This window comes from Hirundo rustica, chromosome 1 (genome assembly GCF_015227805.2).
Source record: "Hirundo rustica isolate bHirRus1 chromosome 1, bHirRus1.pri.v3, whole genome shotgun sequence".
Lineage (NCBI taxonomy): Eukaryota > Metazoa > Chordata > Aves > Passeriformes > Hirundinidae > Hirundo > Hirundo rustica.
The window spans coordinates 144,429,587-144,501,675 of record NC_053450.1 but is presented as its reverse complement, the minus strand read 5'-3'; the positions used below and the strand labels follow the sequence as shown (position 1 = coordinate 144,501,675).

The 72,089-nt window shown below is 40.8% G+C and overlaps 1 protein-coding gene and 1 long non-coding RNA gene across 2 annotated transcripts; both read right to left on the bottom strand.

Annotated features, from left to right (window-relative positions):
• Window positions 1-33,603: 33,603 nt before the first annotated feature.
• Window positions 33,604-42,796, bottom strand: KLF6 (KLF transcription factor 6). Its single transcript, XM_040073230.1, has 4 exons — window positions 42,307-42,796; window positions 38,767-39,340; window positions 36,904-37,027; window positions 33,604-36,483 (listed from the first exon to the last, which is right to left on the bottom strand). The coding sequence occupies exons 1-4, from the start codon at window positions 42,406-42,408 to the stop codon at window positions 36,432-36,434; spliced, it is 852 nt and encodes a 283-aa protein (XP_039929164.1). The 5' UTR covers window positions 42,409-42,796; the 3' UTR covers window positions 33,604-36,431.
• A 1,694-nt stretch (window positions 42,797-44,490) lies between these two features.
• On the bottom strand, window positions 44,491-56,644 carry LOC120761367 (uncharacterized). Its single transcript, XR_005703612.2, has 4 exons — window positions 56,466-56,644; window positions 46,274-46,358; window positions 45,746-45,898; window positions 44,491-44,685 (listed from the first exon to the last, which is right to left on the bottom strand). It is a non-coding gene; the product is annotated as an uncharacterized LOC120761367 (long non-coding RNA).
• Between the last annotated feature and the right edge of the window lie 15,445 nt (window positions 56,645-72,089).

Here is a 72,089-nt window from a genome sequence, read left to right as displayed (position 1 = left end):
ATTTTTTTCTCCATCTGTGAAATGGGAGCATATGACATTTTTAAAGTGTTTTCTCTCTCTATTTTAGGTCTCCAAGACTGGGCTCTCACTTACTGTAGCCTTGCTCATTACTATAACAGTGGGAGAGATACTTAATAGCTGTCATAGCTGGGCATTCTCATTGAATTCAAAGGCAAAACTGACATTGACTTTAATGGAAATCAGAAAGGACATTCAGAAGCCCATGAATTACTCAGTTTATTAGAACTATGTGAATTGTTAATATGATAATGATTCAAAGGGCTGTAAGATTGGGACAGTTTTCAAATGTGCAGATTTACCCAAGCCTAATCTTTGGATGTTTACAGATGTCTTATGTGCTTATGAAAATCCAAGCAGCCCTCGTGCTCTTAGGATAGAAGGATATATAGCACAGCCTGCACTTTAAAGAAAGTGTAGCATGCAGAATATTATGAACTTTAACCCTCAACCCCTTTCTCATGACAACTCCCACTTTTTCCCCCCACTCCTCTATCCTCAGAAGTCAAAGATAAATAGCCAGAAAGGATAAAAGGATGGACTAAAAGCTGAAAAAGAATATCAGAGCTGTGCTGCCTTTCTGTACAGCTGCTGCTGTTTGAGGTAGGGTTAGGGGAAGGTTTTGGGGGTGAGGAACAGAGAGATCACAGGACTGCAGCTGGAAATCTGGAAATGAGATGCCAAAGAAAAGGGTGGGGAGCAAAAAAAGCAAATACTGCCTGAAGGAGCATCGGCATATGGAGGACTGCTAGACTGAGGCTTAAATTCATCATTTTAGAGAGAGAAAGGTAGAGCCATGAACTCCCATTGGCATGTGAGTGAAAAGTGGGCTGCCAAAGCAAAATGATAGGATGTCAGCACAGTTTTTCCATGAGGTCATTTTGGTCTCAGACATATTTTTTGAGCCTTTCTAAAGCTCAGGTTAAGATTAGGTTCACTTTTAAGTTTAAAGATGAGAGAGGAAAACGAGCCAAGAACTTCACTTGGAGGGAGGTGGCAAAGAGCCTGACAAAAGAAAGAACAGTCTGTAAAGACTGGAAACCTAGCCTGGGAGGTTATTTCCACGTGGTCAATGGACATAAGACCCTATCCAAGGCTCGGGTTACTTTTATATTTACTACCACAGTTAAACATCATAGAAAGAGGGAGCTTGCACCAGCAGTTGGAATACAGCTGAGAAGGGGATTCAAAGAGAACAAATAGGTTGCCAAAAGCACTAGCATGTGTGGTGGAGGGGGAAGCATCTGGACAAGTTTGAGGACCCAGTCTAATGCCTGTGTTGTTAGTGGTGGAGGAAAGAGATAACTGAGAAATCTTATTGCCATGGGATTGGAAAGCAGTTGCCAAAATAAAGGGTAGGATGAAGAGGAAATTTTTCTGTGAGAATTTTTTTGTGTAGGCACTAGGGAGCTTTGTGTAAGGCTCAGCCTACAGGTAGGGTTAGAGCTAAGGTTGCCACTAGATTTGAAAGGAAGAGAGCTTTAGGTGGAGTGTGACTGCCAAAGGAAAACACAGGTTGCAAGGAGAATGTTTTTGCAAGAATCTTCTGGTTATGTGAATTGTTAGTGGTACGGGTAGGACTGATAGAAAGAAAACCAAATGCAGCAGCAGTAAGGGGGATTAGAAAGGAGATGGCAGTGGGAAAGGTGGAGTACAGAGACAACTTGTTGGCATGAATGTCTTGGTGTGGCTGCCAGCTTGGGGCCATGTCCAAGGCTCAGACTAAGGAGAGCTGAGAGCTCCAGATGGATGGGAGGCTGGCAAGGGTTTGTCAAGGATAGGCTGCAGTGAAAAGAAACCTTGATGTGAGAACTATTTCATCATAACACTGGCTGGAGCACCTTGTTTTAGGTTCAACCTCTAGCTAAAGCTTGTACTAGGTTAGAGAAAGCCATCTTTTATACCATGAAGAAGCAACTATTGCTTCATGGAAACTAGTTTTTCCTTTTAAATTTGAACTAAGTGTTTATATTGAAGTCATATTTTAATTAAATAAAAATTACATTAAAAAAGTAAAGGAAATGTGGATTTACTATTACCATCATCAGATCTTTTAGGCCACAGAGCCCTATCCTCTTTCCTACAAGTACAAGTCATTTACCCTGTTATTATGGAGAGACACAAACTTAGAATAAACACTCAAGGTTTTATTTTTCTCTTTTTCTGCTGTGCTGGTTTTGGCTGGTGCAGTGTTAATTTTCTCTACAGTAGCTAGTATGTGTTTGTGTTTTGGTTTTTTGCTGGAAACAGAGATGGCCTTGTTATTGCTGAGCAGGGCTTACACATCACCAAGGCCTTTTCTGTCCCTTACCACACCCCACAGGTTGGGGAGCACAAGGAGTTGAGAGGGGACTGCTGACCCCAACTGACCCAAGGCGTTTCCCATGTGTTGTGGCATCCTGCTTGGTGTATAAAGCTGTGGGAAAAAAGGAGGAAAGGGGGGACATTCAGAGCGATGGTGGCATCTGTCTTCACAAGTCACCATTACATGTGATGGAGTTCTGCTGTCCTGGGGATGGCTGAAAAGCTGCCTGCCCATGGGAAGTGGTGAATGAATTCTTTGTTTTGATTTGCATGTGCCTTACCTATTAAAGTGTCTTTATCTCTACCCATGAGTTTTTCTACTTTTACCTCTCCTCCACCCCACTTCTGAGGGAGCGAGCAAGAGGCTGCTTGATGCTCAGCTGCTGGCTGTGGCTCAACCATGACACTAAAAGTGTTACTATTGGAAAACAGCAAGCAGAAAAAATTTTCACAGAATCACAGAATCACTAGTTTGGATGAGACCTTCAAGATCATCGAGTCCAACCCTTGCCCTAACACCTCAACTAAACCATGGCACTGAGTGCCACATCCAAAAAGGAGACCAGGTTGGTCAAACATGGTCCACCCCTCCTAAACCCATCCTGGCTGGGTCTGATACCCTGGCCATCCTGGAAGTGCTGCTTGATGACACTCAATATAAACTGTCCCATTACTTTACTGGGTACCGAGGTCAGGCTAACTGGCCTATAATTCCCAGGATCCTCCTTCCCACCCTCTTTTTAATGGGCGTCACAATGGCCAGCTTCCAGTCATCTGGAACCTCGCCAGTGAGCCAGGACTCTTTATGCCAATTAGTGAAGAAATAAAGAGTATTGGACAATATTGTATGACTCCCATGTAGTAAAGAAAAATAAAAATCCCTGGCCTGATTCAGCAAAGGAAAACCCCTGGAACTTACTCTCTTTTATAAAATAGCTAAAAATTAATTTTATATTCTTGTTAAAGAACTATTTAGAGATGAGTGATAGGAAATATAAAAATAATCCACTCCACTCTAATACAGATTAATCAAAAAACTTTAGCTTCCTTACATTCATCACATTCATCACTTTTTGTTTTGCCTTTTTTTTGCCTTCACCTCGTATGTGAGGCCTGAAAAATCATGCTCAGTGTGATCTACCCTGTGAGGTAGAGCAGCATTTCCTTCCTTTTATGAAAGAAAATCAAGGCTAGGAGGAAGCCAAGATAGTTGTGGTTACAAGGCTTCAAAGCACATGCTTCCAATCCAGTTTCTAATTTCAAACTTTTCTTAGATGTGGCCTGGGACTTTCAACTGCTCATTTCACTCCTTGGTTTTAGAGTTTAGCTTTCTGGAAGATTAGACAGCTACCTTAATTACAGTCTCCTGCTATTATGAGTCAACATCAACACATGCAGCACAGTAGGTAGTACCAGGATGGTGAGTGTTCCGTGTGGGTAGGTGATGGGAATAGGCGTGGGAATGGACTGACCTCCTAGTATTGTGATTGCTGGACCATTTTCATGAAACAGGTTGGCATAAACTCCAACATGGCTCAAAGTGTCAGAGGGAGAAGTGGTCTCTCTTTAATCAAATGTTTTTACGCTGTTAGAACATTCTACTTGAAAGAAATATCTACTTCTTATTTATCAATTACGCCTTTCTTCTAATCTGAATGTGGCCTTGAGTTCACACTCTGGTTCAGCTCTCCTCAGGACACGCAGGATGAAAGGGATGGAACTCTGAGATGTGCTCCAGGTTTGCTGTTGCCCTGCCAGGCAGTTGTCATTGGGCTGACAAGTCACCTTCCTGGAGGGGCCCTGACGGATTCTGTCACAGTCAGATGTACAGATGATTTACGCTTGGACTGTCTCAAAAAAGCCACCCTAAGGTAAAAGGTGAGGAAAGTTTTCTTCACTCAGTACTGTTGATTTTTCTTATTTGCCCACCTGCATGAATATTGTAATGATTCTGCAACAGCACTGAACACAGCAATTCGGCTGCCCTAACAGTCTCCAGTATTATTTACTCCAGGCTGTTGCAGCCAGAATTAAAGTTAGCCTGCCTTTTATTCAGCTCTAATCACTATGTTTATTCTGTAATATTCATTTATATTTGTATCATTTATACATTATTTTGCTTGTATAACCAGCTGTTTTACAGCCAAGGACCTCATTGCAATGAGCTATAAATCCATGCTGCTGGCCCTTGGGAAAACTGGTAAATTAAACCTTGTGTGCATAGACTTCAAAATGCTGAAATCTATTATACCTTCCCTTCCCACTGATAAATGACAGTGGGCTCACTTGCTGAGTACTTAGTTATGAAAGGCTACTGTTTATTAATACCTCCCTGAATAAATATTAACAGAGCAAACCTATAGGAAAAATACGTGAAGGGTCATCTTTAAATTGCATAAAGTCAGGCTACTCAGCACAAATGTCTGTGTCTCTTTCTGTCTGGAGACTGAAACAGCCTCATCACCATAGTATCCGGAAGGTGCACACAAGTGTGACATGATTAGCATCTGTCATGTGTAGGTCTTTCTGTTCCTTCTGCTCTCCCTGGGGAGAACAGTCCAAGGATTTTTTCAAAATATGTGGTGTGTACACTGTGCTGTGTGTTTATATTAGCAATGTCAAGGTCAAAGATCTGTACTTCACTCCCATCTTTTGCCTCATTTTAAAGATGGAAAACAGAAAGCAGTGCTATTTGTGCCAGATATATACGCTTAGACACTTTAGCATGTTTCTTTAATTGTTCCTATTAAGAACGTGAACTGGGACTGAATAGAAAGTGGTTCAAATGCCTTTTATCTTTCAACATGCTGAATATGTCTGCTCTCTTCTCATTTCATCTTCTTTTCATGGTACTTAGCAGAGTAGGAAAGATTTCTGTGGAAAGAAATAAACATTTCCATAGTCTATGGGTCGTTGGTATAATAATAAGTGTAAAGGTTCCCACACAGCCATTATAGTCTGTCATGTCAATGTTATTAGGCCTCTTTTGTCTGGGATTTATTGACATGATAGAATGGAAGAGATATTTTGAACATTTTCTCACATAAAGCAAAACCAGCAAAATTGCTTCAGGTGTCCTTTAGAGGAGGCACTAAACCTAGGATTCTTCTGTCCCTTTCAGTTCTGTCTGAAATCAAAGGTTTGATGACACTTGCTAAATGTATTCGAGGATGACCCTGTCACCTCAGACAGCTTTTTTTTCCTTCTCACTGTCCCTCCTTACCCCACAGAAGGGACCAAACCTTTCTTGTTGGAGTAGGGTTGTCCTTGGCTGTTTCCATGACTACTCCCTCGGCAGAGGGAAGGATGCAGGGACAGATGCCAGGATTTAAGGAAATAAATATGCTCCCACCTTCACTCACTCTCTGCTGATGTGTTTCCACCTGGCACAAAGGACACCCCCATAGAGCAAAAGCAGCTGTGAGATGTGCTCCCTCCCTTTTCCCAGTTCACCATCTACAGGCACACTGGGATCTTTACTAAGGGCTTCATCATTTTTTCTCTTCCTAATATAATAATAATGATCACATAAAGCTATGTCTATTCAGGAAGGGGATATTTGGTTTTGAACCCTACTATTCTTCATCAGGGAAACAATTTTACACTAGGGAAAAAAATCCACCTTTGCAGAAATCTCAGTGGGGATCAAGAGCACAGGTACTGGGACCCCAAGGACTCCTTAGTCCTGGTAATTTGTAAGAGCTTTGTGACAAAAGCAATTTAACCACCACCTACCAACATCTCAGTGCAGAGGGTACATATTTGCACACCAGCAGCTGCCACTTTTTCTATAATCCTGCCAAGAAGAGGAGTCACAGAATTGACCTTGGGCTGTGCCATCATCTACAACTCAGCACAGATCTCCCCAGTCCTTTGTATTCAGCTCTGTCCTGCTTGTCCTCATAGTGAAAGTAGACACTAGAAGCAATGGTGATGCTGCCAAGGTTATTGAGTCTTTTTCTCCAAAGAGCTTGGAGAGAATATGGAGATGTGTGCACAGACAGTGTGTGAAGCAGTCACTGCGTTTTCACCACCTATTCAGGGAGTGCCTGGATAGTGTATTAGAGATCAGCTTTAATTGATTTTTTGGCCAGCCTGAGGAATGGAGGGGAACACTTCCAGGAGGCAGTTTCTCTTTCCCATTTCAATTTCTTGAAGAACTCTGCATTGGGATGTTTCTGAACACCAAATGAACATGAAGCACCAGCATTTTGGCCTTTTATAGTGCATTCCCTTTGGGCCCTTTTCTTTCTGAGATAAGTAGGCCAAACCTGTATGCAATATTTAACAGGATGATATCACTGACTTGTATAAGGACATATTTTCCTTATTGTCCTGTTTTCCTTTTCTCAACCATTTCACTTTCTCATTCTCAGTAGGAATGAGCAGACATTTTCACTGACCTGTCCAGAGAGATCTAATTCTTCCTCCTGACAGGGCATGACTAATCCTGAGCCAGTCACTATGCTCAAGTCACTGAACACACCTCTTTCACAGTGCATTACTGTTTATCTTGCCCTGGCCTACACTGACTTTTCTCTAGAAGACATGGAAAGCCAGTCTTCAGATGAGAGAGACCGGGGAATCAATGGTAGGAGACAAGCGATATGTGATTAAATTCCACTCGCTGTCTACCGTGCAAGTCCTGTGTGTAAAGGAAAGAAGGTGGAGAGAGGAAAGCACTGAGTATTCATAAAGTAGAGAGCAAGTGGATCAGACACCTTCCCACTTGCCTTGTTTTATAAACTATTTGGGTTGCTACCAGCTTTTCCCTTCCACATCAGCGGCAACTTATCCCTGACAACATTTTACAGTCGGCACTTTCACGCTCCTTTCCCCCCTTCACTATAAAAAGCTCTCTGTAAATTTATGCAAAGACTTTATCATTCACTGAGTCTTAAAAGCAAAAAGAGTCTCCCTGTAGGTCATCAAATCCAGGCCCCTGTCAGCTTTGGCATATTAAGCAGTGCCTTTAATAGGCTGCTCAAACTCCATACTGGTACTAATGGGTTTTTCTGCTTCAGTGGCTCTTATCAGGAAGCTTTTGCTGCAGGTTCATACCTGTGAATGGGTGAGGAACCTTCTCACTGCCTGGCCATGTTGTCCCAGCCTGCTGATACACAGACCTGCACACCCGGTCGCCTTTCATCCTCCCTGCCAACAAGACAGGAGGAAGAGGTTTGGATTAATTTAAGGAGTTCAAGTGCCCTGAGCAATGGCAGTGCTCTATGTACTCTGCTGGTCAGACACTCCTGTGCCCACATCTAATACCAGGTATTTCTAAGCTGTCCGTAGGTAGCTTTAGGGGTCACCACTAAACCAGCAGCAGAGCCAGAAAATTATATTTCTGAACCATGGTACAGAGTTTGTATCTGTCCACAAAAGTATTACTACGTTTGACGTATTCCTGACCTCTAGCTCCTAAAATGTGTGAAATAAATAACAATTCTGTGTGCTGAATTTCAAGGAGGGTAGCACATAGGGAGCGTAAGGGCATTCAGGGGTGTATATTTTCATTGTGTAGTGAGAGCATTGCTGAACTCTTCCAGGCTCCTTGAGCTCCCCAGGCAGCATGGCAACAAAGGGACAGAGTCTGTGTCAGGAACTGGACTTCAATGATATTTGTGGTTCCCTTCCAAGTCAGGACATTCCATGAATCTATGACATAATCCTTGGTCTCTTGCTACACAAAACATCTGTGATTTTTCTTTGTCTTTTTCTAGTCAGGGACAGGTGGAGGTGTGAGATGGACTGAAATCAGGATTCCCTAACATTTAGAAAGGTCAGCAGGAGAGAGAAGGAAGGATAGAATAAGGAGAGGAAATAAGAATAATTAATGCCTAATGCAGCTCCCTTTCCAAAGACCAGGCAGCAAGGGCAGCTATGACAGCTGTAACATTTCCATTTCCTCCTGCTCTAAGTAGTGCCACTGGGGTAGGTGAAGGACAGCAGTGGTCTCAGAAACATTGCAGCATGTAAATTCAGCTAGCACGACTGCAAAAAAACCAGCAGTGAGCTACAAGGGCAACGAGTGAGATGTCACAGGCAGCCAGCACAGACACAAAGAGGCAGCAGATTTTTGTGCATGATATTTTTGAGCTGGCATTTTCAGTCACATTTCCCTTATGAATAAAATGGTAGGGTGTGCTGAGAAGCAAAAGACTGCAACAAGGAAGCAGAAAGCAACCTGCCAACTGTGCAAGGACTGAAAAGCAAAACTGCAGGTTCCTGCCATCACCTTTACCACAGTTAAACACTGTCATAGGCCTGACATTGAAGAGAGCCTCTCTCTCTTCCCCACTCACTCAGTTTCCAGCTCAAGAGAAACAAAGCAACACTTTGGGCAAGGGTGGGATATTAGTGGGAGGAATGAAAAAATGCAGAAGCGGATTGACCTATTGTGATTTTTTTAACTTTCTGTGTCCAGCCCAGCTCTCAGTTCCCTTCACACACAGAGGATAAAAGTAGGCCCCCAGGACAGAGTAAGTAAATACCCCCACTGAAATCCATTTTTCTCTAATAACTATGAAGAAAGTTTGTGATGAGTATCTCAGACTTTCATGTTCAAATTTGAAATGTTTGGTACTCAAGAGAGAAAATTCCGAACCTGGAAACAAACAAACAAACAAACAAACAAAGTAGAAACCATCAACTCTTTGCATTGTCACAGCTGAAATACAGTTCCTTTGCCTCATTCCCAATCTCACTCACAAGGAATTGTAACTTATAGGATGAATATGACAGCAAAGAAAAGAAGCAGGAAAGTCATATGTTAGACCAGCTGAACCTTATCACTGAAGTAACCACAGGGTATAAGCAGTTCAACAACAACAAAAATTCATATGTGTGCCATGTGCAGAGAGGGAAGGGAAGGGAAGGGAAGGGAAGGGAAGGGAAGGGAAGGGAAGGGAAGGGAAGGGAAGGGAAGGGAAGGGAAGGGAAGGGAAGGGAAGGGAAGGGAAGGGAAGGGAAGGGAAGGGAAGGGAAGGGAAGGGAAGGGAAGGGAACAAAAAAAAAAAAAAAAAGAAAAAGAAAAATGGAGGAAATAAGAAAGGAAGAAAGAAAGAAGATTACTTGTTTTAATATAGGCATCCAGTTCTGTGTACACTGGGGGTCTTATTCTCCACAGTATAGATTTGAGTGTTCATTTATACTTGAACTAAGGGAAATCCTGAATAAGTACTAGAGAAAACTGGGTTCACTCAGTATATCAAAGGGACATTTGCTGGGTATCTATGAACAAGCTGTGCACTCTTCTGTGACTTATTTTCTCTCCTAGAAATAGTGATGTGAATTCTGATACAAACACTATAAAAATTTTGAATAATGATGGCCTATTTCTGTAGTGATAGCATTCTGCACCCTGTATATATTGTTTGTGCATAGGAATAAATAAGTAACCAGTTATAGGGCTCTAAAGCTTGTACCACACATTACTCACTGTGAAATAATTTAACAGCCTTCTATAGCATGAAGAGAAAAGGGTTTCAGCCTACAACAAGTGTATTCACAACCAGGTCTTCTCCTTGGAGCTCTTTTACCAAGAATATTACCGGGTTCTTACTTAAACACTTTGAGGAGTTCCTTGTAAAAGCTTGAGGTCAGGAAGATATATATGTGGTTGATACACTCTTAATCTCAACAGAGTGGTAGAAACACCTCAAACAAAAGTGTATCTGCTTTGTTTCCTCAAAGCAAAACACTCAAAGAGGTGAACAAAGGCAAAGAAGGGCAATGGCATCCTAACTCTCAAGTTCCCACTGCAGCAGCTGAAATTCCATGAATCAACCTATCAGTCACCATAGAGGAGACAATGCAGTTCCTCTCAATGCAAAAATCCCATGTTCACACAAATCAGGCACAGGGAAAAAAAACCAAACCAAGCACAGAGACAAGAGTCAGATCAAAAGTAGAATAGAATTTGGCTTTGTGATTGCATATCAACCTTCTAAACTTCATGTTTAGGAGAAAACAACAATTAATAAAAACCAATAAATAATTATTAAAAAAAAAATAAAAAATCAGGAAACAGGCAGCAGAAACCAAGCCAAGCTGGAAATTCCACATCTGATGCAACATCCTTCAGTGTTACAATGCTGCTGAAGACCCTAATGTGCAGATATTCACTAGTGGAAAAACTAACTTGTGGATTGCTTAGATCCAAATAGGGGAAATGACTGTTTTCCTCTTCCCTTCCTCCAAACTACACAGTGCATAGGAATGTGGCATCCTGCTTCTTGACTGAAATTCCCAGAAACTGTGCTGTCTATAAATAAAAAGCCTGATCATTTTCTCAAGAGGACTAGGCATGCAGATGTTCCCTGTGTCACAGGATCACGTCATGTGAGGGTTAGGCTTGATTCCTTTTCTTTAGCTTTAGGGCCCAGCAAGGGGAAACACAGAAACTTAAGGGAAAAAGCAAAAGAAAAACCAAAACCCAACAAAACCAACCAATCAACCAACCAACCAAAAATCCTCCGCAAAACAACACACACACGCACAAAAAAAATTTTTAAAAAAGCCTCATTGCCTCATTCCCATTGTATTTGATCTGTCCTGAGTTTGAATATCATCCCTCTGGGGAGCCATACTGGGAACAAGGTTCCACTAGACACAGCTGAATGGGAAAAAGCATCTCTTGAGTAGTTCTCAATAGTTCCTTTCTACTGCTAACAAGGATGTTCAAAAAGGGAGGAAAAGGAACTGTGATCTCCTTAAAGATTGCCAAGGAAGATGCAGGGGGTGTGGGGGTTTACAAGTGTCTGGTGAGTACTGGGAGAAAACCTTAATTATGGATTTTCCTACAGTGTAGGGATAGCAAGATGAGCTTTCTATGGAAGGATTGCTGCTACACAAGTTGAGCTTAGACGGCTAATAGTCAAAGAATTATCATGAGTTTACTCAAAAGGAGAGGATAAACAGGGCTGAGGATTAAAGACCCTTCTCCATGTTGAGGGTCCACTGAGAGGATATATCAAATGGGCAGGCCAGCAAATTAAGAAGCAGATTATCCCCCTCATGAGAGGGGACAATCAAAACTCCTTAGAACTGGGAGATGTGTGATGCAGTAAAGGATTTAGGGATTTTAATGACTAGTGTCTTTGGTCTGATATAAACTTAGGTCAAATGAGATAATGACTGCTTACTTTAGCACAGATTTGCTCGGTTGGAGCATGGCAATAATAATGCCAAGGTTGTGGGTTCAGTCTCTGTATGGGCCATTTACTTAAGAGTTGCACTTGATGATCCTTCTGGGTCCTTTACAACTCAGAATATTCTGTGATTCTGTGATCTTTAATTAGGTTTATACCCCTAAACAGCTGCATTAAAGCTAGTGTCGGAAATACTGTTTTCCTTCCCATTAAAACCAACAAACTGTAAATTTTTCATTGCAGTTCTGAGCATATGCACAAGTATTGTAAGAAGTAAATCTTAACAGCTTGTTACCAAAAAGTTACTCTGACTTAGCAGGAGCAAATGAAGGAGAGCTATTAGAGTGTTCTTTTCAGGGCCAGATTGTTCTCCTCCATGTTCTTAAATATGCTGGTTTCCTTATCCACAAAGTATCTCATTCATATCCACGTTTGGAAGACTTGACTGAGTGCCCACCTTACACAACACTTAACACTTATTGGATAACTAAAGAATTACATCATGCAAATTCTACAGGGTCATTACAGGCAATGCTGTCAAATATTACCTTGTCAAATGCCCTACAAAACAAAGCTTCACAGATGTCTTTCAAGTACAGTCTCTGTTTCAACTTCCTCGTTATCTACTTTACAAACCTTTCCAACATAGCTCATTAATTCATTACAAGGTTAACTGCTCTTGTTACTTCATTAACTGAAACAACATGATTTTTCTTGTGCTTTAATAGAAGATTCAATTTAATAATTTAATGCAATTTATTTCATCCATAACCATAGACAAAAAATATTCCTATGACTAGCAAATCTAAAATATTTTCAGTAACGCTGATCAAAATTATTTTCTGTTTGCACAGTCTTTACTGCAAAAAGCTTTACTATAAACAACAAATATTTTAGTATAGTCAATGTAGGAACAGTAGTTGACCTGCAACAGCCTGTGGAGGAAAATATTGGAGGTGAAAGGGGATTAGAGAGATCTGGCTCTGCTGCATTGAGCCTTGTTGCTAAATTCATCAGATGTTTTAGAGAGAGCCTACCCTCATCTGCCTACAAGAAAATATTACAGTGAGCCTTTTTTCTTTGCCTTTGTAATATGAGATACTCTGATGATAGCCTTTACTTTATAGACAATATAAACCTGAGGATATCTGAAATCACTGAAGTTTCACGTGCAGCAAACAGAACTAATATCATATGGTGTTCTTGGTTTTCTGCCCAGAGTTCCTCAGGTATGTGGCAATCCCAGGAACCAACATCAGCAATAAAATTTCATGATGTAAAACTCATGGGAATATATCCTCTATTGCTGTAAGCTGGCAAAGCTCCATTTAAATCTCTACAAGAGAAAATTTGACCCCAGAACTAGCAGCAACATACAATAGCCCTCTCCAAGGATTCCTAGAAAAAAGATTTCTATTAAAAGAATTCACAAAATAAAAAGCAAGGTTTCATTTCAACCTCAGAAAAGAAGTCTGAAATGAAAAAATGAAAACTCCCTTGAAGTTAATGCTGCAGAGAACATATTTGATCTCCATGGCCAAGGTGGACTTGACCTATGCATTTATGGCCTGAGATGGGGAAATTTAAAACTGAAGGTAGGAGAATGGCAATCATAGCACATTTCGGAGTGTTATTAGTACATTCCCCTGACAGCTTCTATCAGCTCTGTGTCTATGGGGACCTTGGAGCTGCTTAAATGCTCTTCCCACTCCTGTTCAAAGGATTGCTTTTAAAAATACACTTTAAGCTGGCAATTTATACTGTAAAGAGGGACTCAAGGCCAAAAATGCATCCACAGAATAAGAACTTGAAGCAATAATGTTGTCTGACCCCTTGGTTGCCACCATTAAATGCTGTTGTTTAATGCACAGTGAGTGCTTTATTTTGGGCTGGCTTGGCATTCAGCAAAGAACATTTGCAATGGTTATTAACCCCGTGTTCTACACTTCCACTGCAGCAAATATTTTTGGTAGATATTATATAATGGTAATGATACATTGTGGATGTAAATTTTTCTTGGGAGCTGACCTCTTACTCGATTAAACAAGTGGTAGGAGGTTATTTGCATGTGCTGTTTCAAGATCATCTTCCTCTTCTAATTCTGTATGAGAGATTGTTTCCTCTCCTACAGTGAAGGATACTGGGGAGCTGATAATTTAGATTCAAGGTCATCATCCTTCAAAGCAAGTAGCCTGAGCTACTGCAAGTAATCCTATGACATGCAAGGGAATTGCCTAATATGAGTAAGATTGCAAAATCAGGTCATGACTGGACTGACGATGTTGGGAAACATGAGGTATTTCCTTCCCTTAAATGACCTTGTGGGATATTACACACCCAACCTTAACCAAGAACGCAACTGAGGAACTAGCATCAATTTTCAAAACTAGGCTTCCACTTAATGGTACAGGCTGTGGAAAATGCCACTACTTGCAGGCAGGATTAATTACACTAAATAAAGGAACTGTCTAGTTACCGTTCATGCCAAACAACATGACATACTCACCTGCGAATTTTCCCAGCCCGGGATAACCACAGTGGTTTCAGCAACTCTTTGTTGCATTGCATGAGAATGTGAAAATGAGTCATGGAGAAAACCCATTGAGGACCTTGATTGAAAAGAAACCCAACAAAAATCACAGTACATTCCATGATGGGTGATATATTACATGTGACACAAACTTCATTAAAGCCTCATATAACCTGAGGGCTGTAATCTCTGTTCAGGTGAATGTCCTGAGCTATGTATGTTACATGAATATGCATCAATCCTTTGAGGTCTGCAGTATTCATCTTAATTAAAGCAAAGCAATGTTTGTAAGTCAGTTCATCAGGTGCTGATCATGCTGTTCCAAACTGCAGAACTCCATGTCAGAGCTGTACGCTTTGTTCATATACGAGAAATCCCAGACCAGTCTGTATTCTTAATTTCTCAAGTTGCATCCTTTAAATGTAATTTGTTAATCGAGCTGTGAAACCTACTGGATCACGACTGCCTCTCTTCCTGCCCCACTGCAATGCTCCATGTCTGGCCACCGGTGGTGGGGTTTTTGCAGTGCCTGTTTCCAGCCAGCACAGCCCTGTCCTGCCCCACGGAGCCCATGTACATTTCCCCACAGCCAGCGCTGAGCCAGTAGCAGCACAAACTTTTCTCCTGAGCTATCCAACTTTATTTCTGCGACTCAAGCGCTTCTCAGTTGTACAGTAGTGTGCAAAAAGCTAACTCTGGGATCTATCACATGGCACAACAAATAACACAGACGGAATGTGGAGGCAGTGTCTGATGGCAGGCTTCCCAGCTCATGTCCGCCTCTCTCCCGAGCTAGAGAGAGGCTCATCCTTTGCTACCAGAACCGGATTACTTATATTTTCCTCGCATAAGTGAAGCGGGATTATTAATAAATCTACAGCGTCTCTTAGCTGGCAGAGAGCTTGTATCCTAATTGCAGTGCCTCCTTACATATGGTCTGAACTGCTGAGGTGGTGAAAGGCTCACGCCTCCCTGTGCGTATTTTGCAGTGCCAGGGAATTACGCTCTGCAGCCCAAGCGCGGCTCGGCTGTGCCCAGGCTGTCTGCGCGCAGCTCCTGCTCGGCCTGGGAGCAGCCTTGGATCACACAGGGACCTGTACACACCTCTGCATCACCGGCCCCAGGCCCGCATGGAGAACAGGCCCTTGCTCTGGTGCGATCAGAACCTCTCCCTTTGCTGCTTAGAGTCCAGCCCAGCAAGTCCTCCCATGTACAATTCCCATGGCTCTCCTTGACTTGTCATTGCATTAATTGGCTCCGATCCCTCCCTATTCAAAACTTAAGAACTTGTTAGGAAGTTGGGACCAAGACTTGCTGTCTTCTTGCTGAACTCTTGATTTTAGAACATCTTCACTTGTGGCATTCCCTCAGAAATTGATATGAATAAATATGCACTGTCTATTTGTCTATCTATGTCTATTCATGCACTGAATCTGCATGAAGCACAACTAAACATAGAAAACACATATCCACAGAGGAAATAGGTTTTTTGGTTTTTGGGGTTTTTTTTTGGTTTTTTTTTTTTTTAAATTAAAAATAGTAACCACCTATCCACAGTATTGGTGCTCAGCCAATTATTTCTTCACAGGTGCAAAAGTCATGTGTCACGAATAACTGTTTAATTATGTTAAATTCCATGTATCAGGAGTATTAGTAAAATATATATATATATATATATATATATTTACTGAGAGAACTAATTCTGAAAACACGATTTTTCATTCAGAGTGAGAGTACAGTAGGAAAAAAAAAAAAAAGAGGATGGAAATTCATTAAATTACCAATGACTTAAATCAATAGTACCTCTTTGACTACAGAGTTTTTTGAATGAAAGTTCCACACTGTATTTTAGTTACATCCATTAGAGAAGTAGAAGAGAATTTTAGATCTGAATTTTTTATATCACATCCTATTGTTTCAAGACTACAGCTCCACATTTGATGTGTTTTGAAAGAATAGCATGAAATTATCTTAAAATGAAATATGAGTGTAATTACTAAGTGCTAAGCACTCTCCTAATGCACTTGTTGAATATACTATGCCAGCATAAAATATGTCACAATTGATAAAATTTAGAACGTGCTTCAGTAACTTCACTTAACTCTTAAGAGCAGGATAGAATAAAAGAGTTTCTGTGCACCTTTCTTGCTGCAGTTATAAATGTTTCATTGTTACTTTGGGAGACTAGATTGATCTGAAGTATTTTAATTCTTTTTGCATCAGCAATGCTAGAGTAGACAGAATTTAGGCAAGTTAAAAATAAATGATAATATTCTCAGATTGTGCAAATCAGCACTGAAATCATTACAATCATGTCACTTTACACTAGTTTAAAATCTAAGGACATGGGTGCTAAATCACAGCACCTCCCTGCCCAATTAGCTGTTCTGCCTGCAGATAGACAAGACCACCATTGCTTTGCCTCTGTGAGAAACAATATGACTCCCCTTGGCACATTTTTGTTTTACTCGCCAATTTGAGAATAGAAGCGATGAAATGATTTCACTATAACACTTCTTGGATAAAAACATTAATCTAAAATTTTCCTTTGATACATGGGGGTAGTAGAACAGCAAATGGCACAGCAGCTGAGCTGGAGGTGAAATGTTGGAGTTTTGTGGCCAGAGGCTGGTGATGAAGAGGAGCACAGCCAGGGCCGTCCTGCCAGGCACCTGCAGCAGCACCTGCCGGAAAGGAAAGCTCTGATGTCCTCTCTGCCATACAATCTCTGCTGTGTCCATAGCACACAGTTTTCAAACTCACAACAGGGTGCGAAATGAAGCTTAATGAGCCACACTGTCCTAATTAAGGACATCCTTTCCATACACCTTAGAGTTGGTGCTGCCATGTTCTCAAACCATTATCCGAATATGAGTACATGGAAAAGCATGAGAAAACTCTTATTTATAAAATGAATCTGAGTAAAGCAGCATCTAGGTTGGATTGTCAATTATTTCTTTTGGTTTCTCAAATGTTTTCAAGCAAAATGCATTTCCAAACAACACATTTATCAATGCAATAAATCAATAATATATATGGGATCCTTACCACAACTATCAAAAGTCTTCAAAATGTGTAATTTTTTCTTTGATCACACCCAGATAGAAAGTTGTACTGACCATCCATTTTTCAGTCAGATAACAACAGGACATTACTAGAAACTGAAGTCCATTTGTAGGCTTTTTAATTTTTATAAATGCAAGTAGCATCAAATGTCACCAGCATCTTGCACATCAGGAAAACTGCAGAACTCTGGAAAAGCTCATCCTAGACTGGACCTCTAGAAATCATCTAATCTAGGGCATTTTCCAGCTGAGTTTTGAAAGTCTACGGGTGGAGATTTAATGATTTCCTGGCTGCCAGTACCAATGCTTAACCAGACACACTTTTCCCCCCTTTATATTAATGAGATATTGCATTCTCCTACATTCAGAGGCTCTCAGAAGTGGAATTTAAAGCCAAAGATCTCTGCTCCAACCTTTGAAGCACAATATTGGCCATAAAATTTTACCCATGTATTTCAGTCTTAGTGTCAAAATTTTATTTAATAGAAGCATCCTTTTCAAGAAGAGATCCAGTCTTTATCTGCAGACATCAAAGTTTCCCCTGGTTTCCTTGGCAAATTGCTCCAACAGCTAATCTTCCTCTTTCTTAAAACTCTGTGTCTTACTTCTCATTTGAATTTGCCTGAGTCCCTCTTCTAACTAATGGTCTCTTTCATTTCCCCCACCTCTAAATTAAAAGGCTATTTCATTTTCATCATCTGCCCATGCCCTGTGATCGCATGACTTAGAGGTGCATTCTGTTATACAGGAGTGGCTGCAACGGCCTTTTAACAATATGAATAGAAAAGGCTGAGGAAAATGACCTCATGAAAACAAGGGGTTATTTTTTTTTACTTCTGTCTTGTTCACCTGACGGGTGCAAGAGGAATTATTTGGGGTTTTTTTAGGTGCTGTAAACAAGTTTCCGTTCAGTGTGCTTTTTGTTCAATCAAACAGACTATCATCATGGTATCTCTAAACATGTGGCATCTATCTTTCCATCTTCCCTAATTTTTCAACTGCTATTTTAACATATGGCTGCCATAACTGTGCAGAATCAGTTTTACTACACAACAAGGAAAAAGTGTCTCCCTTCTCCCCCTCATTCCTGTTTATCAGGCAAGGATAAACCTTTTCAAACCACTCTGCATTTAATTCTTTTTTTTTTCTTTTTTAGCACATTATTTCACTATTCTGCATTCTTATACTCGCTTGAAAAATGATTTCCACAGTAGAGTCCCTTATTTTAAATTATGGTCTACCATTTTTATTCCTAGAAAGTAGTTTTTTAATTTGCTATTTTAAAACGCATGTATGTGAAAGGGAATTCTCTCTTCATCAATTAATTATTATTTACTTTCCTTTCCAATGTTGCTCCATTAATTTATTCCTCAGTACTGTCTTTGTATTTACTCCCAGATTATTAATTGAAATGTTAAACACCACTGGACAACGTATAGACACTTACCAAACATGATTAGAGCGTTTAATTACCATTGTGGAGGTCTGGGCAGTAAGGAGTTAATGTGTGGCTATGCCTCAAGCAGTGGCCACTCAAATGGGCAGGTTAGAAGAGGATGTGGCTGGAATAGGGGCTGCATCACTAGCAGCACCTTTCTGGGGCTGATTTTCCTGTTCTGATCCACAGCACAAAGCAGCACAGGCTCAGGAGCACCGAAAGACTCTCAAGGCCCCTCAAACCATTTCCACAAAGCTCCCGAAGGACAGACTGCACATGCTCACTCATTTGCATGAAGAACGAGAAACATAATCTCAGGGTGGGGAAAATTTAGCTGTGCAAAGGAACCCCCACAAAGTGCAGGCGGTGCTCTGGCATCTGGATCAACGCTGCACCCAGGACTGGTGATCTCCTTTCCTCTCCTATCTGATCTCACTTTAACTTCCTCTTTCTTCCCTCTCTTATTTTTTCTTTTATTATTAGACAATAGGGCAAATATATACTAATTTCCATGCTGTATTGTAGTTTGCTAATAAAATTTGAATTTTTTTTTTTTACTGGACCTTTCCAGCCTTTGCCATTCTTTTACAATTATGGGCATCCATAAATCTTGGGTGATTGCTTCTGTGTAAGAGTGGGATGCTACACCCATAGATGACTATTATTTGAGACTCTCCAGTTAATTAGTGGTTAACTCATTTAAAGCGTGATTTATTTGAAATTAAAGTATCTTATGGAACTAAGGCAAAGTATATATCGACGGGCCAAAATTACCATTGAATATCAGATAGGAGCAATCATACTAAAGACTAATAATGATGAGCTTATAAATATGTATAGCCACATTATTATTATTATTTTGGAGGATTTCATTCTGCTGCTCTGAGAGAAATCAGTTCCCTGCTTTACTTCCACATGATTGACAGTTCAAGGGTCACACATTGGTCTGTTTCTCTTCCTAAAAGAGGAAATCTAATTTTAGTCTGAAAGAGACTTAAAAAATCCTAGAGCAAGAGGTCATTCAGCTTTATTAACCACTCTTTGGGCTAAAATCTTTGATGGAGAACTATGAATTTGGAGGTGCAAAAAAAGATTCTTGTAAAATGTTGATGCCTACCCAGATAGCATGTTAGATTTTAAGAGCACCACAAGTCATGTGAAAATAAATGCACTGGTTTTATCAGAGAGTCTTTCAGGCAGCAGGAGGAAGGGGAAGGAACTTGTTCTTGTGAGCATACAGTACACGGCTCCAGAAATACTGCTTTTGTTTCCCACTCTCAAGTACTGAAAGCAAGGAAGGAATTCCTAGAAATCAAAATTGTATTAGAAAAACCTTCAAGTATACAAAGTCAGCAATCAACCCCTACAGAAACAAAATGAAGCTAAGCAAAAATATAGATGCATAGGTAGAAGCTACTGATCCTTTACTCTTATAAGTACACGTGGAGTTTTGTGGCCGCAGTGAAGAGACCAGCAACACGCATCATCCCAGAATAACACATGTGTAGGTAGCCATGCACAAAGCTTCCTGGAGTTATCGGAAGGATTACCACTGGCTTCAGATGGATTAGGCTACTCCTGCATGATCTGTAAAATTCCACTGATCTGTACTTACATAGAAGTTCATAGTCTGACATCCTCACAAAAACAAGCCATTGAACTGCACCTGAGTACCCAGCCTAGCTAACATGCTAATCTGAACGTCGATTCTAAAACAAAACTAAAATATTTCATGAGTATCCCTCCCTAATTTCAGTGGCCTGGTGGTTAAAGGATACTTTTAAGATGGGGAGACTTAAATTCAAATCTGATATTTTTCTGATTTCAGGTATAGGGGGCTAAACAAGCATGGAAAAAAAACCTCAGGAGACTACTGAGATAAAATTCCAGTGTGTCTTTCAATTAGAAATTTCTTAATTTATATTGAATGGAGCAATTCTAGTTGAATACTGAATTTGAGCGCCATTCCAGAATTCTCCAAAGAGAGTGATTGTTTTTCTGCATCGGTGCAATCTCTTACCCCAAAGAGGGTTTCAGAGATATATGGACACGGATCTCACACATACCAAGAGAGTATCACTTCTGCTCTTTGCAAGAAAAGATGAAGCTGACAGATGAAACTAATTCCAAGAGTCATTTGTAGCTGCAAATCCAAAATGGGAAAAGGTGTTTTCCTCTAACCCTGTGTTCATTTAACAACCTTTGATGGCAGAGCAGAAGTCTGAACATTTTTTTGTCATTTCCTACTGTTTAATACTTCACACAAAGTACTGGCTTCTTGGAACCCTATTTTTAGGTGTCTCGTTCTGCCCATAAATTATAGATAGAGCTCTGATTTCACTAGGAAGAAGGCCACCTTGAAAAAATGTTCAAAATCTTTTTAGACTTCATCATTTTTCCTCCTTCAGCCTATTTCACTTTAACAACAACTCTAAAAGGACTACAGACTGAGATTCAAATGCAAGTTTGAATCAAGTTTAAAATTGCGGCATCCACTGAGCTACCCTGGTTCACATTAGCTGAAAATAGTACTCCAGTATGGAAGGGACAGCCCAGTATCATAGAATCAGACAATGTTGTAGGATAATACTATGAACTAAAGCAGGGCCAAAGGCCTTGTAAATATTGTCTGAATTAAGCCTGTAAAATAAATTAGCCTATAAAATAAAGTGTGGTTAGGTGTTGATTTGTGTTTGTTGTTTGTTTTTTTTAATGCAAATTAGATCTTCGGCAGGTAGTTGAACTGTCATGTTTGGAAACACGCTGATTTAAATAAGGCAAAAACCCCATTATTTTTAAAATTATTCTCCCTTCTTAGCTGTTCCATTTTTGGTGGAAATGGACAATAAGCAGTAATTTCACTGAAAGGAAGAAAAATCATGAGAAATTAAAGCTGGTTCTTCATGCATTGTGGAGGAATTTTACTGATGATATTTACTTCATGTTTTCACATTCTTCTCAAGGGAAATAAAAACATATTCTTTTACAAAAGAATTTAGAAGCATGTTCTTTTACTTTTTAAAGGTTGAAAATTTCAACCTTTAAAATTGACAATATATTGCAAGTACACTTCTGGGAGGAGAAAATGCCATTTCCTAAGGGTGAGTTTGTCAGAGGCAGGGCCAACTCAGCAGAAGCTGAGTCATTTTTTTCAAAAGAATCTGGTATCAGATTAAGGATAAATAACATGTGGAGACAGAAAAGTATGCAGCATGTATTTTTACTTACCCATACATTAATTACCCATTATCTTAAATCCTACCTACAATGAGCTGACTCATTTGACCCACCAATAGAAATATTATGAAACTACTGATGTACCACATAGTGACTCATTTAATATCTTTAGCCACCTGAATTCTCAAATAGGAAATGTTTTTCTGTGTTGTTTAAGTCAATATTAATGTTCCTATATATTTCAAATCTACTTCTCTTATAAAAATCAATGGCAGCTACCTAGTTTAAAAGGCAGTGTATATATATACATTCAGGCAGATAGAGAGGCAGTATAACATTGATCACCCAAGAGAGAGATTTTTGAAGAAAATGTGTTAGGAGTACAAGGAAGGACCTGAACATCTACAATGTGGTGTGTTGTATTTTTAGGTGACTGGCTGAAACCAGACCCTGGTTTATGAACATATATTGCCTGTACCGTGTACAGGAAGATTTAGGATCTCTATACTGAACCCCAAACCAGAGACCTACAGTTGCCTTCCTCACTGGTGAGGATGATGCCCTGCTGCCAGTTCTGCCAAAGCACTGCCCAGGAGGGTGCGTGGCAGTGGGGGTGAGCCTGTCTCCAGGGCTGGTGGTCTGAGCGCAGAGCTCTGAGGTGTGAAAAGTGCACATCCTGCCCCTCAAAGAAAGCCCAAATCTGTGTCTGTACACAGCTTAGTGTCTGTGTGTGTAAGATACACTCTGAAACTGCTGTATGATGGTAAAGTGCAGAGGATCTGGGTGGTAATCTTAGTTTTGAGATAAAAACTAAGCTCGCAGAAGTTTTTCAAGCGCAATTCTTCGGAAGCTATGCCTTCCAGAGAAAACAACGTGTCTATTTATTTTCTGTGTGGGCCAAGTTCAGTCTTTGAATTGATGAAGGTGGTGGATGCTACACAGGCAGGCAGGATCACACCCTATTATCATGTCAGTTTTACACACTTCTGACTCCGCTGACTTTGATAAAGATAACCCCAAATTTAAATTGACATCAGAGGAAAGAGTCCATGATATTTCTAAGGAGCTAATGTCCTTAGACAGTCGGTTTTATGCTCATCTGACATATTATTCACATAGGCTTTATCATGATTAGATTTCAAAATGAAGTTGTAAGTTCTTTTTAGAACAGATATGTCTGTCTCTCTGCTTTAGCCTATAGGTCTCAGAACTGTGAGTGATAAAATACTTTTGTTTACCAGAAATATAGGTTTTTGTATGCAGCTATTTCTCACAACAATGCAAAAAGGAAATCTGGGTCACTTCAGTCATTTGCTTCCATTAATAGTTAATGTGAGTTATTGCCATTGAAAGCATTCTAAAAATAGGGATTTTATTTTTTTTCTGCATCTCACAAGCATTTTTAGTCAAAATAGCTAGGAAATCTTTCATAAAAAACAAACAAACAAACAAAAAAAAAACAACAAAAAAACCACCAAACAACAACAACAAAAAAACCACATAAGTTTGCCCCTTTTTTTTTTTTTTTTGTGTGTGTGTGTGTGTGTGTGTGTGTGTGTGTGTGTAAACATTCTGCTTCTGATTTTTATGAAAAAACCAAGATTTTTATACAAAGCTCTTTCTCCAAAATATCTGCATTAAGAAGAGTCACGGTTTCCTGTACTGCAAAAAGAGCAGGGGAGAAGAAGGATTCTTTAATGTATGTACAAGCAATTTCAAACCTAGTAAGTCGAAAAAAGGAGTGTTTGTGACAAGAGGAAACTTTGAATTCTAGTCGCTCCTGCTGTTCCAGTTAGATTCCTTGCCACCTGCTTTTGCTGAATCAATATTTCTAGAAAGTTGGACCAGATTCAGGACAGTGGGGCACAGGTAGGCTAATTTAATTCCCTCATTCCTAAGCAGCACTGACTGTTTGATATTCTTTGTTTTCAAGCCTTAACAACAAATACATAGTGTTTGTGCAATTCTTTGTTACTGTAGTCCATCATCAGGAATCCCCAGTAAAGAAGCTGGGGCTGCCAAGATCACCGAGAACTGCTGGTGCAACAGTGATGCAGATGATGAAACACTATGTTACAGTAATGTTAACGTGGACAGGCACATGTGTATCCACCAGAGTGGGAAACATCTGCTGCACTGCGTGGTGGGATGAAGGCAAATTCAGGCAGAGAGATGGGGGAGCAGGGCTGAGGGTTCCTGGGGGTCAGCCCCTGCTGCCGTGGGACAGCTTCTGAGCCTGCCCAGCTGCAGCAGCACAGCCCCATGCCCAGGGCTTGTCCTCCCATCCACTGCTCCCCTGCAGGAGTGTGACCACCAATAAATGTTTTCAGGGACACCACTGTCCCATTCTTCCCCATCCTGAGGATGAGGACAGAGCTGCCTTCCACACTGTGCTTCTACCTTCATATCTCACAAGACCCCCATTTCCATAATATTCCTACGTGGTAAAGGGGAAGTAAGGAAGGACTTTCCTATGTAGGTAGTAGGGATTTTGATGTTTTTAACGGAGTGCTAATTGATTGTTATTGCTGGTTGTATCCGTGTCCTGCCAACTCCCCCCTGCCTCCCACCACCACTCCCCTCCACCCCCTCACCTCAAGATTTTACTGAAAGCAAAAATATTTTGCCAGAATAGGAACTTAGGTCTTGGCTAATATTTCACTAGTTGCACAGCTTGAAATCACAAATAGACAGCATTTCCTTTTGAAGAAGTGGCAGACTGAAAAAGGTGAAAGACAGCAGGGCAAAACCCTGCGGACAGATTTGTCCTACTCTTTCTGAGGACTAAAGAAAGGAGGAGGGAGGAAGAAATATAAGTAGGGAAAAAAAAAAAAAAACAACCAAACATATACTTTGCATTTAAATCTTGGATTTGGAAATGAAGAGTATAATGTTTAAAAGTATCATTTGTCACTCTTTATGATCCATCTTCTCTTCCTTTCCTTCCTCCAGCATTCCCTCCCCCATGCCAGCTCAATCTCTTTGTGTGAGTGTAATAATAGATAGCCCAGCAAGGCACCATCTTTGTTAACACGCTTCTGAAGCTCTTCTAAGCTGCTGTTTTCAGTGGAAAACTCTGCAGCTTTATGATATGATATCTTTCAATATAATTTCCCTGAATGATTCATATAATTATTGTGGCTACTTGCAGGCAAAAAGCCCTCATCCATTATGCCCTCAAGAATTGCATGACAAACCCTACTGCCACTAAACACACATGTCAGTCTGTAGCCCATACACTGCTTGACTCACACTTTGGACTGACTTCTGAGCAGTGATTCAGCTAAGTCCTGCCCAGCCTTCCATGCTGATAACATAGGAAAAAAATGAGAAAGCAGAAACATTAGACTCATTGTATTCTCTCAAAACCAAGAAAAGCCTCACTGTTTTCCTGGTGTGGTTTTCTCGACACTTCCTTGCTGGGTCCATAGTATTGGCATATGCTTACTATTCACCACCTTAAATACACTTTCCTCAAAAGTGAATTATATGACAGTGAAATTTTCAGCACAGGTCACTCCTCACAGGGTGCTAAGTTTATTCTTCTTGAGGGGTTTCTATAAAGATAGAGGAGAATGCACACTGGTGATATGCCCACAAAAATGAAACACAATCAAATAGCATTTTCTTAGCAGGGATATCATCCTGAAGGATGCTGGTGTCCCTGGAGCTGCTCTGTCTTTCCAGAAGACCCTGTTCAACAGCTGGGGGAGAGTTGATGGCCCTCACCACTCCAAAAATCACATCCACATAACTCCTTAGCATAAAAAAGATTCACCTCTTTGAAACTGAACAACCTCCACTGCCCTTTTATTGTCTCAAACCCATCCACCTTGAACATGATAACTTAATTATATCCCAAACTGGGCAGACTGAAATCTCATTTGTGACATGATCCTTTTGGTGTATAATAGTCTTAACAAGCCTTAATTTTCCACTCTGTCTTCCTGTCATAGTTACTTACCACTGCTAAGAATAATGAGATAAAAATGTGAGGTTGAACCACACAAAGGAAAAAAGAATCAGTACAGAGCAATGCTCACGTGGACTTCCCACAGAGGGATATCTAATGAAACTCCTTAGGCACTTCTAAGACTCAGCTGCTTCTCTGGACTTCAGGTGAAGAAGGACCACGTTGCCAGATTTTGGGGGTGGTTTTGCTTTAACATCTTTTTTTCGCAGACATTGTCAGCCTGGAAGGCATGTCTCACCCCTTCTGGCCTATGAAATCAAGGAAACTACCTATCTACTCTAGCAAATTATTTCGTTTGCACCCAGTCACCTCAGCATGACCAATTCGCACCATTTAATTGTACAACCTTGAGTAACTTGGGTTTTGTTTCATTTTTTAGTTTCATAACTTTCATTTTTAAAACAGAACTTTCTAACTTCTATTGTTAAAAATATCATGCAAATTTACTCTAAATGCACTCTGCTGGATCCAAAGTACAGAATTCACATTTGTAAAAACCAAACAAAATCCCAATAAAGTTTATAATTTTAAAAAAATTATAACTTACATAATTTTCAGACATTTAAGGCAACATTTCATTTAGTAATCTATATTTTTTAAAGACCTTGTCCCTAACGCGTGGCAACATGGATCTATGATTCATTGAAAATAACCGTCAACAACTTCAATGTTGATGTATTTACTTACTCATATTCCCACAAACTCTTAGATTAAAAAAAATGAAAACAAAACTAAACCACCTTAAAAGTTGGCTTTATTTTTTTGTCTTTAATTGTTTCTGGTTTTGTTTGTTGTTCTCTGTTTTTTCATCTGTTTCACTAGCCCAGACCGTTTGATTTTGTTTAGTGTTTTCAGCTGGTTTCACCTTACACCTCAGGTTAAGTCTGAAATACTATTATCAACCCCACAGATGACTTTTTAAGGACATTGTTCTACTGGAATGTGATATTATATGGAAAATAAAAGTCCTAGACAAGAAAATCTATTTCCATTTATGCATGTGTGTGCATATGTATATAAATATTAGTAAACAAATATAAAATTCTTGGGGTCCTAATAATCTGTCATTATTTTTCTTTGTTAATGCCTTCATATTAGGAACTTAATTTTAAACCTAAAATGTAAGCTCAAACTTACATGTCATGGGTCTAAAGGACACAGCAAAGTGTATGGGGGTTCTGCTTCCTTTTCTGGTAGGGGATACCTGGGCAGGCATAAATCTGAGCACCTCTTACCAAACACTGACAAAAGCCAAGTGCTACTGGATGAAAGCTGAAAGTTTTGTCTTGGCACCCATGCTCCAATTTGTGTTTTCAAACACCAGTGCCACAAAGATCTACACTCCTCCTGAAGTTTGAGCCACTCTCCCCACTTCGGTTTATCACCTTCAGGGTCCTGGTGCACCCCAGACTTTGGCTGAGGACATCTTCCTTCTGGGACGTCACGTCCCTTACCAGAGATGGCCCCTGTCCTTTGGGGGCTCCAGTGAAGTCCTGTATGGTCTGGGGTGTCTCACCTGGTACAGCAGGTGAGGGTCGGAAGGCTGTGTGCACAGACCTCATTTCAGAATGGAGGCTTAAATCTGCTTTACATTGAACTATGGAGCAGACTTTGGGTGCTGCCCTTTGTGCCAAAAGGAGCTGTATCCCACAGCTCCTCTTTTATGAATGCTCTTCTCTCCCCTGGCCAAACACGAGTCTTTTATGACCTCATCATTATCCCAAGATATTTAATGTCTAATGAAAAAGATATTTGTTAATATTGAATTACATGGTTATATTTGTTTGGCAGATAGCAGTTTTAGCTTCTCTGACAAATATTCTAACTGTAATGCCTAATCTGCTTGAATATGTGAGAGAATACACAGCCTTTTTTTTTTTTTTTTCCCTTTGTTTTAAAGTTATCCATTATAATTAAGATAAATAATGTCCTGTCACGGAGCACAGAGACCAGAGTCTGGGTAGATCCCATCTGTGTAAGTGCTGGAAGCCTTATTGCAGAAATCTTTAGTCAGCTTCTTTGTTGCGTGTTACCACATAATTTTTACCTACAGTCATCCCGGCTGGTTTTGCCTGGTGAAGCATCTGCGGTCTGGACTTTGGGGATGGAAATTAGGAGAAGCTACAGAGGACTTCAGAGGCGCTGTGCAAACACTGCATCCCTTTGTCTCCTCGCTGCCCTTTCCCTGGCTGGCGGGGCCGGGGCCGGCCGCAGCCCACGGATAGCGGGAAGCACAGACGATGGATTTCACCTGCAGTGCCTTGTTATACAGACCCACTGTGGCGTTCAGTGCCTCCCTCTTCTGCTTGATTAAAGATAATAAGGGACAAGTCACTGACAACCCTTTGAGGCAGGGTGGTTTCTGGAGATAACTAGGGGATGGATTTGTATCATCGCATTTATATTTAGGATTTGATTAGTTTTTTGCTTTATAATTCTAGTGATATTTTTAGTCTAGCTTATTGAGCATTAGAGCAACCTTCTCTCCAGTGACCAGTCTAATACCTCCAAAGCCCCACAAGGGGCTGTTGGGACACTAAAGACCATCAATCCTTATGAATAATGCATCTATTTCCTACCAAGGCTCAAATCCCATTAATGCTATAACATTATTACATCTCTTATTTACTCTTTTCTATCTATGGGATAAAAGATTACTTCTGAACAATATTTTTTCAAATTAACAAGAAATATCAGTAGATCCAAATAATTTCATGTAGAACGTAGCAAATTTATTACCAGAAGAAAGTTGTTAGAAATAGAAAACAAAATTATGAAATAAGAACCCAATGATGTGAGGCAGGCGTGTACATTACAAGGTCCCACCTAAAAATGCCCACTAAAATGCATTGAAACCTCATGTTCTGCATGGGGAGTTTCCATCCTGGTGAGAATGAATCCAGAATTAATCCATCTGTGACAGACAGGCGGTCTGAATGGAATTATAATATGGATATTATAATATCACCAGAGTTATCTGTCTGACCAGAAAAAGGAAAAATGCTGAGATCATCAAAACAGGTTATAAAACTACTTTCTCTCTTTTTGGATGTGGGTAATTCCAAATGTGTCATGGCCTAATTAGGCAGAACCTGGATGGAAGAGCCTCTCTCCCTGTAGGTTCACAAGAGCAACATCTCAGCCTCCTCTGCATGTCTGACTGCTACTGCTAATACTTCTACTGCTGATGAATAATTAATTACAGTGAGGATCTACTAAAATCCAGTTGCCCTCAATGTCCTCTTCATACTTAGCAAAAACAAATAAAATAAACCCCAGAAGACTGAGTAACTTGCCTAGCAGAGCTTGGAAACAAGCGTTAGTCATAGCGGTGCATGCTCGAAGATAAATCTTATAAATGAAAAAACATACTACTGCATGGGTAAGGTGAAGTATATAAAACTCAGAAAAATACAGCTTTGCATGCATAACCAGATTTTTGATATATTCAGTATCAAATCCAAGAGGTAGCACATTACAAGAAAAATATATTACTGTATCCAGTGCAGATCTGCAACCTTCCTGAATTATTACCGAGCAGTTTGCTACAGAATTCACCAATACGTTGCCTTCCTCAGCCCCATTAGATAATTTGCCTTTGTCTAGAACTGACCACACACTCTACTTCTGAAATGCACAGAGGCAATAAAAAGAATATGGAGGTTTAGCAAGTGAGGCACTGAGGGACTAATATTCAGCAATGCTAATTCCAGCTAAATTTATATTGTATTGAAAGAAAGTGCTGTTAAAGAACAGCCTGGCATACATCGAGACATGTGGTTACCAGATTACTTTCTATCTCCGCTCAAAAACATTTAGAGAATTTCTCATTAAAATTATTTAAAGTGAAACAAGTCAAATAAATCTACTTAAGCTGTTGTTGCATTGCCTCATTTGTGCTGAAAAAATGTTGCTTGTTTTTTACATTCTATTTTAACTGTACATATGAGGCTTTACTCGCCCATTAACAAAATACATCACCTCCCAATTGCTTTCTATACCTCCTTAAATGTTAAACATAAACATATATACCATCTGTTTCCTATCATGAACTGATCCAAAATGGCTGTACTAGACACCTCCATGTAATAGATCATCTTAAAACACCTTAGCAGTTTTGCTTTATGGAGTTATTTTCCTGTGACAAATTATAAACCTATACTTCAAGAACACGACCGATCTGTAGCCTCGATTGCATATTCTGGATAGTTTCTCTCCATTTCAACAAAATGTGCTGGCTCGTATCTGATGCAGCTTTTTTTTTTTTTTTTTTTTTTTTTTTTAAAGCCATAAGGCTACCTTTGTTGCTGTGATATCCTACAAATCCAGTTAATTTCTCCAGTTAATAATTTCTCAGCTAATACTTCATGAAGCATTCTGATTGAAACCTCTGCAGTTCAAAATAGTCACTGCTATAACTTACAAAATTATTATGTATCTGTTGTGTTAGTGAAACTGCAGAACAAATTACAGGGTTTATCATCAGTCTGCAATCAAAAATAAATTCCAGGAGGAAAAAAAATCACATTTCTGTTTAAAAAAAAAAAAAAAAAAAAAAAAAAATCATCTTTGCAATACTTGTACTTGTGAACTCCAGCTATCAAATGTTCAACAGGAAATGGACAAAATATAGTCATAAATGTCATTGAATGAAAATTTGGTTCTGAATGGGTTTCAAATGTACTTCCTCCTCAGGTTCAGCTCTATGAAAAAATGACTCTGTCTGGAGCAAGTCGAATTCAGTGAGGAATTTCTCCTTGACTTAAATGAGCTTTTGACCAAGGCCTCACAATATTAATGCATGAACCTGCAAACCCTTATTTCCCAGGGTAGCTCCAATGAATCCTAGACTGATTAAACCTCTGTAGACCTGTGTGCAAAAGCAATACCCTGTCTGCTCATTCTCCCTTAAATGTAAGAGCTCAAATGGTTATGAGACAGTATTGCTACAGGTTTGATCAAAAATAAATGCCATATATCTAAGGACCATGAATAAGGGATGAAATAGCAAGTGTAAAGGTAAAAGAGCTAAAGGGAAAAAACATGAAGATACCATTGCCTTGTATAATCTCAGCAGAGTTTCTTGCCCTGTCAGAGGCTTTATTTCAGAAGTACCCGTTAATGCCCCTTGGCTACACAATCCCACATGATGAGGCAAAACCAGGCAGACTTCTGTGGAAGTCCGGGCTGCTTGGTAACCTCTTGTCACCAGAAATAAAGAACTGGAGTACCGGCATTGTCGCTGAGTCTATAAACCAGCACTACCAGAGGGAACAAATCTGCAAAAGCTTGAGGAAGAAATAGTGCAGAGATTTCCTACCTAAGCCGTTTTTTTCTCCAAGGAATTTCTGAAGAAAGAGAGGAACAAGGAAATACCAGGCCCTTCATTCTTCAAAAAGTGGAGGGGAAACCTTTTTTACCTGTGTCCCCCCACACAATCTTGTCAGTTAGAGCTCCCCGTATTGCTTCAGTCTACCTGAACTCCACTCTCCAAGGCTGAGGAGACCCCCAATGGATGGACCATGAAGCTTCTCTCTTATCAAACACTGTCTCTCCCTGTTGTATAAACATGTAAGGTCACGTACTCTTTTGGTGCTGCATAAAGAACACTCAGCGACTTTTTGAAACAATTGCCATAGTGTTCTTCCTTCTCCTTGTTTCTAGTTTTGCTGCTGCTATTTGTGTGATTTACAGAGGTTGTTTTTATTTCTCAGAGCTTTCAGAGCAATTAAAGAAAATAAAGAACAAATGCTCAAGCAGTTGAGAAGAATGGAAGAGGTAAAAGTTGGACACAAAGGCAGTGATACCATGAACTTCTAAAGAGGAAAGAATAAAATACAGCCTTTTTTCAACATGCCTTAACAGGTACAACAATTCTAGATCCAGTTTATTTCCAATTGTAATATGGTTTGGGGGGGAGACAGTTGACAGACAGTCAACTTCTAAACAATAAGGACATCCAGTTCAATAAAAGAGCAATCATTTTTCTATTGTGAACTTCAAAGTCATGTTGTATTTATAAGACATAGTTGCTCAAAGAAGCCCGTAACTCATACGCTCTACTTGCACTGACCACTTGCATGTCTGGATTTTTCACACCCAAGAGGATAAAAACACCCTCAGAACAAACATCCAAATGGGCTGTTTTGGGATTTTAACTGTTTCATCTTGACGGCTGCACAAACATGCCATATCTAACCTCTGTGCTAACATGTTGGCTCACAGGCTCTGTCCTCCTTTTCACCTTTCTAACCTCAGCTGAAGCTGTTGGAACTTGCAGAGGCTACTAATCCATGTCCATACCTCAGCAACCTGACTTCTTCACCCTCAAATTCATGTCTCTTCCCCTCTGCTCTGCATTTCAAAATCCAGAATTAAGCAAACCTGCAGTAGATGTGTATGTTGAAATGCACTATTGCTTTCTGCTTTGTAGTTTCCTTGTTGCCCAATAGCACTGTCAGTAGCCTCTTTTTTCCTGCAGACACTGCTGGTTTTTCAGTACAACTTCTCTGAGAATGAAAAAAAAGAAAAAAAAAGAAAAAAAAAAAAGAAAAAGAAAAAAAAAAAAAAAAAAAGAGGCAGGGTCTGAGTAAATAACATCCTTAATAGAGATGTTTTCAGGCTTTTTCTTTTTTTTAAAGCTGGAATATGACACAGCCCAAGATGACACACACCAAATAAACAGGAAAAATTTGCCAATCCTTGTTCTATATTACACACCCATTTAACATTTTGGGTGGAGAATCTCCAAGGTCAAGCTCAGTTCTTTAAAAATATTTCTTTTTCTACATGAGGAGGCAAAATATCTCAATCCTAAACCCCAGTAGCCTTTTGTATTTCTACTAAAACTTTAACTAGCTTTCCCAGGAGACACCTATGTTCCACTCTGAGCCTGTGGTAAAATTTAATGTACCCCTCCTATTGCAGATCTTGAATTTGCCTAAATTGCCATTTCTGCCACGCCAAATGCAGGCATTATGTCTATTTACTAGCCCAGTGCAGGGCTAACTGGGGAAGGTGGCAAGGACTCCTTTTCCACATTTCTTCTGCCCCCATCTTTGTTTCAGTTCTTTTGCATCATTTTAGACCATTTCTAAACAATTTAAGCCCATGATATGTTAACATGAACTGAATTCACATGCTCAAAGACGCGTGAAAGTTTCTCAGCATACAACTTTGCCATTTTGCCAGTGGTTTCACGCGATGCTAGAGGGACTTTTAACACCAGCATGAGCGAAGCAGGAGCCACGAGGCAACACCAAACAAGTTCTGCATGGGTCTCCAGCCAGGTGCACGCCAGGCACGCTTTGAAGAGCCGTTGCTCAGAAGAATGTGGTTCAGAGAGGCTTGTGCTCAACAGGTTGAAGGTCACCACCAGCATGTGGGTCAGGGCAGCCCTACAGCCGCCTCAGATGAGTGTCTGCAGCAGGCAGATCTCATGCAGTCCCTTCCAAGCTCTCCTCCCACAGCTGACCTTGTGGTTTTGGGCTTGCTTCCCCATGGACCAGGCAGCTCCAAAGGTCCACACTCTGCAGATGCCAAGGACAGGTGCCTGCCTCCAGCCCAGCCAGCACCTCTCTGGCTTTGTCCTTCCCTTTGAATGCCCACTGAACCCGCTTTCCCACGCGCCAAACTCGGCCCATGTGCATCCAGCTCTCCAGAACAAACCATTTGAAATGAAGGTGCAGTCTTGCAGCAACAATCACATTAACCATTTATTCCGCTGAGGCAAATGATGAGTCAAGAGCTTTTCGAATATGGAAGGACTTCTAGTTTCTACTGCCAAGACTATTTTCCCAAGAGGACTTGTCTTCCATCGCGTGACCTGACCCAAAGGTGTTTGCACTCGTGACCAGGTGTGACTCAAGACAAAGCAGCAACATAGTACTCGGCATTGTTTGGTGCGTAGGACTTAGAGAGAAGAAAGATGAAAACAGACACGTGATGCTGATAAGAATTTCTTTTTATGTTATTCCAATAAAAAATACATTCATACAGAAATATAACAATCTTGCAAAAAACAATTTCAAATAAAATCTTGTAAAACAAAATTTTTACAAAAATCTTACAAAGAGATTCTTTAGATAACAGGGTGCTTCAAAAACAAAAAAAGAAATTTCACTAATAGAAACATTTTCTTCTTAAATTTCAAGCAAAAATGTTTTATTTTTTTTTTTTATTTTTCAGCTTGATTGAGGCTCAGTTATCACCTGAACAAAATGTACTTGCTTATTAAGAAAATTACAGGCATTTGACATATGGCACACAGCCCCACCCCATCCACACAAGTCTGATGGTATTTCACAATTGAGACAAGCCAGTGCAAGTATTTTTTGTTTGGGGTTGGTTTGTTTGTTTTTGCGCTTTTTTTTTGTTTGGTTGGTTTTTTGTTTGTTTGTTTTAATTTCTTGTTTATAAGAATTACAGCTAAGCCAAGGACAATGCAAACAAGGAGTTAAAAATACAACAAAACCCAATCGTAAATAGAAATCCATTTTCTGGAAAATTTTGTCTTTTTGGGGGAAGAAAAAAAAAAGTGCATTTTCAGGCAATTTAAACCAAAAATGAAATGAGAATGATTTAAGCCTGTGTGTTCCATAGAACCAGATCACTTGCATATACTTTTTGTTAAACCACTTATCTACATACATTTCCAGGAAGATATACCAAAATATTAGCAGAGTAAGCAAGACTGATAATTAACAGTAAAAGAAACAGGTCACATGTTTCATTGCATCGACTGTAGTGAGCTGGTTTAAAAAAACCAAAACAAAACAAAACTGGTTTTGGACAGACTATTCCTACTCTAGGAAAAAACAGTCTTTAATTTAGCTGAACTATGTAAAATTAGAGCTCAACCACCACAACGACTAGCTCACTCACAGGTCCTCCAGTAAGCTGGAAGCCAAAACCCGAGTGTACTTCTGCACACAGCTAATATTCTTTTAGCATGCCAATATTCGGTTCATATCATTCTTAAATGGCCACAGATACGCTATTCCAGACAACCTAATAACTACAAAACACAGTCAGCAGTCTGAGAAGGACTGAATGCCAACAAAGCCTTTAGCATACCATTATGCTAAAGGTAAAGCCTCTAAAAATGCTAGATTTTAATTAACTGTATCTTTCATTTCTTTGTCTCCTTAATGACCGTATTGCGGGGGGTAAGGGGGAAGAGGGAATATTTTGATGGGCTGTGGCATTTTCTAGCTATGTGTTCTAATTCTTTTCCTTTTAAAAAAAATATTTATATATTATCTATATATATACACACATACACAGACTGTACACACAAATATACATACACAATTATTTTTCTGCCCACTTTTAAAAAAAAAAGTAATATAGTTTCTTTCTGTATGACCAACAGATAGCTAGATATATAGATGTGAAACTTGTGCCTTTTAAGCAAATACATCTTTTAATACTTCTGTATCTTTAATATGTATGAAAACTTGACATATTAAGTACAGTTGGGGTGTGTATATACACAGTTGTTGTGCAAGGTCAATATAAAAAAGTCTCAAGGTGGCAGAACTGGTCAGGTATTCAATTGGCATATGCATTATACTGTAACACAGTCAAATTGTCTAAGTTAAACAAATACTGTACTGACATGAATGACTTTTCTCTATATTTGTCTTTGTGAAGGAGGACCCTGGAAGTAACCTTTTTTTTCCCCTCATATTATACATTTGATACAGTACAATGCCAGGTGAAAAGAGAGCCTTAATAAAGCATGCATCACCCATACCCCTGTATAAGACCCCCTGCAAGAGAAGGTCACTTGCATAAGGCACCATTATTAAGGTCAACAGTGCATTAACAGCTAGAAAACCAGAAGTTAGTCCTCAAGGCATAAATAAGAGAAAAATTAGCTGCATGAGAAAAATCAGTTTCTAACCAATAGTGGTTTTATCCACCCAACAAAAAAATTATTCATGTTCCATACATTATGTAACATTAGACCAATTGTATTTTAGCTGCTCTTAACTGGAATCAAAACTGCAGTCCTGATTAAAGAATGGAAAAGCATATAGTTCCCCAGAACCATGCAATAACCTTTGTATTATAATGAAAAGTTATAGTTGTGTTACATTTGTAAATACACAGCTTATACAATGGATTACAAATGAGCTCTGTAGCAAGTAAAACAAGCTACTTGACACATTGCACGTTTAATAGCTGCACCAGACACCTAAAGCTCCTCTCACACAGGAACAGGGAGGTTCCCCATTTCCATTCTGGCATCCTGACTCTTTTTATTCCCCCCTTTCCCCCTCTCAGGTTTTCCCTCTAAAAAGGTGCAGACACCCTCCCCCCACCCCTTGGAAATGATTGGTGGTCGTCCCATCTCATGAGATATTCCTCACATACAAGACATTCAGACTATTTTTTTTCTCTTACAGTTATAAAACAACCACAAGAAAAAAAATGTGCCTCAGCATACAGTCATCAAGAGATCCTCATCGCATACAGTCACCCAATCATTAACATTCTCAGTGCACATGCTCACGGCAAAGGCTTAGGAGCCACTCAGAAGGTTAGATACCAGTGTATGAGTCCAGGAAACCCCAAACATCACGCACCGTGGTTGCTATGCCGTTCTTACATGACTTATTAGCCCTCAAAAGACCTTCAAGGAAGTGAGGTCCTGGAGGCAACTGGGTAGGGTGCAAAATGGCATGCTTTGGCTGGAACACGCATCCCTCCGCTCAAGGCTCTTCAACCTTGACGCCTCTTAGCCCGCAGGATTCACCTCTTGACCCATTCAGAGGTGTCTCTTCATGTGAAGGGCCAGGTGGTCAGACCTGGAAAAACACCTGCAAGGCAAGAGCGAGGCTGCGCGTTAGCCCACGGCCGCCGGCGCACGCACGCGACGCGCGGGGCTCAGGCACCTCCCCTCGCTCTGCTGCTCCAAAACACAGCTGGTGGAGGAGGGATTTGGCGTGCCTGGGATGCACGGGACTACTCAAGGTGTCTGTGGGCACCCAGGAGCTCTGCAGATGGGTGGTAACACTGCGGACTTCTCAACATTCATCTGCAAGATCAGGCTACGAACCACTTCCCGACGATCAGTAAAATGGAAGGGTTTTTCTAGCCTAAATATGCAATAGCTCCTTAAAAGTACCAGACACGGATGTGTTCCCGAATAATTCCCACACAAGCAAAAAGCAGCCCAGACTAGCTTTCCAACAAGCATTAAAAATAACTATTTAAAAGGGTGCATTTCAATCACATACCTGTCACAGTGACTACATTTAAAAGGCTTGGCACCAGTGTGCTTTCTGAAGTGTCTGGTTAATTCATCACTTCTTGCAAAACGCCACTCACACCCTTCCCATGAACATCTGTAAGGCTTTTCCCCTACAAAAAAAGCAGATTACATGTTAGTCATGACTTCATTCAAAGACAAGAGCTATCATTTTCTATGTAAACCTCCTTCACTCCTCCAAAGACAGACAATTTTATTTAACCTATCTGAATGCTTCAGAACACACAAGCAAAGAAGGCTCACAAAAGTCATCCACATGATTCCTACTTATCTTGCTGCAACAGCACATCAAATAATCTCATTCTTACAAAAAATAATTTAAAAAAAGAGTAATTAAACAGGCCCCCAGGAAACAAAGGAATCCAGCCCTCTGCTATTCCTGTTCATCCGTAGTGGCAGGCTTACTCCCAAACAGGTACCATTCACTTCATAAAGGTGATTAAAGACAGCACAGCTAGACTCCAAAATGCAATTAGGCTACTGTATTGCATCAAAGTCCTCTGTCACTCACTCATCTGCATAACATGCAACCTCTTTTCTGCTGAGCCACTTATTCTTGGAAAAGCCAGCATCCCATTTTGAACACTGCTATTTCAGCATTCAAGAAATACCACTTCCATTCACAGGAATGTTCTCAACCAGACAGCACCAGAATACCAGTTCTGCAATACTTCTGAGCCTGACAGCTATTTATGTCTGCTCAACAACCACGGTTTCAGGGGAAATAGTTTGGTTTTTTTCTCTTGAAATAATCCTGTTTTATCTAACTTCGGCATGACAATGGGAGCATCCAAGCTTGCTCAGACTTCTCATAAAAGCCACAAAATGCTGAGCTCATGAGTCAAAATAGAATTTTTTCCTTGAATTCTCTTTCCCACATCTTAGGAGAAAAAAAAAAAAAAAAAAAAAAAAGCCAACCATCCATATAGGTGTTTGGATTGGTACACCAAAAACACCATGCCAGTTCCTGACATTAAGCCATGACTACTGAGCCAAGGCACAGCTCTACACATCTAACTGCTGTCATAAAGAGATGTCAAATAATAATGCTCAAAGAAGCACATCAGCAGGCTACTTCAACCATAAAATATTTATAAAAGCCCTGAAGAGTCTGTCTTCCTCACTTTCTTTCCCAATAACATACAGGATTGTTATTTTTAGTTCGGGTTTCATAACAATAGAAAGCTGTTGCTCAGTAATTTGGGATCAAATTATACAGTAGATCATACATTTTTAAGTCCAATTGGGCAGACATGTCAGAAGGACAACAATACACTGTGGCTTTCCAAGATTTTTTGCTGATAACAATGGTACGCATAAGTGTTAAGTGAGTTATAAATATAGCTATACTTAATATTATCAAGGCCTTGGTTTGTCTGATAAAATAGACCCAACGTGGACTGAAGCATAAAAACAAGCTCTTACAGTATTTAGTGATCTGACTGATTTTTGGATATACATTCCTTCTTTTTAGCAAAAAAAAATCTCACTTTTGCTTTAAAAATAATCACCAAAAAAGCCCTGGCACCCATTTTGGCTGGACCTTTTCTCCTGTAGACCATGTGCTGCTGCAGCTTTCCCAACTACTGTCTGCTTAGATGAGTGGCTCCTATTTGCCATGACAGCAGTCTAATCCACCAGCAAATGCCCCGGCTCATGAAGACAACGAGGAAGTGATGTTGTCCGTGCTGGTAAGCCTCTGCTACTATTACATCATCTCTCCAAACCTGGGCTACCACCCAGTGATTGAGTAACCTGTGACACCACCACCACCACCAAGGGGTATTCCCTACAGCAGCTGCCAGCTCTTAATAAGCATAGGGTTACTAACCTGTATGAGTGCGCTGATGTGCTTTCAGATGTGAGCTTTTGGTGTAAACTTTCCTGCAACCGTTAAAGTGACACCTGTGAACACGCCTTCTGCCATCGGGTGAGGTGTCACCATTGGAGGGTGTACCTTTTTCTGCAGTCTTTCCAGTGGTACCGGTACGGATTTTCCCCGGTGAATGCAACTCACCCGGCGTACAATTCCATATCTGGGAAGAAGGCTCCTTGCTCAGCTCAGGAGACGAAGGGGGAGTGGAAGTGACAGATGAACTCAAGTTTCCTGAACTGGCTAAAACATCACTTATAGGGTCAGAGGTAAACTTTGTCGTGGGCGAGAGCTCCTCAGAGCTGTCTGAAGATTCGCTGCTCACGTCAGAATTCAAACTGTTGGTCTCTAAGTTCTGACTAGCAAGATTGTCCTCCTTTGGGACACATGTGTTCTTCAGTTCAGATTCCTCCTTTTTCTCACGTGCCAGAATAATTTTGGTCCAGAGATCCTCTTGGCTATCAAATTTGATTTCAGATGCAGAAACATAACAGGGTTCACTCTGAAGATACCGTTCCAGCTCCAAACACGTCTAGGTGAAAGAGAAGGAAGTAAAAAAACCAAAAGTTACAGGCCTGCTTAAAAATAACCAAATTATTTTACACTTCAAAAAGCATGCAGGAATGTAGCACATTCGATTTGAGGTTTCTAGGTTCAAAACAAATTAAAGGCTCCTCAAGCCGTAACTAGGTGACTGTTACGATGAAAAGAAATCAGTTTTTGAGACCTGGGCAGGAGTTCAAACACACAGCTGAAGGTGCAAGTCAGCTTTGGTATCCAAAATAGCATTCTAATGACTCAGTTAAATTATCATCACTCTCATCATAAAATCTGTGTTTTCAGCAGGCTGATGTTGAAAAAAGTCCATGGAGAACCACAAGATAAAACTACACTTCGCTCTCGCATCTTGACTAATTTCAAGTTGTTTTGTATCACACAAACACAAGGCTGAAAAGACCCAACTGAGCACAATGTGCTCTGACAGCCAGTTAAAACCCAAACCCTGTGTCAGAAAACAAAGCCACATTTCAGCATGGCTGCGGAGCTGCTGGCCTGTCTTCTGGGGACATCAATGGAGCAGCAGACATCCTCCCATTTCCTGTGCATGAGAACACAGCACACTCGACTTTCAAAGAATGTCATTTCCAAGCGCACTGGCATGCACACCACATAGCTCAAACTGCTCCCATGCGTGTTCAGAGGAACACGGAGAACTTCAACAACAGAGGAAAGGGGAGGAAAAAAGTTCCAGAATAGAAATGTCCTGTTCTATAGGATGCGAAATGGGAAATTACTCTGAGGTCCTGCTGGGAGTCCCACAATGAACAAGAACTTTATCTACTGGCCAAGAGTGCAACTGTATGAGTCATCCCTTTCTTTCTTTCACGCAATGCCAAAGGAGACTTCCTTTTAAAACCATGACCATCTGCCAAGAAAGTACTCTGCAAATGTACATGTAACAGTACATGGACAACTTCCCCCCAGCCACATTCCCTTCGACTCCATGAAAAGAAAACAAAACAAAAAACAAAACCACCCTAAACGGGTGAAACTGTGGGTTTCAATTTCATTTCACCCTGCTGGCTTTCTAGCCATTTTTCAGAGAATAGAAAAAAAAAAAAAAAAAAAAAAAAAAAAAAAAAAAAAAAAAAAAAAAAAAAAAAAAAAAGAGGGAGAAAAGGGGAAAAAAAAAAAAAGTGAACTGTTATGGCAACAAGCTGATGTTTCGGGATTATTCTTTCCACTATAGGAAATGATCCATATGGAAGCTTTACATAGAAAACGGACACACCAAGTTTCCAAACCAATCACTACTTATTTTAGCAAGATCATCTTTTCCAAGGCCGGTAGCAAAACCCGGTCCCAAATGCCACACATTCCCCTCACAGCCCCTTTCCATCTGCCCGTGAGCAGAGCCGCCATGGGAACAGCCTCCTTTCTCCCCCAGCACTGCTCCAGTAAACTGGGTCACATGCTCCGGTCAGGCTCGGAGTGTAGGCAAAAATCGGACAGAAAAATCAGAACCACAAACAAGCCCCAAACCAAACCCTCCGTTGCACACGGTATTTATGTATTTGTCTATAATTAGGGAACTGGGTTGCAATGCTGTTAAAAACAAGAAGGGTTTCTACAGGGACAGCACAATAGCGCTTTGATTTTCCGTGAAAACAAGCAAAAAAAGCATTTATTAAGGTCTTGTTAAACTTTCATATTCCTGGCTAATTTAAATTCCTCATTAGGTAGATTAGTAATGGGAAGCAGAGTGAAGCTCTCCGAGTTTAAATGCCTCTGAAGGCTACTGGGAACGAGGGCTGGCGCTTCGCCAAGAGCCCGAATGCCTGAAGGAAACTACTTAGCTCCATTTCAATCACGTACTATGGAGCTGCCGCTCTGAAAGGGGAGCGGGGGGGAGGGAGCGGGAAAAAAAAAAAAGAAAAAGAAAAAGAAAAAAGTCATTGCATACAATTAGCAGGCATGTGAAGGTTGTAACACTTTGCATTTCAGCCTTCTGGGAAAGGCTCCTTCGTCCTTGTGCAAAGCCAGCAGGTACCTGATCCGGTGGCCGGGCTGAGCAGCCCCCGCCGGGCAGCGAGCGGAGCGGCGGCCCCGCTCCCCCGAGCGCCGCAGGGCTGTCAGACCCTGCCACCCGCTGCTCGGATCACAGCGAGGAGAGAAAGGGGGGAAAAAAATGGCCTAAAAAATATGTCCATTAAAGGGAAGAAGGCTCCGTTCTTCTCCCTTCCCGGCCACGGCAATTAGCACAAGGGGATCGCTGTCATATGACTGACAACTCACGGGCTCGACAAAGCTCCCTGCGCTGGGAACAGCCACGCTCTGTACATGTACACACACATGCACACACACAGACGTGTGTACCGACACTCCTGGAGGGCTTTTTCCCCGTCTTCGCCAGGAACAAAAACAATAATAGCATACATTTGCAGAAAAAAAATATAATTAAACAAAACAAAAACACACCAGGAAAAAAAAAAAAAAAAAAAGCATAAACCCACAGCACAGGGCGCAAAGCAGCCCTTGGCCAAGGCAGGGAGCTCGGATGACAAGACCCAGCTGTGGAGTCTGGACCCGGTACAAGCGCAAAACTTTTGCCAGGACTCGGTGTGGAGCGAGCGGCGGCTCGGCGCGGCCGCGGAGCGGAGCGGGCACTGACAGCCCCCGGCAGCGCCCGCGGTAAACACGGAGAGACGGGGATGCGCAGCTCCTTCCATCCGCCTCGGGACTGCTCCCCCCAGACAGCCGTCTGCTCAAAGCCGAAACACCTGCTTCAAAACATCGCTACACATTTGTGCTGAATTCTCCCCAAACTCCTCGCTGACACTTGGGCTTGATTTTTTTTTTTTTTTCCTTTTTTTTCGCCTTTTTTTTTTTTTTCCTTTTTCTTTCTTAAATCCGCTCATCCTTTAATACGGCTTAAAAAAAAAAAAAAAAAAAAAAGAAATCCCCGACAACAACAACAACATCGACATCCTCGTTTACCTGTTGCCAATATTCCTCCAGGGACGGCAAGGCTGAGAAGTAACCCGTGTCGTGCACAATCTGGAGTTCCTGGAAGATGCTGCACATTGGGAGAACATCCATGTCTCAAGTTGCAACAACAAAGTCAGTGCTGGTTACCAAAAATACAGATGCCTCCTTTATGTGCAGGGGTTGCGGGGTGTGTGCGGGGGGGTGTTAACCTCTGCTCTCAGTCTCCAAGTCCCCCCCCCCCTTCCTCCAGAGATGAAAAAAAAGAAAAAAAAAATGTATATATAGAGATATATATTAATTCCTTGAGGAGCTCGGGGAGGAAAAAAGACCCAAAGTTTCATGCAAAGTTTAATCGCACAGCAGGGCAGGACGTCTCCCGGGGCGGGCGCGCGGCTGTCCCCCCTCCCGCGGCCGGCGGACCTGGCGCAGGAGCGGCCCCAATATTTGCAAACACGGCGCGGACTCTGCGAGCGGAGCCCCCCGCAAAACTTCCCTATTCAAAGCTCTGCCCGGCCGCGCCGCCGCCCCGCCCCCGCGCCCGCCCCCGCCCCGCGTGATCCCGGCGCGCCGCCCGCCGCCGCCGCCCAATCCCCGCCGCGCGCCCCGCGACCCGCGTGCCGGTGACGTCAGAGCCGCCCAATCGCTGCGCGGCAGACATCGCGGCTCCTCCTGGCGTGACCGAGCCCGGCCGTGACGGCTCCCGCCATTGGCCCGATTCGAAATTCGCCCCCTCCTGATTGGCCGGCCCGGCGGCAGGCTATTTTTAGCAGGGTATATAAAGCGGGGAAGCAGCGGCTGCTTTTTTTCCGAAGGGGCGGTGTGCGCGCGCGGGGCGGCCGCGCGGGGGAGGGGAGCGGCGAGCGCGCGGCGCTGCCGGCGGCGGCCGCGGGGGGCGCTGCGGAGCCGGGCCGGGGCTGCGCCGGGCCTCAGCAGGGCTGTCCCGGCTCAGCGGGGTAACCGGGACCCCCATGGGCCTCAGCAGGGCTGTCCCGGCTCAGCGGGGTAACCGGGACCCCCATGGGCCTCAGCAGGGCTGTCCCGGCTGAGCAGGGTAACCGGGACCCCCATAGGCCTCAGCAGGGCTGTCCCGGCTCAGCGGGGTAACCGGGACCCCCATGGGCCTCAGCAGGGCTGTCCCGGCTCAGCGGGGTAACCGGCACCCCCATGGGCCTCAGCAGGGCTGTCCCGGCTGAGCAGGGTAACCGGGACCCCCATGGGCCTCAGCAGGGCTGTCCCGGCTCAGCGGGGTAACCGGGACCCCCATGGGCCTCAGCAGGGCTGTCCCGGCTCAGCGGGGTAACCGGGACCCCCATGGGCCTCAGCAGGGCTGTCCCGGCTCAGCGGGGTAACCGGGACCCCCATGGGCCTCAGCAGGGCTGTCCCGGCTGAGCGGGGTAACCGGCACCCCCATGGGCCTCAGCTGGGCTGTCCCGGCTCAGCGGGGTAACCGGGACCCCCATGGGCCTCAGCTGGGCTGTCCCGGCTCAGCGGGGTAACCGGGACCCCCATGGGCCTCAGCAGGGCTGTCCCGGCTCAGCGGGGTAACCGGGACCCATCGGGCCTGTGCCAGGGTCACCGTGACCCCGCTGGTGTCTGTGTGGGGTTGTCCCGTCTGACCCCCTCCCCACAGCACCTTCCCCGTAAGGCTGCAAAGCAACACGCACACGCTCTGCAGGTCCCCTGGGTTGTGCTTTCCCGTGAGCAGGAGAGTTTGGACGTTTCTGTCCTTCCAGGGACAGCTGGGGAGGCCTCAATGATGCCTTGGAGCGGGAGCTGGGTCCCAAAGCAGACCTGGACGATGGTCCTGGAGCTTTGCATGGAGAAATATCTTTGCGTAGAACACCGACCGCAGCGGATGCCCCTGACCATCCTGACACTGCTTCTCCCAAATCCACCTCAGCACAGATAGTTATTTGTGTAGATGGAGAGTCAGCTTTTTTAAGACTAGACTTGTCAATGATATGAATGTCTGAATATAATTTAAGAAACTGTGGTCACTAGCTTTCCAAAGGAGTGTCCAGTACATGGAACAAGCAGTCCTAATGTGTTTGTTGTTGTTGTTGTTGTTTTTTCGGTTGTTGGGTTGGTTTTTTTTTTTTTTTGGTTTTTTTTTTTTTTTAATTAAAGGACTTGTAATTTTCTGCTGATGTTTCCAGCATAATCTCAGCTTTATTCTTTCAATTTCCCCACTTTTCTCTGTATCTGTTGCTGGTTGCTTACAAACTGAAGTGTTTAATGTGTATTTCTTCTGCCTACTGTCTTCTGTGATTCTGGTGATTGCAGGTGTGAAAATGTCAGTCTAACTTTCCATTCCTGGGTCCCTCATAAACTGTTAATATGGTGATTCCTTAAACAAATAACTGGTGTTCAGGGTTGGTTTTCCTGTGTCTGTGGAAAAAAAAAAAAAAAAGTATAAGGTCAATCAGAGCATTATTTTACGTTTAGAAAAACCAGGCAATGCTGAAAACACAAAGTATCTAAATCTAGATAATTATGCACACTTGGTTGAATCAGTAATTCTTTACTTGGTTTCACATGGCCAAACATGTAAATATGTATCCAAAATTGCCTTGCAGGCAACAGATAGTGCAGGTAGTTTTGTGTCTACTTGTGGCTAAACCTAGATCTTTTTTCTGAAGAAAACTGCCAAAAGAAAAAAAAAAAAAGAAGGGTCATCTTAAGTAGATGAATTATACACCTTACTTTAGCCTACTTTCTTTACTTTTAGTTCTGTGGAATAAAATATGCGGTGTGGGCTCCAGTCAAATATAACCTGGTAACATAACTCTGGGAATCATTAGTGTTTTTTTAACTGACCAGCTCCCTGTTTAGACAAGATTTTATTTTCAAACATAGTGACGGTAAATGCAACTACCCGCTCTTTCTATTTTACACTTGCCCCCTTTTTAGCTGTGTGTCATGTCAGAGAAATCTGGGCTTGTCAGAGGCTGAATGAGGTTGGCTCTGCCCACGTGGAGTTTGAGTCACAAGGATCTTCTTTTGTATGGGCACTATTTCCCAGTGTAGGACAACTGGAAATAGCAGATATAAACTGATGGAGATGCAAAGGTCCTAAAATGAAATGCCTCTTTAATAAGTAAGGTTTTCTGCACTGCTGTCAGTCTGTGATTTGTTGAGTGGGATGAAGAACCCTGCTGTAGGAAAAAATGGACCACATCAAAGAAAACTATGGCACAGATGTGACTATTGTGCAGTAAAAACTGTTTAAGTTATATTCTGATTAAATGCTGGCTTTCATTAGAAAATTATCAGTGGGGGAAAGAAAATTGACATATGTGTCACTGGATGAATTAGTTCTAGGTTGTGACTGTAGTAAGAAATTTTAATTTCAAATATCAAAAAAGCATCAATAGAACTAAAGGTCAAACCCAGATAAGGAAGAATGGATAAGGAAACAGAGTGAAGAAAACTAACAAAGTGTTTTTACCTGGTATGTATTTAATCAGGAATTAAAATGAAATGGTGAGTCAAAATCATGCTGTGGTTTAGGAGACTGTTCCGTGGAACACAAGCTGAAGGGAAACTACTGGCACTAATAGCAGCCATGTGGAACGAAGGGATGAAGGGAATTTATTGTAGTCTGTGGAGGATAATAAACATTAGGACAAATTTTAATAGGCCCCAAAATGAAAGAAAATTAAAGAAAATGAAAGAATGTGCTAGTGAAGATACTTGAAGATATAATTTAGTCCCTAATGACTTTCTTCAAGCTATACAAAGCAGTTAAGTTTCAAATATCCATTTTATACTACTGGGATTTTTTCACTCATGACCCAGGATGGAATTTACCTTGAATACCTTAAAAGAAAACATGTTCTAACTTTAAAAATTCCAAAGAAAAATCTGTCAGTCCCTTGGGACTACATAACTTTATTTAGATGTGCCAACCAAGGACAAAGACCCTGATTTAGAGCAGAGGCCTCTTCATTTATGTATGTGAAGTCTGTGTACTCACTGGGCAGTGCTGGTGAGTTAGAAGGAATACAGCTCCTTGGGTGGTTTTCTTGTCGCTGCCGTACAGTTCATTCATGGTGGATGCCCTTGATTACACAGAGATAGTCACAGACTTACTTCCAATTCTGTAAATGTTCCCTGTGTTTTTAACTCTCTGTGATCAATACCACTTTAAAAAGTAGCAAAAATCAGTATAAATTATACAGGATTACTCCAAATGGCAGAGCTTTGCCTGTGAAGTTTCACAATGGCTTTTACTGTGGACAGTGGGACTGTCCACAATTTAGAAGCAGACAATTTACCACATGAAGGCTGCTAATTTACAAATATGTGTAGGAAAAAAAAAAAAACCCTGTGTGCCTTTCCCCCCCCCCCCCCCCCCCCCCCCCCCCCTGTTTCCTTTTGCTTCATTAATTTTAGTAAGATTCTGTCTGAAAAGCTGTTTTGCCACATGACATACTCCACCATTTCTCTGTAGTAACCACTTTTGTCGGGAATGGTGGACTGTTCCTGGAAAATCTGCTCTCTGAAGTAGCAGGTGACAGACGGTGTTTTCCAGGTGGGCTGAGCTCCACATGAGGCAGGGGGAGCACCTGTTCTGTTCTTAGAATATTCATGCATTTTTAGAGGACACATCAACCTGGTCTGCATTGTATTCACTGCTGAGAGTAAGAGGAGGAGAAAACTTCCTGAAAATGGTTCATGTACAGCCAGATGCAGGGAGATTAGATGAAATAGGCAGGAATCATTAGCTTTTGGTGTGATTAGGATGAATGGACTTTATTTGGGAAAGAAAAAGAGAGGGAGGGTGTCAATTGCATGAAAGCATTGCATTGTCATATCGCAGAGAACATTGAAACTATCTGCTTCCGAGGTGGCAAGTTGCTAAATCGAAAACTAGCATGCAATGTGATTCTACCAGAGATAACGTAAATGCTCTTTGAGGATATATAAATAGAACTCTAATGAGTAGGCAGGCAAGTGGGGTGATTCCTGTTCTGTCACTCTGGCAGAGTTAGACACTTACATTTCGGACTGTAAACTAGACTAAAACTAGAAAAAGGTAAATGAATTTAAAAGATGTAATGAAAAAAATATGGTAAGGAAGAATTTAGGTAAATGTGACCTGAACTTGTTCAGCAGACACAGAATACAGCAGAGCTGGTGTGTTTCCCTACAAATACTGGTAAAAAAATTAACCAGAATGGAAGGGGAATAAATGGTTGTCATTAGGTAATGTGAACAGAACATGAATCAATGACCCCCGTCTGAGTCAGAGGTGGTGCGTTGTATTGTTTTTGTCATTCTGATTTGTTGGTTTTTTTGGTTTGTTTTTTTTTTCCTCTTCAGACAGAACCCACAGCTATGTAATTTCTACAGTTTACCTGCTACAGAGCCTTGTAGTTCATGCTTTTAAACTCCTGTTTCCACTTTGATTCTCCTAGATGTGCCTAAACAATCAGTGAGAAAGTAGTGCTCTGGCAACTGGTCTGTGATTCCCATCAGCACCCAGAAACAGCATGAGAACAAAAGATGTCCACAGACAATCCTTTTTCAGGGAGATACATTGAAGAATGTCTTCCTTAAGTGTCCTTACCCTCACCTTGAAGGCAATTACATTTTCCTTTCCCTTAACTGGCACTAGAAAGGTGATTCTGTCTCTCGCTGCTGCAGTTACAAGTGAAGATCCTGTAGTGGCTTAGCTGCAAACAGGTTATTAAATCTGTTTTCTCATGTACCCATGCTGTCTTTATGTTTTAAATAGGTCTTTTTTTCCTCCCTGATGCTTAGCTGCTGGACACTTTTATGAACAAAACATATATTCACTTTTCACCTCTATCTTCTGTGACTGTATTAGCAGAATTAGACCTTATTTCCACAAGAGGCTGTTTAACAGTCTGCTTAATAGTGCACAAGAGTATTGGTAATAGGAGTTGTAAGTCCAAATTGAATGGGAATTTCATGAGTTTTAATATAACAAATATCATGTATGGTTTTCTGAAGTATTCAAAAGCACTCATCCTGTACAGGGTAAATAAAAATTGAACTTATAAAAAGTTAACAGTTTTCATTTTTGTAAGATCTGAACTCTAGGGTGATCTGAACTCTACTTTTCAGCAGGGCACAAAATCTTCCATGATGTAAATGTAAAATCTATTCTTAAAAAAACAAAAACAAAAAACAAAAACAAACAACAACAAAAAAAAACCAGAAAAAACCCACGAGGTAGTGTTCCAGACCTTTCTTTGTATATATGAGTAATCTGTATAAAGAAAAGCACACATTCTTTGCAAGGCATCTTTACAAAAGATAGGATTTAGGGTGAACAGCCCAATAAGTAGCAAATTGGAACAACTGGGGCTTGTCTGACCAAGTTCCTTGACTGCTTTTAGGAAGTTTACTGACTGCTTTTCCAGGTGGAAGAGCAGAATTTGCTGTGCTTAATGATTTAAAAAGCAGCTTGAGCTAAGAAAAAAATAAAACACCTGTGTCACTGGACATTCTTTCATTTTCGTATGACCAGTTTTTAGGTTTTTTTCTGCTGCTAATTAGTGAGCATTATTTAACAGAGCATTAAGCTGCGAAACTTAATTCAGACCAAATTTGGAAGCTGTGAGAAAAGGAGCCCAATAAGAACCAGTCATTTTGTGAAGCAAGAGACTGGAGGACTAATGATTGTTAAAAATAGCTGGGATGTCTCACTAGCTGCTTGTAAGGCTTAGGAAAAGTACATAGAATTAGATTGTAGCTGCAAACTTTCATAGGAGAATGCAAGGAAGTATTTCTAAGCAGTGATGCCAATTAGACACAGGGCTGGCTGGCCGGGGTGTTTGTGAAACTGCCTTTTCTGGGAATTAGTCATGGCAAGACTAGACAAGGAGCTGTGGGGAAGTCTCAGCCAAGAACGGCAGACCTTTGCTTGGAATGAACTACATGGCCCAGGATAGCTTTTCCAGCTTGTAACGTCTCTGCTCTGACTTCACGTGAAGTGCATTGTATGGGTTGTAACTTTTGTAAAGGGTTTTAAGGGTTTCTCTATGTCACAGTACTCCTTTCTGTGGTGAAGAGGAGGGGAAAAAATGCCTATTGCTGTATCAATAGGGAGCTTTTCTCTTAACAGGGTATGGGATGAACCTTTTGCCCCTGGCAACTTGATTTTTCATGGCACAGGAGAGCAATCTCATTGTGTGACTCCTTATGAGAAGTGGGAGTCAGTGCTGATTCAGCCCCCACCCCTCTCCCACCCCCATTAACTGTAAAATTAGATATAGGTTCTGATATGCACATGTCCATACGCACATATTTGAGAGCAAAATGAACTGTGGCCTCTTTGGGACACAAGGAAATAAACACAGTCATTAAAGAGTCAGCACCGTTACCACATAGTGAACCTTTACTCACTGTTCCCACCTATTGTTATTTGAAATACCCCATTTCCTGTTTTCCCTAACTGTTGCCAATGATCAGGATTCAGATCTCATTCACATCAGAGTAACTCTGGTAGCTTTGGGACATCAACAGGGAAAAGGAAGTGAAAAGCAAGTGACTATGATGAAGTAACACTGTTTCCACTGAAGTGCTCAGGGTTTAGTCCCAGTCAGTGCCGGAGCTCAGCCTGGCGTGCAGGAATTCAGGGAAATTGCTGTTTGCTGTGTAAGCCCCTGTAAATACACTCATACTGTTGTCATTGCTGCTGTTGTGCACTAGGATGACAGCAGAAATAAAATAAAGATACTAACTCTGTATGTGTCGGAGATGAATGGGCATCTATAACATATAAACCCACATAATACTTTTTCATTCATGGAGGTTTCTTGAGTCCTCATCATGAGACTATGAAGTCAGAATAAAATTTAAAATGACTGTGTAAAAGGTATTTTTTTCCCGAGTTTATATATTTCAGCCTGGTTAGGAAAAAAAGAAACAAAAAAAAATGGCAACACCTCCCCCTCCCCAAAAACCAAAACAAAAAATACCAACAAACCAACCAACCAACCAACCAAAACCCCAAAAAACCCCAACCAACAAAAAATCCCACCCTTTGTTCAAAGTGTGGGAGAAAGGATTTTTTTATCTGAATTCCATAACAAGGAAGAAGAAACACACAAAATAATTGGAGGATCAGACCCACAAAGATACATCTCAACTTTCAGTCATTTTTCTCTGCACAGAAATTAATTAGAAATGTAAATGCCAGTAAAGCATTGTGAATACTTGGCTGGTATTATCTCTGGGTCTCAGTTCCCTAACTATACAGAAAGGATACTACTTCCTTCCTTCACTCTATGCCAAATGTAAGCTTTGGCCCAAAATCACAAAGAGAGATTATGGCAGAGCCAAGAAATGAACTCAGATCTTCTGAGTCCTAATCCAGGCTTGATATCATAAGGTCATCTTTCATTTGCATTTGCATAACAACCAGAGTGTTAACCTTATTCCTATGCTTTTGCAACCTGATAGAATTCTTATCTGTGGTGGTCATTGTGTATCCTGCTGGCAATTTCACTGACTTTTAAAAGTTTTGACTCCTGAATAGTTTTTTCCTTTCCCCAGGAGATAAGCAGCTTCCTTCAAGACTTCTCCAGCAAAGCTTGCCTGTCTTCTTTGGTGATGTGTGCTGTGCGATCTTCACCTGGTGCAGAAATCATCTATGATTATTTTTTAATTACATGTCGATGTTCTCTGTCTTCCTTACCTGTCATTTGCATCTAATAACTCTCCCTCAAATATATGTAATTTTTTTTTTTTTTTTAGAAGATGTCCTAGAAGATGTTTTGGTGTTTTATAGTTTTGGTTTTTGATTGTTTGGTTGGTTGGTTTATTTTGTTTTTGTTTTTTGAAATAAAAATATTTTGCTTTAAATGAGCCCTTTTTTGAGTTTAAATGCTCAAGGCAACTTGTTTTTTTTCAAGGGACAAACAATTAAGTTAGTAAACATACAGGGAAGCCAAAATCTTTCTTTCTTGATCTTTTCCATTCTCTTACATGTTAGGAAATTTATTTGAGTGGAGGATATTTCAAATCTCATTTGACATTCATTTGGAAATCATGAATTTCAGAGGCATGATAGAAATCAAAAATTATATTCAAAGCAAATACATTGTCTTGTTGTTTTAACTGGAGGGAGAAAAATTTTAACCAGCTGATCTTTTTGGTATCATCTGATTTAACAGGCAATCACACTTTTGTTTCATAGGGTGCTGATGGTACCTTTGACATAATTGTGCATACATATTGTAAATTTGAATGTAAATATTCTAATTTTAATAAAAGTAAGAAGTGCTTTCTCAATTTTTTTTAAAAAACATCATGAATGTCTTCAGTACAGTAAAACTTTAAAGAATTTTTCTGATTTTTTTGGGACTTGTCCACTTGGAAACTAATTCATGAAAATGAATGTGTAAATAATTTGATCAAAATATTGCACACGTAAAAATTATTAGACACCCATCCTGCACATGTGACTTGCTAAACATTTATGCAGTGTAACCTAAACTATGCAAGAGTCTAGCAAATTGATATAAGATGCCTACAAAGGCAGTCATGCTAGGAAAAAAGCATGAAATTTATACTTTTGGAGTTATTGTTCTTCATTGCCTGTGTTGTGATGGCACCTAAATGCATCATCAATGCTGAATGCCATTAGGCTGCATATGGAAAGAACAAACACTAAGTGACAGTCTCCATCCCAAAAGGATTAGTTAAACATGATCTTAATTAGGACTGATTGGTCCCTTTACAGAGTGTATTTCTGCTACTATTTCAACATACAACATATTAATTATGACTGCATTTTTCCCAGTTTCATCAATGGCCAATCTCAGGGATGTCATTAGGGGGAAGGATGTAGCATGGCACTTTCCCATCTTCCAAGGGGTCCCAGCTGAGCTGAGTCATGTGGCAGTGGGCATGGAAAGGAGGAGTGGGAAGGGGCTGCTGCTGAAGAGCCTCGAGATCATGGCTCTGCTGCTGGCTGAGCTGGTGATGCTCTGTTGCTGCATTTGGATGCTTGGCTTTTGATGAGAACTGCTGGACTCATGAGCTGTCTTGGAGGCCTCATGGTGCCAAGCTGTAAATACATCCACACAGCCAATCTCTTGCCTGACCAGCCTGTGTTTAGAAAAAGATAGCAGACAAAGCACGGTAAAAGGGAGCTACACTGTTCCCAGTTTCCAGACCAGGAGATCTGAAACACTAAAAGTTTGTCTACACAGGGAGATTTACACTGCTGTGAGATTCTCAGTGGAAACATTTCCTGCTCACTGACAGGCAGTATCTGTGTCCAGATGAACAGATGGCTTTTGCTTCACCGTGACTCATGGTTGTTACAGGGTGGGAAAGTCCTCTGAAGTAAGAGCTTTGGGGGTTTCTATCCTTTGTTCCTTTCTGCTGTTGCTGGGCCCAAAGCACTACGGAATTGCTCTCTAGCTTTTGGCTGATGTTCATAGTGTTATTTTTTAGTGATATGGGCAGCAACTGTTGAAAAGGCCATGTTTCTTTTAGGGAGGTTGTCTCATCGTTTGAAAGGGGATATGCCTCAACAGGATCACAGGGGAGAAGTCGTAGAAGGAAAAAGAATAACTAGTCAGAGTGTTGCGGAGAGCAATGAGGGAAGTGAAGCACAAAAATGTTGAGCATTCTCCTTGTTCAAAGGCAAGTAAAAACTTCTTATCTGAATGTTTAAAGACACAAGCGCACAACGGTGCATGTATACAGATAATTAAAATGCCATCAATTCTCTGCCTCCAGGAACTGTAACTCAGAGCATGTTGTGTCTTGGCACTTTTGTGAAGTATCAGAAAATGCTATAGATCCTGCTTCACAAATTAAAATCACACAAAAATCAAAAATTTTTTAAAAATGCAATTAAATGTAAATAAGGTCTCCTGGAGGTTTTTCTGAAATAGAAACACTGCTTTCTCAAGTAAAAATTTAATCCAGTAGCTTTCTATCTTCCCAAATCCCTGTGGGATGAAAAGATGAGCCTTCTGGCATGCTTGGAAGGTTAATGAATGTGGACTCTGAGCACAGTCTCAGGAAATACTTCTTGTTGAAAATACGTTGTGGAAAGTGTATAAAAAAGAGCACTAGTATGAGCACTTCTGTGACTTATAGCAATAGTTCTACACAGAGAATAAACACAATATTTTATTAGCTACTTCCTATGCCACTGAAATGCAGTACTGTGAATATCATCCACAAGAAAATAGCTCCTGCAAATATTAAACTCAGCTGGTTTCACGCAGTCCTGCTTTGTCAGAGAGATGCATTCAGCAGTAGCTCTTAGAGCTGAATAACCATTGGGGTAGCTTCAGGTGGAGGGCCCAGCAGCGAGAGCTTCATCTGCACGTTGCCAAAGGGCAAGACTCCTGCCACAAGCTCTTCAGCCGGAATAAGTGCTTGTGCTTGTCTGGCCAAGGAAAGACGTCTTTGCCAGGACTGTTATCTAACCTGCAAGGTGCATCCCGGGGTCCAGCAGTGACTCAAAACACAAACCTCCCATCTCAGACTGTAACCCAAAACAGTCCTTTCCAAGCCATTCCACTGCTTCTGTCTGACAGGGTTTCCGTGGTTTCTTTTTTTTATTTTCAGTCTTGAGACACGTCCATGTATCCACGTGTCCATGTGTCCATGTATCCATGTGTCCATGTGTCCATGTGTCCATGTATCCATGTATCCATGTATCAGTATTGAAATGGCATATGGAACATTCATTTTCATGCCAGGAGGGTGAAGTAGGACAGAGATAGATAAATACGCAATATGTGTAATTCTTTTATCCATCATAGTCTCAGTGGGTATACTTTTATTTCAGTACAATTGCAATAGTACAGATGACATATAAAATCTCTAGAGCAACAATCTCTTTGTCAAATGACTTTTCTTTCTTTGAAAATTCAGTATAATGGCAACTTTCAGTGTATTTGATTACTTGTTAAATTCCCTTTTCCCCTAGCCCCTCAAAGGTTCTGCATCTGACATTCTCACAACTGCTAAAAATTTTAACCTTTATTTTTAATTCTAAGACCATTTTCCTGGAGGCAAGCGAATAGGTGAAAATCTGAATTCTACCATGAAAATAAATAGGCTGTCACTGGATTTTTGACTGGCAGTCAAATACTGCCAAAACCTGACATTATCACACCTGTGATATAAGAAAATAGGAAGTTTTAAAAAAAAAGTGTATCATGAATTTTAAGAAGCCTGACAAAATTTAGGATTTATTTAATATATCTGTTAGATGTTAGTTTTAGCATTACAGGAGATCATTTGGATTCTTTTCAGGTTTTAATATTACTACAATAAGGTTAAAAATACAAAATTGTGATCCTTCTGCTGTCTTCTCAAGAGACTTCTCTGCTGTCTAATTTAGATTTCGTTAGGCTAACATATATCATTAATTAGACATTTCACTGATAAAAGAAGAGATTTTCTCTTATCAAGAGAAAATTGATAGATTTTTCTTGAGGAAACTCTGACAGATCTAATTTTCCTGGACTTCATGAAAGAATTTGAACTGATATTGTATGCAGAATTATTATTAATATTTCCTTTACATATTTTGGCAGGCATGAGAAGTAGGAATGTAATGATAAAATATACTGGTGGCACAAAGCTGGGAGATGTTGTCAATACAGAGATTATACAAGACTGTACTGTAGCACCACAGGAAAAGAAATGTCCTTGAGGACTGGGGTAATACCAACTGAAAGGGAAAACAGGTCTAAATTCAGGGTCATGCACTTCTGTACCAAACACAAGGATTTATTTTAAGCTGTAGGAAATCATCAGATCGTCTCAACAGAAGAACGAATTGGCCATTTAATTGCTGATCAAGAGATCACCTGATCATGAGATCAGGATGAATTTCACCCCAGCAGGAAGGTAAATAAAGCTGTGGGGTGCAAAAGGCCTTTCCAGAGTCAGATGCTAATGTGCAAAGTCCTGAGCTGCATCATGTCTGGGACCCCATATCTAACAGAAAATACACTTCATGAACAAGTAGCAAAGGGTGACATGGCATAGAGAACTTTTGTTGAGAGAGAGAGAAATACAAAATTATGCTCATTTAGGCAAAGAGAGATTTTGTCCTCTGAATGAAGAGGAAGAAATATCAGAGGGGAAGAGCATTAATAAACATGACAGGCAAAAGAAGAGTTGCATAGAAAGTAGTTATGCAAAGCTTCAGACTGGAAACTAGGATGTTTTATGAATTTTGTTTAGACTGGGAAATCTTGTAGTAGGGGTAGTGGAATTAAAATCTTGTTATTAGCACTAAAAGAAGGCAGCCGTGCTGGATCAAGCAAGGGGTGTATCAGTTTCAGTATTCTCTGTTCAACCATGATAAAATTCATGCAGAAATGTCAGAAATTCAACTTCAGAACTTGTGGTATTGAAGGGCTAGATTCACATTCTCCCTTTAAAAGAACAAGGACAAAAGCCCAGTGGCAATATTTTTAGAGAGGGACAGTTTGTGAGGCTATGTGCTTTCTGCAGTCCATTCCTTTTGTACTCCCTTAGCATTCACCACTGCTGGACTAGTGATGCTAGATACTACATCTGTGCCTTAAAAAAAAAATTGTTCGTAGATCTGATGTCCATGATTTTAATTTCTGTTTGTTTCTTTAGTGTTATTCTATTGATGGTTGTCTGTTTTAGGGGTTTAGGCTCTCTGTGTGGATATGTCCCTTCCACTCATCTCACATGTTGCAGCTCTGAGCAGCAAAAGTGTTTACCCTTATTGGACTATAGTGATTGCATGAGTCACCCTTGTGTCATGATGAAAATCCTCTACTATGGGAAACTTACTATTATGATACATTTAGCTTCTTAGGAGCAAAATATGTTTCTATAGCATAGAAACCAGTGGTCTGATGGCATCACAAGTTCTTTAGTCACTTAGCAATTTTTGAAACAAATAAATATGCATTCAATTTTTAAGATACATAGCAAACATATTTCAGCCTTTAAATAGGCTTTTTGCCTTTTGCAATAGCCACTCAACTGGAGTTGTTATCTCCGTTCTCACTTTCAAGCTCTATCAAAAAGCAAGGACCGGTGTTGATTGCCTAGCAGCTGCACAGTACACAACAGGAAAGAAGGGAAGTTTAATGTAGTTCACAGTGGAGATTGTCCTTGCGTGAGTCTCAGATAGCAGAGCTGGAGGCAGATCTGAGCTGGCACTTACTCACCTCCAACACACCTTAGTCCTTCAGACTCTCTCATGGGAGTGGATATTCCATTGTCTGGCATCTTCTCTACAACGAGACGGCTGCTGTCCTCAGGGTGACTGTTCTCCACATCACTGGCATTTTGCCTGTGCCTGCCACGTGTCCTTGGATGTCGTGTTTCCCGTACAACTTTACTCTTAGAACCATAGCTCCTATCCTTATTGTTTGTGAGATTCAGATAGTCATAAAGAACTCAGGAAATATCTTTCTGGCAACCCACAAATATTTTTAAGGGCGTGTTTGGGTTTTTTTTAGCTTTCCTCACTCATACCTTTTTTTTTTGCTTAGATTTTCCAAATAAGGTTTGCTTTCCTCCTTTGTCTGTGATATGTCACATTTTTCAAATCAAAGCTGCAAATACTTTCATAAAGAGGCAGAAGTGTTGTCTGCCTTCACCTCTCTTAGAAGAATATCTCTGTTGCAATAATTCTAACAAGGAGTGCATTGAATTTATGGAACTTATTCAAAAAGCATGTTTATGATGATTCCAATGCTGGCTCGGCAGGCTCTCTCTCTTCAGAGGTGGAAACACATTACTGTTGTTAACAACTTTGTACAATGATTGCTCTTTCCCCATTTTGTGGCTAACAGGAAATATGTTTAAACTGTGGCATGAGAAATAGCTCAGAAGAGGAATTGGAGCAGAAAAGCTTGTTGCATAAATGATACAATTTCACAGTATTGAGTAAATGTTTATAATCTACAACAGTGAGTTTAGAATTCATAACAAAACTGCAAACATATAATTTTATTTTTTTCTTGAGGACAAGGATTAATAGTTGAAATCCTATTTGTACTGCAAGAGATTTATGTTTGCAATTGACATCCAGAGGTTCTGGTAGGTGCTGGACTTGTGGCTCATTGGTTTGACAATATTGAACACAACTCTAACCTTCTCCAGGCACGCACAACCTCAGATCACAATCACATTAAGAACTGAGGATAGGGATGATTTGATGTCTTTAAAAGTCAGTTCAGCATCCTGAGCTGTAGTTTGTCAATAAATCTCATGAACTCTGCATGTAAGCTGGGAAGGGTGAAGGATGTTTCTGAGCTTTCAGAGTCGACAGTGCAGCGTAGCTGCATCCCAGCTCTCTGTTACTATCCCTGTATCCTGCTTCGGACTGTGTTTTTGCTAGTGCACAGTGCTGAGTCATGTTGAGCTTCTCATCCAACAACACCCCCAAGCCCTTCACCTCTGGGCTGCTCTCAAGCCGTTCATCCCTCATCCCAGGCTTGTTTTGGGGTTGCCCTGACCCTCATGCAGAACCTTACGCAGGACCATGTTGAACTTCAGGAGGTTTGCGTGGGCCCACCTCTCCAGCCTGCCCAGGTCCCTCTGTGCCCTACACACAGCACACAGGTCAGTGTCAAACCTGCTGAGGGTGCACTGACCCCACTGTCCCCACCACCAACAGAGACCTCAAACACCACCAGTCCCAGCAGTGGCCTCTGAGGAGCAACACCCGCCACGATTACACAGTGCATACAGTGGAACACTTACACGGTGAGATCCTTAGGGAAGTGGACAATATTAACAAGAGCTAAGCTTTTTCTACATTAGGGTATTACATAATTCCAGTATGATACGTTTTCTCTGTTAATTCTTGGAATTCATAAGAATTTGGTTTTCTCTCTGAGTGTTCTTTTGTGGCCATGTTAGGATCACTTTTAGAATGAGTTAGGCAAATGCAGACCACTTTCTGAAAAACTTTTTCTGACTAGAGTTTCTGTGTCTTTAGTTTCAAGGAGAACTTGTCTCCTATGCAGCCCATTTCCTTTTTCAGTTCCACAAAATTTCTGCACAGTTTCTTTATTTCCCTTGTTTTATATGATGCAGTACATATGGTAGAGCAAAAATATCAAGAATATGATTTAATAGGTCTCTCTGTGTATGTGGGATATTTGTATTCCACCAAAAGCTAGTGTATTTTATAGAGAATTCATTCTGCATGCCCACAATGAGTTTACAGAATCTTTCCATTTTAGAACTCAAGGCATTACAGCAGCATCCCAAATGTATACAACTGAAAAATTATCTTGTCCTTATGAAAATGAAGCCTGTATTATCTTCCTAAGTTTACAAATCATGAATATTGTTAGTGGGTACTCTGCCTTGTAACAAGTTAAAATAATATCCTGTCTCAGAAAAAAAGGAATTTAAAAAGGAATAATTTAAAAAAGGAAGAAAAAATTAAAAATAAAATAAAACAGGCCACTAATCTGAAAAACTCAGAATGTTTCCTCCATCCCCAGCTCTTGTTTCCTCCATCCCCAGCTCTTGGGTCAGCCTGGCCTGACATGAGGCTGGGAGGTGCACTCAGTAACAAGCGTGTTACAGTTTATCTGTTCCTGTCAACTGCTGCTCCTGGCTGAGTGTGCTAAATCAGAGCTCTGGAGGCTCTATTTCAGTAAGAAATATAACATCAGGGCTGAAACTTGTCAGTTCCTAGATTAAGGCTTCACATACGATGGAGGCCCATTAAAACATGAGTACTTTTGAGAACACATGAGAATGGAGGATTTGTAATCATAAAACTGACACGGTTCCAATGGAAGATAGCAATATATTCGTGCCTGTTGAATATAACGCAGAGAAAGCTGACTCCAAGCGTTCATATATTAGATGTGAGGCCCCAGAAAAGTACAACATTGGCTTTAAAGTAGTGAAATGTAGATAATAAATAAGTTCCTTTTATTATCCTTCGAGTGTTAAAGCACCAAGGGTTTATGTTTCAAGTCTGTCTGAGCAAATATGAGATATACAACAAAGTTACGTATCTGTGAGGGAGTGAGTGAGTATTCAGATATAAAGTTGTGGTTCCCAGTTGTTTTTTCAGACACTTGCAGCAGTGTACCATGAGACTAGGTATGGGATAGGAAGAATTTTGCTGTAGAGCTGAAATCATCTTTGTATTGTGTTCTATGGTTATACAGTTGAAAAAAGAATCATGGTTTCTCAAATTTAGTTTTAAGTTATGAATAGATAGCACGGCTTTGTCCAGCACTTCAGGATGTTAAAATCACTTAATTTATTGCAGTGCTCAGGTGGGACAGCTGACTGAAAGCTAAACGGTGATAGCAGTTAAATCCTGGAAGAGTTTGATTGAAATAACTTTCTTAAATAATGTGCCACAGTACTTTGAAAATGGGTCTGATTGTCAGTATATTTAATAGGTATAACACTGGCGTTACTTAAGCTTCTGCAATTTGAAATCACAGAAGCACACCCTGTGGTTTAGTAGTTTTGGGCAGATGGTAGAACAAGGCACCTATTTTTTACCGCTAGAAGATAAAAATGCTTGAAATATTTGACAGAGGCTAGAAAACCATGTTGCTTTAACAGCAAAATTATGAAATCTTCTGTTTCCATGGGCTGAAATTATAAAATTATGCTTGTGTCACAAGGAAGATAACAGTGAAAAAATGTAGGGTGTTGAGGCTTTTCAGGAAGTGTTTCATTTTATGCTGAATTGTAAATTCATATTGACTGTAATGGCTTTCCAAATAAGTTATATTTTTTTACACATTTGAAAAAGTAGTGTGTTTTGATGTCCAAGAAGAATGCTTGAGGCCTCACTGTGTTCTTGCAGTGCCTGTTGCAGGAAATTGTCCAGAGTTTTATTTTTAATACCTAAAATTAGGCTCTGGGCACAGTGTGGAGGCAATAGATAAACACTGTTGCTATAGAGCTTTTAAGTTACCCCATGAACTCTTTTTTTGGACTGCTCCCTGCCCAAGATAAAAAGCTGGCATTAGTAGTTATAGTTATTTATATATTTGTATGGGATATTTGAGTCATTGTAATGTAGAGTATAACACTTCCTTGGCATTTTAAAAATACAAAACTGACAACAGACCAGGAAAATATTCAGAAGATGATGAAATCCTGTTCCAGGAGTGCTGCAGCTGGTGGCATGTTTACTCTCTGTCGTTAGAAGGGGAATTTGAATTTGGCTTGCGCACTTAGTTTCTTTTTGTGCAACCTTTATGCAGTTGTGAACTGTGCTTAAAGGTACTTGAGCCAAAAATGAGTAACAGCAGTGTAGCATTTGAAGGAAAACTCTTTTTTTCTCTCTCTACACAGTTATGTGAACTTATATGTGATGCAAAAGATACACACTATAAGTAACAGTGCAGAAGTGGAGAAGGAAAGAAACAGTTCTGGGCTAGGCTGGGTGCCAGGCATTAAGAGAATTTTTCTTTTACTCTGATTTCAGGAGAAGCAGCGTAACACCATGTGCCATTTAGAAGTGCTCGATGAAAGATCATGTAATAAGCCCTTACAACAAGGCACATATTTGCTTCAGCTGTAATGCCTGTGTCAAGTAGTTTTACTTTAACTCTAACAGCGACATCAGTCATGTTAATTGTCATGGAAAGTTACTGGTCCAGACACAAATCTCCTCACTCATCCTCATTCTCATGATGATTATGTAGCTGGTTATACTTTACTCACCCATGTGGGAGAATTCTTGCCCGGGGGGGTTGAATTTTGTACAGGCAGCAAATTTCAGAGAGTTAAAAGGACAAGAGGTTTCCAGATGCCTTACAGATGCATTACACTGAGTGGTTATTCCTAACCATAAATGTTTAACTACGCTCCCTCAGCAAATCACTTTCAAAATAGATATTCATTTTCAAACAAAACCAGTTGCCTTGTGAAACTGTTGGTTGGTTAGGGGAAAAAAATGACCTAATGCTTCTGAATAAAATATCTGATCTCCTGTTGCCAAGGCTGAGTCACTTCCTGTTACAATAACAAGACTGTCATCAGCAAACTTCTCGAGCCACACAGCGGAGCTTGCCAGTGTGTGCATGGCTTTATTTGTCCATGTTGTTAGAAAGCTGCCGTTGAAAAACACACTGTACTAAATTTGGAGGCACCAGCTTTGTATTCAAGTGCATTAATGTCGGATCTGGGTTGCATTTACTCCTGATAGTATAATCTCTTATTTCTTTGTGCAACATAATAATATCCACCCTGCTGTGTACAGTAATGTTGTAATTCTGTCAAGGGATTCTAGACACAACATAGCACATTAATATCATCAGAGCCTCCTCAACTGGAATCTGCAGGATCACAGTCAGCTGCTTCTTATTTACAATGAGATTTGAAAATGAGGAACGAGATCTGAAAAGTACCTGGAATTTCATTCCACTTGTCACCTAAGAGATAACCTCTAGTGCTTTCTGGGCTGTGGTGGGTTTTCCAGACCCGCTGAAGTTATCTTTAAACGACGAAGCACGCGGTGGTTTCGATGCCGTCTGGGCACTCGCCTGGTTTGCAGGCAGCGGGGGTCTGCTCCTGCAGCACCGCTGAGTCAGCAGAGCAGGAATTCATTAGGGCTTTTACATCACAGCTTGGAACTCATTTCCTGGGCAAAAGCAGTTGGCAAAAGCTCTTTCTGCCGTTAAAACGGCTAGAAAATGAAAGCTAACTCCAGTGTTTAGCTTCAGTACCATTATTACCCCCTCCATGCCCAGTGTTTCAAACATTATTTGGGAGCAGTGTCTGGCAGGCTGTATCCTGGATGATCTGTCAGATCTGTATGTGAATCACAGTGACTGACTCATTCTGTGCCACACAAATGACTTTTCTGAGCCTGTCAATAAGAGATGAGGGAAGTGCATGTTATCTTACACATTCCTTGGGGCTTTCATCCTGGTTTTCTGTCCGAAAAATCAAGCCTCATATCAAGCACCCAAATTTTAGGCCGATGGAAAACCTTTAATTCTTTGTGCTTCAGTTTCCCCCTTCAGGAAAGAGAAGTTTTAAACTTTTAAATTTATTTGGCACTCATGGACACAAAGAAAACTCTGGTCCTTTCAAGCAAACCAAATAACATCCCCAGGTTCTGGTTTTGTTTTGCTGTGTTTGCTGTATTTAATACTTGTCCTGCAGAATCATTTATCCTAGTTCTTCCTGAGAGCCACGTGATGGATAGTTCTGCATGGCCCGTGTCTCTTTAGCCAGAGCTCTTCAGCCAAATCCAGAGGACTCCGACTGAATGAACATACTTGTGAAGTGCTGCTCACAAGAGGAAAGTCATCACACCCATGGGAAATGTGTCAATGAACATCCTTTTCATCTCCCCATTTCTACAATCAAATTGTAATAAACATGGCACAGAACAAGGATCCTGTTAATAGTTAGCCTAACTTAATCTTCAGTTTTCTTGCTTTCACATTTCCAAAAGGGAAAAAAAAATCCACTTTTTTTTTTTTCTTTTTTTCCTTTCTCTTTCGTTAAAAAAAAAAAAAAAAAAAGAAAGCAGAAAATGTAAGTTGATATGTTTCAGTTGACTATGATGAATCTGGGATAAGTTACTATGCTCTGTTCTCTGATAAACAGAGATGTTATTGTGCAGTCCTGGATAAAGTAACTGATTATTCTGTTTGGGCCATGAATGCAAAATGTGCTGCAAGGATTTGGATGTCTGTAATTAACCAGTTGTAAATGCTGTGGTTGGTGGCTAAGCAGCTGTTCAGATCACTGTCAGAATTTCACCACTGTAAAGAAGCAAGCATGTGTTATTCCATTGTTTCAGGATGGGAAAGAACAGTTTGTATACATTTCTTTTTGCCCTAAAACAGAACAAATGTTGGCTCTAAACTGCACTTACAGTGTTCCAGACTATATCAGTAGAAGGGAAATGTATTTGCCTGAGACTGTCTTTGTTTCTGGTGTAAGGTACCAGACATCAGAGTATCACTGTGACCCAAAGGTTCATTTTTCATAAGGCTTTGCTGCTGCATGCCTTGGACATTCATTCTGCTGTGGGCAGCTCTCCCTGTCTGTGCACTGACTCACTGCCAGAATACATCTGTGGACATAACCGACCCCTAAGTTTGGATATTAAGGATCTCATACTTTTTTTTTTTTTTAAGAACACATATCATCCCAATACTAGACTCAAACCTTCTAGGACTGTTTTAAAATAAACCTTGCAGTTTGACATAGGTAACTCTTTAGTATAGATGTGTAGACAGTAAAAAAACTTTACCACCAGCAGATTATTTCAGGTGCAGCAGGTCAGCCACTGGCTGTCTGAAAATCCTAATACTTGTAGGTGAAACTATGGTGTAAGACCTTTGGCACTCAAACCTCTCGACTATCTGGTTCAGGGAACGGTGAGTTCTCAGTTACAGGGAGTGGGAAGATGATGTCATCGAAAAGCTATTGGCCTGCTTTGATATTAGTAAATGTGTTCAAAGTTCTCTAGGGGCCTCCAAGGACTGAAAACCTCTCCCTGCTGTGGGATAGAGGTGTTTCTCTCTCTCTCAACTTTTTTTTTTTTTTTTTTTTTTTTTTTTTTTTTTTTTTTTTTTTAACTAGAGTGTCAGTGAAAGACTTTTAGGAAAAAATAAGTCTGTTTCTGTACTGTTTAACAATTGTTTTGAAAATGAGTCTGAGTCCATTCTTGTATCATTAATGAAAACAACGATAGCAGCAGAAAAATCCCTGAAGTCTGAGTGTGAGTGGGGAAGAGGGGGAGGGGGAGACAGGATGAAGTCCTTTGCAAAACAAAATAGTAGGTGCCAATGTTGATGTCTTTTAAGGCATGCCTTTCACTAAGGCACTATGGATAACTTATTAGCAATCAAAACCTGAGGGGCCAGATTCCTGCTTTTTCTTTTCTGCATGCACAGCATAAAAAAGAATCGAGTGAAAGAATCGACTGGCAAGCTGCCAGTCCTCCTCCTCCTCGGCTAAGGGAGTGAGTGATACAACACCACGGCTGTGTTTCCTTCTCCCATCTTGCCTATCACATGGGGAAGTGAGCGATTGCTGAGCTTTTTCATGCCTGCGAGCTGGTCTGGGCTTTGTCCTCCTTGTTCTGGTGACGGACAGCTTTGCAGCATTTGTGACTGAGGCCCAAACCAGCCTTGGGGACATCTGAAATTTTAAATGTGGCTGGATCTGGGTTCTGCTGCTGTCTTATGCCTTTCTAGGAGGATCATCATGTGTACTGGAGCCACAAACCAGGGTATGTGCTAAAATGCCAGTAGCAAACATAAATCTCTTAAGTTGCCTCAAACTTCTCCCACACAAACTGATGAATTTAGCTTTTTAAGCTGTAGGGTCTGTGTATTGTGAGTTTTATTCCCAGCAGTGAAGCCTGACTTTGATTTGTTCAATCATGGAATACTGGATTCTCTAATGTTTTCCATGATGCAGTGAGGCTTTAGCAGGACAAGAAGTATCACGAGACTCCTGATAAAATCACGGGGGTTAGCAAGGGTAGCACTTGGAGGAGCTTTGTAGATTCAGCCTTTTCTGCAACCAGCATTCCAATGAAACAGCGATGAACTGAACGTCTGAAACAATCTTGCAGAACATTTTACTTTGTGGTTTTGTTTTGTTTTGTTTTGTTTTACCTTTGCATAAAGACCCTCTTCAGACCGTCTGAATAGGATGTCAATTGTCACATGCCAGCTCCTGTGTCGCTCGGTCAGCGACGTAACTTGGCAGGGGGAGGGAGGAGATGGGAGAAATGGAAGATTTAGCCCTTTTTGCAAACGTTAGAAAACGCGGTGAGGACTCTCAGTGTTACCAGGCAGTGTTGTAGCCCAATTTGATATTAATAACATTCAGGGATAGCCAGCAGGGCTGCTGCTGGGCGTCACCGGTGATGTCACGGTGACACCTCCGGTACCTGTCCCCCGCAGCCGGGGCCGGCGGCCTGGGAACGTGGGAGCTCGGCCGGCGTCTGGCAGGATTCCAGGGCGCCGGGTCAAAGGTGAAATGCCAGCGCCAGGGAGTGCTTGCTGCTTTCGCTGGCTGAAATACCACTCGCATTACACATTTATTACACTTACGCGGAGGGAATGCGAAGATAGGGCAAAGGGGTAAACAGCAGGAGGAGTGCTGTGATGGGGAGAGGCAGTGTTCAAACATGATAAAAGTGCAGCTGTGATAAAAAAGCAATAGCGTTGGCTGGCACGTATTGTTGCTGATACAGCATTGGACATTTATAAAGGTATTTTTTGTTTCCTTAAGTGGGGGAAATGCACGTTTTTCTGTATGCGTGTTTACCGCGTCTCCCGTGCGGTTCTGAAAACCTGCAGCTGTTCCGACTCGTAGCAGCAGAACCAAAGCAATATTTATGACAGGCATATGGGCAGTACTTGCTGAAATTAAGGTCCAAGCATGCAGCTAAACCCACAGACCTGAAATATACACTCAGAACCCCGGTTCTTACACTTAGAGTCAGGCACATGCTTCACTGACTGCAACAGAATTACTTTGCTTTGATTGACTTCTCCCACTTCCCAAGACAGAAATGTATAATTAATATTGGCTTACATTCAGATATTTGCTCTTGGAAGTTCATGAGACTTCGTCACTTGTGACTTTTTTTAAAAACATAAACTAGCTCTGGAAATGGAAAAATATATGTTACCTGTTTTTTGGTTTTTAGACTTCTTTTATTTTATGTGATTGTTTCAGTTTTTAGAACTAGCACAGGATAATCTCCACTGGTACACTTCATCCTCTTTTAATTTGTTTTTATTATCTGTCATGAAAAGGTACTACAGAAAGAGTGAATTTGGTTGTACTCTAGGAATACTTGTTTTGAAGTTTTGTAGTTTTGAGGGAAGAAGCTTCAACACATTTTAAAATAAAACTGGGTACTTTCACAAGGTAGTAGTACAAGTAAAGCAAAGATCTAAGTGATAGAAAAAATTTACAACATGATATAAGAATTATTTCTGTGCATTAAATTGACTTACCATAATAGTTATTGGGTTCTCATTTTCAGTGTAAAGGTTCTAACTTCCAGAGGGGGATGCAGAGAAGTTTAATGAAAAGAAAGAGCCCAAGAAGTTGAAACAGAAAAAATAAAAATATTCTCTTGTGGTTTATTATCAATACCAAGATGAATGTAATAGCTGTCTCTTAATGAAATCTAAGAAGTGACAGATGTGGTTATGGGGTGTCCTTCGAGCAGACATCCACATATGACCCCTCTTTAAGAACATTCAATATCCCAGTTCCATGAGCCCTTCGTGCTGGGCTTGGCTTTATGCACATGAGGAGCCACTTTGATTCAAATTTCACATATGCTTCATGTTTGCAACCTTACTCTTCCAGGACATCTTCCAGCAAATTCAACACTCCTTTCATTTCTTCCAAATGCAAACTCTGCTACATGCTTTCCTCCCTTCCAGTCACTTAGAAAAATATGATCTGTTAAGTCAGTGGCAGAACTCCCACTGACTTCTGTAATGCTGGGAGTTAAGCTCTCTGCTTATAAGACTTACACATCTCTTTTTAGAAAACTTTCCAGCATTGCAAAAGGGTCATTTCAGTCCTGCAGTCCTCTCCAAAATGCTCAGTGAAAGTCTGACACTTTTCTTTTTATTCATATAATTTATTACCAGCATTTGTTATAATATTCTTTGTGGTTTATGGAGGAGATGCTAAGGATTGTTGACATTTCTACTTATCTGAGCATTTAAAGCTTTCATGATAATATTTATAAGAATTTTTGGGCTTTATTTCTCAACCTGCCTTCCTTTCCAAGATTCTGGATGTCGGATTTTTGTTGCTATCTTCACCAGAATTGTATTCCATCCCCTGATTCAATTTTTGTAAAAGATCTTAGTGGGAGTTCTGTCATTCAGAGACAGTGGCCAAGAAATGGAAGGTGCTGAAGATTTCTCTCAAGGTTCATTTGCAAATAAATATGGAATGAGTTTATATTTGTTCTCAGTCATGCCAGATTTGTGCATGTCTTTTTGCTCACCCTTGCAACAGAGGCATGCTGGAAAGACTTTTGTGTTCTTCATCTATCCTCCTCTAGTTTTGGCACAGCTATGAGGCAAAAGAACACATTTCAGAAGAAATTAAATGAATCTATGAAGAACTGTGGAGTTGTTACAAATGGATTTACTATGTCCAGTTGCTTCACCATGTTGGTTCCAAATGTACTGCCAAACACAGGGCGGAACACAGCCCTCAAAGCAGCAGAGCTGACATCACACCTGTAGGTTCAGAGGCTGATGGCTACTGCAATCAAACGCTGGTTCTACAGAACACAGATAATAGGTAAGATGGGTCCTATCTTTTTGTTCAAGTGAAGATTCATTGCCATCTTCGATTTCTCTTAAATTAATCTAAGTTGAAAGTGCTCTGAGGTAACTGTGCACTGTGCAGAATTAAACTTCAAACCCTTCTTGACCACACTGAAGTAACCCTCTAGCATAACTACACACCATTCACCTCCACATTCCTCATGAAACAAAAGTATTCCCACTTTGAAAGTCAGTCTTTCTGGAGGTTTTCTGCAAGTGGAGGCCAGGCACTAATGAGACAATCTGGCCAGCCAGTGCCTTGACAGGTTTCATTTATGGCTTGATTAGACCCTGACTTAGTGAGACACTGTACTACATGGAAGCACATCATCTTCAGTCATTTAACACTGAGGGGAGTCTGAATGTTTCATTTTGGCAGTTCTCTGCGCTTTTGAAACTGAAAGAAACACCCCACAGAATAAAATATCATTTAAGCAGAATGTTTAATTCCAACTGCAGCAGGCAATTACAAAGAAAACCATTCTGACTCTGCCCACTTCTCTGCTCCCCTTCCCAGTCCTATAGGTTATACATTAGTCCTGAGGTTCTATTATACTGTATGGAATGTTTTGAATTTAAGATTTGTAAGGGGAAAGCAGACAAAAGGTCGATCTCATGTTTCCATTCACTTCTGTCTGTTATTCCAGGGACCCAAAAGATTGATACATTGTCTAGATTTTGTTACTGGTGAATTTCTTTGTTACAGTGTGTTTGAAGATGACAGAGAAATTTTTTGACATTTTCTTTTCCGCGGCTTCCAGCAGAGAGGCACCTCCAGAGCTCTGCAACCCTCCAGCGGATTTTCTCTGTTGGATGACATCTAACATCCAAAGGCTTCACTAAATTATACTGTGGAATGAGCAGTCCTGGAGTTGCACAAGGTCTGAAGTGCTGCTACTGTGTTTTAGACTCGCCTCCTTTTGCAGTGGTTTTGGGCCAAATGGATTTCAGGTGAACCCAGTGACACAAAAATTGCCAAGATAACCTCACTGTGACAGGTGGACTTGTGAATATGTAGCACTCATATGCATCCTGCCATGGGAACAAGGCATGGTGCTATGTGGAATGGCTCACTTCTGTTTCCTGGCTCTGGGTTAATTGCGTTAACTTACACAAGTCTTTAAAAAAAAAAAAAAAAAAAAAAAAAAAAAAAAAAAAAAAAAAAAAAAAAATTAAGAATACATTATGTCAGGCTGAGATGAGGCTAATTATTTAACATCTGGCAAAAGCAGATGGATTCTCAGTTAACACAGTGAAATCCATTCAGTCAGCACCTTGATAAGCACCACGTCTCTTTCACTGTCTCAGATGCCTTCCTGGAGACCCTGGGTATGTGCTTTCCTGTCGATCTGAAGATGGGCTGGGCAGCACATCAGGACACTTTGGAACCATTGTCTGCCATCCCCTGCAAGGCTTTGGTAATTTGCAAGTGTAAATGATGCGGCTGGCTGGCAGCCTCTCACTGCCTGGCCCCTTTGCCCAGGATTTTGATGTTTTACTGAGCATATTTGGTGCTGTTCATCAGTATCCTGGGATGGATGTCCTCCAAGGTATGTTTAATTGAGATGAGGCCACTGCATTCCACTAGTGCCTGTTAAAGCATTGTATTGGAGTTATTTGGGAGAATATGATTCAACGCAGAGGCCACATGTGATGTTCTTGGTGGCCTCACACAGGAAAGACAGTTTAAGTTTAGGACGGGATGCAGTCCTCCATGAAGGAATGCACAATAAGTTGTCTCTATGTTACAACAGAGTTTAAGTATATTTATTTCATCATGAGACATTTTTCACTCAATGTTGACCATCCTGATCTTCTTTCAAGAAGAATTCCCTGTGGTCCCTTGTAAAGGTAACCCTTAAAGAAGCATCTTCAAATTATAATGATTAATTATTCATATTCGTGTGCTCCCCATGGATCCCAGGCAGAAAACACGTGCAGGATTTCCCATAGCCTTCAGTTTGTCAACAGCTTTTTGTCAAGTGTCATTTGATTAAGAAACTTTTGAGACTATTCTGTATTCTCAGAAAAAGTTTCAGCCTTGCTCTGCTTTACATTCACACAAGAAAAAAGAGCCACAGAGATTGGACTTCCGGGTATATTAAAGTTTCTGCAAGCAATGAACCAAGAAAAAAATACACTTGAATGAGAAAAGTCAGAGGGAACTTTATTTTTAAACTTCTTCTTTCAGATCCTGCACAACCCTGACCTGTGCTGTCAGTGCTGTCATGTCATGTACGTGGATCCAAATGTAGGAGAAATGCTTTGTCTAGTACCTCATATTTGTAATCCATGGGATTAAAGTCCCTGGTATTGCTGCTTCCAAGTGCTGGTGTTCCACAGCCCATGGAGATTGGTGCAGAAAACTGCAAGTTTTGAGCATGATGCTCAGAGAGTGCTGCTCCTCTCATTTTGAAAGGTGTAAATCAGGGGTTGGTCCACTGTAAGCAGCAGATTTTCTTCAGTTAGTGTGAAATAACTGTCCAATTCCACAAAGTAATGTCTCCAAGTCTGGAGATCCTCGGCCCCACTGCTTCCGATGCTTTCCAAGGCACGACTTGTGTGTTTCTGACTTAGCAAGTGCTTGCACAATTGATAGCAAAACATTCTTTCTGGGGCACTCACTATTTCCAAATATATCTATCTTTCAAGTAAATCAATTTTGTGTTAATTAGTGACAGCTCTCTGCTAAAATATTCCCTTCATTCTTTTATCACCCTGTGGCAGAGTTCTGCGTGCCCTGCCAGCTGTCCTTCACAGCAGGTCTTAAAGGTTTGAAGCCTTATTTGGTGTCTGCAGTGACCTTTTAAATTCCAGAGTAAAGTTGGGGCTGCACAACTCACAAATATAACACTTGTTAATAAAATGTCAGCTTTGTAGCAGTCAGACTTGCGTGGAACTTTCAAACTGCATTTTCCATCAGGCTAATAGCTCAGGATTGTGTACATGTGCTGGCACAGCTGCAAGAACGGTAAAGCCTTCAAAAAGAGCTCCCTTCTGGTCCCACCATGTAATCAGGTCACAGCTCTACCCCCTGGGGGGGAAAAAAAAAAAAAAATCATTTTGCCAGTTACAGTCCAGCAAACAGTTGTTGGTTCCTTCACTGCTTAGGTGACCTCAGTGAAACTCAGAAATACCAGGTCTTAAAGACTAAAAGATTGCCTATACCTTCAACCCCCGAAACAAGAAATGCCTGAATGTAAGAAACAATAGTAGCAGGGAAAATAAAGTGTGTGGGGGAGGGGAAGCAGAAGCAGCAGAATGGAGAGCAGATGTTTCCTAAAGAAGGTATAAACATGGAAAGCGAGCAGTCAGATTTTCCTTTAACTTTATAGTGCAGTTTACAAGTTCATTAAACAGAACTTCTGAGCAGGGCAGCCCTTGATGAAGGGTTGTTTAAGTTGAAACATTCTTGATTTCCTGCTAAACTGACTCACTTGGTAAGATGCTCCATAGTGATACCATCCACCATGGAATAGTTAACAAAATCTTTGGATTGTATAAACCCCTGTAGTTTAGACAGTTCTTGACTTTTTCTTTGTAGGTAATGGTTACTTACTCACACATCTACAAGTATGCTGAAAGCTCTGTGTAATGTGCCCAAGAAAAATAACACTGATATTGTTCAAAACTGTCACATTCTTATTCTTATTCTTATTCTTATTCTTATTCTTATTCTTATTCTTATTCTTATTCTTATTCTTTTAATATAGTTATGATAGCAGATTAGATTATAATGGTCTGTGTAGTTACCTAAAGTAATTTCTTTTCCATGTATTTACGGAAACTACAGAAGTAGTATGTTTAAAACATGTGATGTTTTAAAGATTTATCTAAGGTTAGGTATTGCTTGTGTTCATTCTAGTTAACACCTCTTTGGTGTTACAGTGACATTTAACTCTGGTCACACTGTGGCAAAAACTTTTGGTTAGTCCACAGTAGGACTTATTTTTCTCTTCTATAAACTAGTTTTAGCTGAAGACCTCTTGTTATCAATGAAAATTTGTCAATGGACATCAGTGGATTTCTACTTGGCTCAGTAATGCACTGTCATTACTGGGCTAATACTAGACAGCTGGAAGTTTCCTAGTACACACGCAATTCTCATTTAACCAATAATATGGAATAATCAGAATACTTTGAAATAATCACAGATAGTATGTGGTGAATTGACAGTTGGCCTGTTCTGCATGGGGAAAAAATATCAAACCTTTGAAAATCTGTCATGGCATGAAACAGTTCAAGGCTTTTCCAAGTTTTGTCTTCCACTGGCTGACTTGCAGTGCCTGTGCATAGCCCTAGTCACCTGAGATCACTGGTACACCTATATTTTTATCACAAAATAAGAATGTTTGCTTGACTGTTGTAGTTAAAATAAAGGTATTCCTGTATTTTTCCATGCCAAATAGGAGAAATGTTAAAATCAACTCAAATTACCACCTCATATTGAATATGAGATTTTATTAAATGTTGCATTGCAAACAGTATCTGTGTCACAGTATA

Bases quoted from the DNA above. Each gene is read 5' to 3' on its own strand.
- KLF6 (XM_040073230.1), bottom strand. From the start codon at position 42,408: ATGGATGTTCTCCCAATGTGCAGCATCTTCCAGGAACTCCAGATTGTG. The intron at 39,341-42,306 runs GTAAACGAGGAT...TCTTTCACCTAG, and splicing joins TGGAGGAATATTGGCAACAG to ACGTGTTTGGAGCTGGAACG. The intron at 36,484-36,903 runs GTATGTGATTGA...CTTGCCTTGCAG, and splicing joins AAATGTAGTCACTGTGACAG to GTGTTTTTCCAGGTCTGACC.